The following is a 64,803-nucleotide window of genomic DNA, read 5'->3' as shown; positions in this document are numbered from 1 at the left end:
CAGCAGCCTTCTGCTAGCTTCTCCCTTCTCCTAACCCTTCTTCCCGTAGCAATAACAAAGTTACCAGTATAAGTATTTGAGTAACCATGGAGACCGAGAGGCAGAAGCAGATTATGGTAAAAAAAAAAAAAAAAGCTCAGGAGAAAAAAACAAAAAAAAAGGTTGTATTTTTACCCTGGATTTTTCCCCAGTCTGTGCACTGAACGTTCCCCAAGAGAATGTGGAACAACCCACCCATCAGGGCCATGCATAGGCAGAAATGAACAGTGGGCAAGCAGAAATGCTTTTCAGACTTCATCTTCCAAGAACCTGGAATGCGTTTCACGTTACCTGATACTCAGTTTCTGTCTAGTCTTGACTGGCAGTATAAGCTGCCTCCCCACATTGCTTCTGTAATCAGTGGAAAATGAATGGATGGTTCATCCCATCCTGAAAACTGTATTTGAGATAAAATGGACCACATCCTTAAGGGATAACTTTCCATCCATTGAGCACAGAGGACCCTGAATGAGCAGCTTAGGTGTTTGGCCAGGTGAGCTCTCCTGAATATAAACTGTTACTGTTCCCTGCAACTCTCAACCAAAGGTGTGCATGATTTCTTAACAGATTTCCAGTGCAGCTATTGTTATTAACTAAAGCCACATCACTCAAGAATGATGAAAGACATACAGTCTGTCAAATAATTTCCACTTGTATGAATTTAACGTGCTGTAAGCAGATGCCATATATACCATCATCATGTGCTGTTCAATTCTTGTTCAAAATTCAGCTGTTAAGGTCATCTTCTGTATGCTTTTGTGCTGTTTGTACTGTGCCATACCTGTTCCTTGCACATGTTCTGCATTGCTTTTTCTCTTTTACAGCCTTCACTTCAGTCCAACTCATGACTTTTTTTACTTACTAAGAAAGTGTTTCACAAAGACAGCAGAAGTTTATAAAGCTGGTGTAAGGATAAGACAACAAACCAGTGACAGGCAGAAAGACATCAAATAGATAGGCTTCCGTACACTTTGGCCTGTAGAATCACTACATGGGCACATCATCCAACATACATGTCCCTGTGTCCCCATTACACGATAGGTATGATGACTTCATTTTGGTTATGTACACCCTGGGGGCATGGCTTGGGGAACAGAGGGAATTTGGGTGTCTCTGTAAGGTGCTGTGCAGCCTCCCTGCCTCAAACAGTAGGTATTGTTGTCAGAGTTCATTGTAGAGTCTGCAGTGAAGTACTTTTGAAGAAGATATCATTAAAATATGTCATTCTCCTAACTGGTATTTCTCTATCTTGTTTGGAAAATTGCTAAATCTTAAACCCTACACCCAAACACCCTAAAACCCCCAAGCTCTAGGCACAAACTAGTTAGCAGGGCTGCCTTTACTGCTGCAAAACAGCATTACCAAACTGTTCTCTTGGTGCCATCTGTAGCCATTGTGGGCTGTTCTAAGATTTAGCATCTGTGTTTGTACACACATCATTTAACAACAATCTTTGCAGTTTACTAGTGGTTAATCCTATTATACTGAGAGGAAAGAGGGTATTGCAGTTAAAGCACATACTCCATGCATGGAGAATCTTGCCTGGATTCACTTCTCGATACTGGGAAGTTCATGTAACCTCATTTCCTGATTTCTGCATGATTTCTCAAGGCTGTTGGTGTACCTCACAGGTATATTTTGAATCTTTAGTTGACACCTAGGAGGTCTGGAGTTTCTGGAAAGCAGGACTCCTGTAGCTGTTGAGCACCCTCCCCTGGATATTCTGCCTATCCCGTTTGGAGTGATCAGGGTGATACCTTTCTGGTTATCATCGACTAGCTTGGAGTAGATGCTCAGCATAATCCTGCCAGGTGTTAAGTGCCATGACATAGCTCCAGAGCTGTGTTTAAACACATCCCTATATTCAGCTGTGGTTTCAGTAATCTGTAAAACCACACTTGGTACTTTCCACATGAGTGTGGATAATTAAAGGGAAAGTAACTCCTTCTTTTGGATTTATAAAAGCCATGTTCACTTCTGTACTCTGTAAATGTCCCTTTTCCCATCTAAATTTTGATGTTTCCCAGCTAATGGGACTTAGTTCTCCCTCCTCAACTGTTCCATGGAAAATTAAACATCTTCCTTACCAGTTACAGGTAGTTGAGTTGCAGTCTGAAATCATCCCTCTGTATAATTCTCAGTATCCTGAAGTAGGAACAAAACAAACTGGTATCGAGTGGGTGAATCCAGCTAGAAAAAAACAGAAAAAGTGAAGCTTAATGTAGTGTTCTCATTATTGACTTAGCACCTCTGTGCAGGCCAGTTTTTCAGGGGAATAATTTATGTCACGCAATATTATGTGTGTTTTAGTGCTCACTTAATGACAATGTAATATTTCAAACAAAATACAACTTCTGTAATGAGGTACCTCGTTTCTGCCAGGATATTATTAGGATAGCTGCTACGGTGATCTAATGAGATTGACCTTCATTTCATAACAAATTGCTCTCCTCCTGAAACTATTTTTAATGGCCTTCTTGATTTATGCAAAGGGACCTATAGTGATAGCCTTCATTTGGGGAAATAAATGATTCAGATCATTCCAAATTTGATGAAAATGGCGAGTGAAAGTGCTACTATATTTTTACCATGTCACACATCAGTTGAGTGCAGCATTGTGAAGGTCCCCTGTGGCTTTGTTCTCGCTGCCTCCCTGCAAAGAACCAAGTAAATGAGCTTATTTCATACAGGGTAGAAGATAAACCCCATGTAATTGCCAGCAGTGAGGCTGCTGGGGCAGCTCGCAGGCTCTCACCTCGAGGTGCTCCTGCTCCCTGGAGTGCTGTTTGCTGCCATCTACCGGACATTCCCAGCGCTTCAAGGGGACAGGCAAATCGGTGCTCCAAGACATTTGTTGTCCTAATATTCAAAGCCGTGGTGCTCGTGACTTCTAATGTACATTTTAATGAGAGGAATCCTTTTTAAAGGGTGACAGAGGAGAAAAAGAGGAATCCATATTCTGAATATTTCTGCTGAGTGTCTTAAAAGTATTGCTTAGTTGAAGCAGGGTGCTTATAGCATTTCAGAGGGAAGATGAGTAGGAGATGGGTACAATTGGCATTATGTTAATAATAGATAAGGATGCTTTGCTATTCTGTAGTTATTTTAATCTGAAAAGCCTACTACCTTATTAGTATTTAGTCCTCACCATGGTACCAGTTTATTACATGGTACCAGTTTTATGGATGATGTCACTTACCCACTGAGAGGCAGATTTGCAGGTTTGATATGCATTTCCCATTACAGAAAAAATACATGGTTTTAAAATTACATGACAAAATGTTTTCTTAGTGTGGCTTATGCATTTGTCTCATGCTTTCTGCAGACCTGGCTGCAAACATCATGCTTGTAAATTCCTCTTCAAAAATCCCAACCCCAAGACTGTTCTGAGACTGTTCAACCAAAACATGATTTGAGATGGAAAGAGAAAGATGCAAATTAAACTTTAAAGGAAAGGCTTCACAAAAATAACAAGAGCAATGTATTTCCTCAAAGGCCATACGTTTTCCCACATTAAGATAAAGAACGTTCAAGTCTGTATGTACAGCACCATCTGGTGACTTATGCACAGCAGGATCCCAAAGCAGGGATTTATGCACCTTGCCACAGTGAGTCAGTTGATATCCCCCAGCAGACCTGCTCCTTATGTTCTTACAACTTCTTCGCATACACAGAAATATGCCTTCATTCCTATTTTCCAGGCTTTGACTGTTGTCATTGTTATTTGTGCAGAGGAGCAGGAGGATTTGTTGCTGCTTATGGCCTCATCGTCAAGTCTTACTGTGTAGTCATGCTTTCCTTTTATCTGGGAAGGGCTCCGCAGGCAAAGTCCCAGTCTTGGTAGGAGTCAGCAAGCACACAGATCATTATCTGGCACCTTGCCTTTCTTGGCTGCCCGTCTTCCTGCCTGGCTGAGACAGCAGTTCAGCCTGTGCCTTTCACTGCTGCTGCCCACTGCTCCGGTCTGTCTCCTGTGCTGCAGCTGTTGCACATAATGTCACATTCACTGTGCCACAGGACAAACACAGAAGTCTGTCGGGATGGCCACTTTGCTGTAGGGTGTGGATGGTGTAGGGCAGTGGTTGCTGGTTTGCTTCCACAGAGCCAATGGACTGAATTATCCATTTGTAAGCATCATCCTTGGGGGCCTTAACTATTTGTGGATACATGGATTTTGAGCAATCTTGTCACAGAAACAGACTCCAAGAGGTTTTAGTTTTCCTGTAAGCAAAGAGCAGGTAAAAAGATTCAGAGCTTAATTCTCCAGTGTGTTACACCATAGTATCATTGATTGCAGTACAGTTGTATTTCATCTTAAACCCAAGGTAATTGACTGGAACATCATGTTTTTAACTCATAAATCCTCTATATCCCACACATCTCAGGCAATTACCTTAGCAGCTGTGGATCTCTGAATCACTTACATGCGTTTCCTTACCACTGAAGAAAATAGATCTCCTTTGTTTCAGCAGAACAGCCCATGGGCTTAGCAAAAACATCGTGTGTCTGTGTCTCCATACAGCATATGAAGTTCGTCCTCCCGCAGTGTCACACAAATGCTGCAGGAATGAAATGCTGTCACTAAGGCTCATTTAATTTGTTTCATTTAGCAGTTTTCTTAGTTCTTTAGAGAACAGTGTCTTTTAATTTGGCACAGTGCACTGAGCTGGTTACAAAATCAGTCAATATTGTCGGGGGGAAACAGTTGAGTGTCAGCATCTTATCTGATGACCTGTTCTGTGGAAGCAGACAGGTATATCTGTTTTAGCAGTAAGGGAGGGATGAGTATCAGAGCTCACTCATTTGCCAGTGATGCTGCATCATATAAAATCTTCCTCCCATGATGTCCAAAGTCCTTTGCTTTCTGATGAAGCAACCTGGCATGATGTATGTCAATCTGGACGGCTGTGAAGCCTGCAAGGAGGCTGTGAGGATATTTTGGAAGGATAGAGAACTTGCTGAATGTTAAAATATAGCTTTATGCTAAGATTTAATACAAAAAGGGGTGAACCACATTGTAAACACCAAAGTCAGCAGCTGTGTTAACCGCTGACTAAATCTATATTTCATTACTTGAAAACTCATGTTTTCACCTTCATATTTTACTGGTTTAGTCCCTTGGGAACTTCTCTGTAGTGAAAGACACAGAGTACATTAGTGTAGGCTTTTGAAATACATTGTATATAAGCAATAGGGAGAGCGTGCCATACTACTGTTATTGGTTAATTTTGCTAAAAAAAATAATAAAACCCAATGAAGACAGAGGCAAAAGATCGAATTTAGAGATTCCCAACTGTAATAAGATGGCCCCTTTGAAATATAATTACAAGGACAGTCCTGTGCAAGCTGGATTTGCCCAATAAATCTTTGTTATCTTTTTCTCTTGTTGGCAGTTGGAGTACTAATGTTCCCAATAACCTGAGTGGTACAAAGGGACAGGAATCCTGTTTCTCTTTTCTTGAGGATAACAAGCATCTGCTTTTATCCACACCTTATGAAAAGCGGCAGGTCAGTGTTGAGAACAGATGCGGTTTACTGACCCTGTAAGGAAAGCAGGTTGCATTTCTTACCCTTTTCCATTCTATCCCAATTCAGAACACTGGGACAATGAAATACTGACATGGGGCATGTGAAGCCTTCTGTTCACAGCAAGCATCCTGCTTATTGCAGATCCTTTGCTCACCTCACTTTGTGTGATATAACTGCTGAGGCAACTAGCTGCAGGATCGTCAGCCACTGAACCTTGGAGCCGAGGGTCCCACTGTTGGATCACTTTACAGGGATCTGCTGCCTTTTCCTTAAGAGCTTCTAATTTCTGAGGTTTTATAGTTAAATCACTAAACTGCCCAGGGGTTCCTATGTTCATGGCCATGCTGTTTTACCATCTGACATACTCAGCTCATGTGACAGCTGCTGCATTCATATCTTTCATCTGCGTGCCATAAACAGGGTTGGTTCTGAGACGGCTTGAATCAGCATAGCTCTGTGGTCTTCAGCAGAGCTATCTTAATTTACATTCAGACCTCCACACACAAAAGATGCACCTTTGTAAAATGCCCGTCTCCATCCAGAACGGAGCCTCCTTGTGCATGCAAAATGCCATGCCAGAGACCTGCCCCATGCAGAGCGATTCTCTGAGGCTGCAGTCCAGTGAGTCGCACACTGAACTTGGGCCTTTTTCCTGATTAATTGTGATTCATTTCTCAAATCAACAGGAGAAGTCAATCTTTGATGTGAAACACAGCTGCATTTACCACAAGGGAGGCCTGTGCCAGACATGTAAAGCATTCCAGAGCCCAGCCATGCACTACCTAAGTAAGGACTGTGGCTGATTTGTGTTTCAGAGGGTTATGTACAGTTCTGGCCTTTATTCTTTAAGTGACCTATTTGAGTAGAGAGAACTATTCTGTAAAGGGCAGCTGTTTTGAACTTACGACGTTTTGGAGAGAGGAGGAAATGCGGTGAAGGATAGAATTAGGTCACAACTTCAGGATGCCAAGATTTTTCTCTTGATTTGCTTGCTTATGTATAGCAGGCTCTCACATTTAACCACACTGGAAGGAATAATCTTTTCTCTGCAATCACTGCATCAAAGTACAAAGGAAATTGATTGAAATCATAAAAAAATTAATTTTCTGCATTTCTATGTGACAGTATGGCAATAAAGACAAGTGATCTCAGCTATGTACATAGCATTTATGATCGGGGGATAATAAACAATCAATCGAAGTCAGTTAAAGCAGTTCTCCAAAGCAGTTTAGAATCTCACTAAAATGACTGAAACACAGTGCAGCACAAACACTTCTGTGCTGAAATCAGGTTCAGGGCAGGAATAGCAATGGGATTGTTGATGATGAGTAGGATAAGAAATGGGATTTGAAAGACCCACTTTTAAAACTGAGGTGCTCAGTGCAGTCCAGACAATGTCCTGAGCCCACTGATTGCTCCCTCTAAAGAGCAAGCTCGAAATCTTCATTCCATGTGCTATTTAAAACTAATAAATGCATCTAAATTAGAAACCAGTGAAGTGTTTTCAAGTCAGACCCCTCATTAAGACGCTCTGGGAAGCACAGAAAGATAAAATGATTAAAAAGCAATCTTAATAACTGGATGACTGTGTTAAATTTGCCTGCATTCAGACTGTGGCATGTAGCTTTGTGTTCAGGGACTGGGTGCAGCCATGTCTCTAACTCTCTGTCACAGCTGTCCTGTCCACATGTGTGTGTGGGAGGGTGTGGGGGCGCAGGTAGTGCTTCAGAAATCTCACCTATATTGTGTGAAATGAGAAATTAGCAGTGACCTTCTGGCTAATACTCAGATAGAATCTTTTGAGATTATGTTATAGCTCCTTTCACAACTGCTGCAGATTTGGAACACTTATCTAGCTCTATCCACGATCAGGCTCACTTCCCATATGCACTTAAAACAAGCTGTTCTTCGTACCTTTTCATGGCATAACATAAATTCACAGCCATACCACTGTCTTATTTTGGCAGTTTGGAGAGCTAGGAAGTACTGCAATGAAATGTTTCTAATTTAATTCAATCCCTCATTAATTTGTTCTCTCCCTTAATTCAATCTCAGCCTGAGGACCTAAATCATTTGTATTAAAAATAACATAATGGCCATCCTTTCTTTTAATCAATGTTGACTGCTTTAGGCAGGTATTAGCAGATAATCTGATTACAAACTACACAGTGTGTTGGCATTTAGTTAATAACTATCAGGGAAAATTTGGAAAAGAATCAAAGGAGAAAAAAATAAAAATACAAAGAGAAAGAGGGAAAAGAGAAGAGAGCCTTACAAAGACACATAATGTTAAAGACATTATAATGGAAAAGTCTTTTTTGCTAGTGGCTGTTATTGGTACAAGCCTCCAAGATGCACAGCCAGTGGTGTCAGCCATGGGCGACAGACTCAGCCCAGTAGGGAGTATTGACAGAACTCCAAAAAGAATGAGGTCTATGGTAAATCTACCATCATTTCCTCTTAGACTTGTTTAAACTTACTAATGGGATTTATAGGTTAGATGCTTAGTGGTGTAGGCTGGCATAGCTCCACTGAACTCTGGCTGCATCATCTGCAACCTTCTCTGGGCTGGCAAAAAAACTTCTGATGTGCAGCTAAATCCAGGTAGTACATAGAGCAGTGTGGAGCAGCTCTGCAATTGCTTCACAGCAGCTTGTGGGGAAGTGCCTAGTCAGGCTCACTGGCCACTTCTGTGATCATCCCCAGCTGACTTATGCCACGAGGACCCAGTTCTCAGGAGACTGATCGCTGCCACATCTGGCAGTGCTTAAGAGGCTGACAGGGACTCACTTCGAGGGGACTGTGTGGCATCTCTCTCATTTTCTTACAAATACCATCTTGGGAATGCATCTGAAGTAGGTAGTTTATTGTCTGCTATCTCTTCTTGGCAAATTTGCAATATTGCTATAGTAACAGCCCTTCTGGTCAGCCAGGAGCTCCAGAGGAGGCTTGGACTGGTTAGTTTTCACCTGCCTCCCCGGAGGCTGTGCCTGATGCTCGAGAGATCAGTCTAAATGGAGCCTGTGCTCTGCTGCTCAGCAGATGGCATTTTTCCAGTACATCAGTATTGGAGTGATACCCAGCACAGTGTGAGGGATCCCAAGCTGTTAAAAAATCTGCCTTTTGACTAAAGCAGAAGAAAAGAGCCTTGACAGTTTGCTGTTTTGCAAGTTACCAATAACAAAAAGAAGGTTTACAGTGCCCTGACATGTTCTAATATGCCATTACTCTCTGCCTAAGTTCCCAGCACTCACTGAACCTCCATTCAGTATATTTTACACTGATAATGGTGATGAAAGGTATCATACACTATCTAAGAAGGGACCAGCTCCTCTGGGAGTAATATGAGCGGTATGTGCTAATCACACAAGGGCCTTTGAAGCTTTCAGTAGAGACTGCTTGAAGTCATCAGCATAATAATGTAGTAGATTTGGGACTTAAGAACCCCACAGGCTGATAGCACATTTCTGATGGTGTGCCAGGGCAGCTGACCTCTGGATTCCTATTCCTATTCATGATGCTCTTTCCCCATGACCTTCTCATAAGAAAGGCTGCTCAGCAGTGCCCAGGAATAGGGCTGAGCTGAGCAGGAGAGGTGCTCCAAGGCAAAGTTGTCCCTGCAAAACAGAGGCATTAACAACACACCTGGAGACAGAAGAGGATAGTGAATTGGCAGAGGACCATAGTCTCAATCTAGATGTATATTGGAGCTGAAATGGATTTCAGAGCAGCTTGATCTACTACTCCAGTGGTGTAGCTTTGAATTCCTTTCTTCTTAGAGGCTGCATAATTTTGTTACTTTCTTATATGAGCAACTACTATTAACATTGACAAAATTAATGTAGAATTCTATAAAAATTATTCTGTAATGGATTTACTTGATGAAGCCTCCCAGGTCTTACTGGAGAGTTGTGAGTCAGTGGTGAATAGCATGTAAGTAGAAATACTGTCGAATAAGCCCTTGATTCTTGCATACTTTTTCCCTCAAATGGGAAATGTCCTTGAACACGTTCCTTTGCCATGCTGTCCGTAAGCTCCTGAATCTGTGACACGGGAATTATGTCCTCCTTGTAAAGTGCTTAGGTTCAGCACAGACCTCACATTGTGTTTTGCTTTTGGTGAGTGGAGAAATACAAAACCCTGTTAACCCTAAAAATTCTGTAGGAAGTAGAAATTCTTTTGAGAAGACTGAAAATTGTGGCCAGGAACCAGTGTTCAGTGTTTCTGGTTGCTGATTTACAGGAAGAAGTGATTAATCACCAAGTGGAATCTGTTCTAGATTAGCATAAATTGCAGGAGGTTGGAAAAGACTCCAGATGGATCTGAATTATTTGAAAAAGCAAGCAAAACCAGCAAAGGAACTGTTGAGCTGGATGAACACGTACTGCTAACTAAAGAGTCTAATCTGAATATCCGTAATTTTCCAGAGTCAAAGCTCTAGGCATGGAGATGTCTGCCCAGGACAAGAAAATAGGGTTCTGATGGGCTGGAGATGTTTCACCTATTCTGGTGTGTCAATGGGGTATTGATGCCCTCAGTCCCTCAGTTTAAGTGTGTCACCTCAAAAACATACAGAAAGAAAAGTCTCGTGGCAGTGAAGAGTGGGACTGTTCTGCAGTTTACATGAAGGAGAAGTTGAAGTCTTCAAGGAGATGATACACATGGGTAGAAATGCTTCATGCCACAGGGTGATGGTATGAGTGGTTCACTGCTGCAAAAGGGTCAGTGACAGTGGCGCTTGGGGGCTGGGTTTTATGAAGCAAGATGCTATTAAAACATTTATACCTAATGCCATTAAAAAATTTGTCATGTGGTATCCCACAACATCACCTGACATTCTGCTGCTCCTTGTTAGAAGCTGAAGCACACCCTGGTGTGGTCATGGGGTTAGCAGTAACTCGCATACATACACAAATACGTAAGCTGGGGGATTTATGTGACAAAGCATAAACCCTTTTTCCATTCTATAAATGGCAAAAGTTTGGAACGAGACTTTTTTCCTTGGACAACAGAAGTTGCCTGAGTAGCTAGCAGGTTATGGGATGTTCCTTTTCTTTTGCTGGTTGAGGTAGTGGCCGTACATGGGCAGATTACCAGCCCATTTCCAACAGTAACTTGATTTGAATTTAGTGCCCCCATAGGAACCAGGAGAGTTTTATTATCTTGATTTATTTCTCAGTTTTTTTTAGAAGAACATCTATGTTCTTTGCACTTTAGAGAGGTGCAAAGTTAATAGCTTGCTTCTTACAGATAAACTGCAGGGATTTCATGGTTTTTAAGGTTAGTCTTTGCTTTCACTGCAGTTAATCTAGGCCATTAAGACTCCAGTGAAATCAGGCAAACCCTAGCGTCTGACATTAGATCTGTAACTGCCCCCTGCCCTGCTGCACCCAGATGCTGTCTCTGGGATTGCTCTGTCTCTAAATGGCAGCAGGGTGCTGCGCAGGTGGTGTGGACTCTCCTCCACCCCAGAGTGGCAAGCCAGGTACTTTGCCTGATATCAATGACACAACACATCCCAGGACCTCTAAACCACCATGCAACAGCTTGAGAAAGCAGCTTTCTATGTGTTTGTTGAACATGGACTATTGGCTGATACCAGAAAGAACCAAAAAAGCCTCCCCATTCCCATTCCTTCCCCTTTTGGAGTATAAGCTGTGATAGTTTTGTGGCTTCACATTAAGTGACTGTCAGTTACTTCCAGCGTCTGCTTCTGTACATGTCCTGACTCTGCCAGCTGCAATGTGACAAAAATAACACCTTAATGACAGCAAAACAAGGGGATGAGAGCAGGAGATGCTAACAGAAAATGCACATGCAATAGCTATAATTTTAAGTTCCCTGATTTGATACATGCAGATCTGCTTCACGGTGTCCAAGCTGATCTCCCAGTGGCTCCCCCAGTGTCTGTCTGCCAATGACTTCTGTGCTCGTTTGAAAGCACTGAAATCATAGCAAGAAGCCTGCCTCCATTTTCTAAGTGGATGGGCTCAGCACCAGGCTCTAGCATTGCCTCCTGCAGTAGCAGCATCGGCACCAAGTGAAGTGCAGGAGATCTAAGACCCAACATGGAGTTTTAATGCACATCTTTCTTCACAGACCTAAGACTCTTAGCTCAGAATTGAAAGGAAACTACAGCCTTTCTCTGCAGGATAGATTGTGGCAAATGTTTGACTTGAGAGCTGGCTGCTTCTATCTAATTCTGGTTGGAACCACTGCTGGGTAAGGAGTGATTCATATATGGCAGCATGGAAGCTCATTAACTTGGGTGAAGGGAACAGCCTGCAGAGCTCAAGTGATGCATGGAGATTTTCTAGAAAATAAAGGTTTCTCATGCAGAAGAACATAGATCCTGAGGGCCTGTCTGCCATAAGGTGAATTTCTGAGATGGTGAAAAACCTGATACAGGCATTGTTGTATCAACCGAAACCAGGCATCTGTTGGCTTCACTGGCATCCGCTTCTGGCACAAGCTGAAATGAGAATGCCAGTCTGTGACCACTTAAGGACACCCACAAGAGGCTTTGCACTGACATAACTAAACTAATTTCAAACAGATTTTATTTAAACTAGTATAATTAACATGTCTCGACAAGGTTTCAGTCTATGTTTGCATATCCTTTTCCTCCGAGTGGTGATTGCCACTGACAAATGGCATAATCTGACTATTGAGCTAAGTCCATGGCATTTTGTTGCAGTGAACATGGATTACTCTGGCAAAGCCAAAATATCTATCCGGCTGTTAAACGTACTGCACATTTAGTGACACCTCTGGAGCCAGTTAGCTTTGTGTTCTTAAAAAAGATGAGAACAATAGCTTAAACTGGTTTTGAAAGGCTTTGGAACAATGTCTATGGGATAAATGTGAAAAGCCTGGAGTAGTTAACACACTAGACTAATTCTCATCATTTTAATTGATGACATACCTGTGCAAATCCACTGTAGCTGTGGTGAGAATAGTGCCCTCAGGATGCTGGGTTTTGTCTGGGGGTTTTTTGAGTGTATTTGTGAGCAGTGTGATTGTCGTGCAGAAGCACTGCTCTGATGGAAATGGTGTCATCTGTTGTATGCTAATAAATCAGCATCTGCAGCCACCACTGCTGCCTATTAAATCTGAGTACAAAATTGAGCTGTTTGATCTCACTGCCACTGAAGTGTGTCTGCATGATCATGGAAGATGCATATTATCCCATCTGTTTTTCACGACTCCTCCATCAGGTTGTATGCTTCAAGGTAACGGATCAGACACAATTAATTTCTCTGCAGACAACTGCCTTAGAGGCATCCTGCTTTGTCATAGTATATAAAAGTTTGATTTAAGAGTAATTTTATTCCTTTACAGCAGGTCATTTAAACCCTGTCCACACTAGGGAAACTGCTAACTTTGGCTCAGCTCCTTTAGTGATAATGGCTGCCCCAGTGTGGACATTTCTCTCTGTTTTCATGAATGTGTAACTTCTCTCCAAGAAGGCCTTACAAGACTCTGGTTCAATCAACAGCAGCTGCTGGTGGCCACCTTATTTTTGGGCTGCTGCTGCCACTTGTCCAGATGGAGCCAAAGTAGTGCCAGCCATGGTGAGGCTTCGGGAGAAAACACCAGATATGGGAGGTGCTGCAATGTCTCAGACCACTGGCAATTCCTGCAGTTGGGATGCCTGGCCACTGTGGTGGCAAGGCAGGAGATGCTGAGCATCAGTCTTGTCAACCAAAGGCTGGATCTGCCCCACTGCAAACCAGCCAACTATTCTTGTACTTTATTCATCTTTTGCTGAACTTGCCACATGCATTTTCCTCAGAAACACACATTTTTGTCTAATTCCCTAGGAAGAGAGAAAAATGAGACAACTGCAGGTTTGATTTTGAGTGTAATAAAACTAGTTTATTTACACAGTAACATGAATGCCACAGAGTACACAGCAAAGTACCACAGCAAACCAGAGTGTAACTGCCCCTGATCACAAAGGAAGGCTTGAAGTTTATATACTTATATAAAAATGTGTAAATATCGATATGAAGCACCAGATAAAAGCAATGCAACCAGGAATTCCAAATACAAATTACCCACAAGAATGGAGTTGAAATGAAAAAAAAAACCAAACCCAAACAAATCCCTTACTGAAGGGATTCAAGAAATCCCACTTAGAAAAGTCCATCGCTTTTTGAATCCCAAATTGAAAAATAAGTTTTCCCCTTTGATTAAAAACAAGCACATATTCTTCAATGCTCAGCATAATCAAGTGTTCAAAGAAAAAAACCCAAGAATTTCAACTGCAAAACTTTCTAATACCAACAAGCCGAAGGACAAAGAAACAGAAGTTTCGAGTCATTTTGGAAGAGGTGTTATTGATGAAATGACCATACTCAAAAATTTACACACTCTTAAATATATATTACATATACAATATATAATATATATATTTTCAAGCAAAAGGGGCAAAGACTACTTTTGGGATACAAAAATTCATATACATACATATATATATATATTAAAACATGCTCACAAGCACAAATATATATATATGTATATATATGAACAAATATTTCCTCCATATAAAAAGGTCCAACCTCTTCTAAATCCCTGAAATCTTCCCCTTGGATTAATGGAAAAAAAAATAATCTTTATAGCCTGAAGTATAAACCAAATGTCAAATTCTGTTGAGTGGTAAAATGCTTATGTACAGGGAAGTGGAGTATTTCATTTCTCACTGGCGACTCTGCTTGATCTGAAAGCATTCTGTGGTTTCCAACTAAATGCTGAGTGGGAGCACCAGTGCAAGGAGACTTACAGGAAAGCAGTTCAGTTACATTCTACACCTATTCAAAATCTCCATCCTTCTAATACTGCATCCAGGTGAATAATACAAGCCATACAAATATCTACTAGAAATCCTCTGCCACAGAGCAGTGGGAAAGACTTGCTCCTCCTGTTGGAGCTGAGGGTGCCCTAAAGAAAGTTCTCCCCAGTATTTCTTTTGAAGAGTAGTTTTGGTGTATTCCTCCCTTGAAGTGTTTGGAATCCAGACGATTGTTTACAGAATATTTCCACAGGTGTATTTTTATAGAGGTATTGGAAATTCTATTCTGCACTTTGATGTTATCTTACTGCGTAACTACAGCATCACCACATCTCTCTCTGCATGGACTGAAGGGGGCTGATTGTGCTCTAGGCTCTACAGGAGTTGTAGCAGAACCGGCACTACCTCTGCAAAATCAGAGTAAAGTAGATGGCCCAGTCATGCAGGGAGCAATGGTCATGTATGACTTCTCCAGAGAAACAGCTTAATTCCTATCTGGGAGAAGTGCATTAAAAGGTCTGATTCAGCTTCCATTGTATCCCTCAGAAAAGTTAGAATTGATTTAAATAAATCCAGGTCTATTTAATTTATATTTACACATCAATTCAATTTGTATTGCAAAGAAAAGAATTAATTTAGGTGGGGCATGTCAGCACAAGAACTGAGAAACATACATTTTGTTTCAGCAGCAAATACTGTATGTAGATGCTAAAGTTAAGGACCTACAGTGTGAAGCTGCTGAATAAATTCTCCCTGTAGCTGAACCCTACCACACGTGATTTATTTAAAGAACAGGTTTTTTCTCTCTAACATGTGGGAATTCCCCTGTGTTAACATGTCAAAATGATCCATTCATACCTTGTAGCTGCTTGCTGGGTGCGTGGAGCAATAAAGATTCAAGGTGGAACATTCCTGTAATTGCTACATGCATTCTTGTCTGTGGGCCAGCAACATATCCTAGCTTGAGTTATTGATTTCATCATGTCTGGGTATTGAAGGAAAATTTGGCTTCTGTATTTGGACATTCCAGACACTCCAGAATAAAATTCTGGATTTCCTCACTCCTGAAAATTTGTAGAGAAGATTTTACTAGTAGATCCTCTTTATATTCACCTGGTGGGGCATGTTGAGTGGATCAGATCTGCCATTTGAAAGATAATTAGTGAATAAGTAATTCCTATTTACGAAATACAAACCAAAACCGTTTTCCATAACATCTTAGGAGCAGTTTTGTAGAATTCCTGTTTTAACAGAGGTTTGCATTTCATACCACAGAGTATGGAATGCAGCACATCCACTACCTGTAGCAGGATTAGCACATCTTACCTTCACAGCTTCTTCCAGACTAATCAGATTCCTCAACCCTTAGAAGCTGAGCTCTCTGCAGTAGATTGTCAAAGCAATAGGCTTCTTTTGATGCTGTGGTCAGTCTGGACCCATCGACTTGTTATCCACTACTATTCTCCCTGTGCAGATCCCAAATTTGAAAGCCCAGGATTTTGTTAGTTCGGGTTTATGCTGTACTACAAGCAACCTAAAGGAACTCATTCACAGAAACTCCAAAGCAAATCTCACTGAACAGATCAACTCCGTGTCATACAAAGTACGGCATTTAATTGTGTGGAAGTCTTTTGCATCTTAATGCGGGCAGTATTATCTCTAGGGCTATTATGAAAAGAGTAAGATTTCCACCAACTGACCAGCTACATTTGAGTTTCTTGACAAGGCACTAAACATTGTGAATCCAATCACTGTGCTCTCTCTGTAACATTAGAGAGGGTTTTAATGGCTCTAATAGGATTGGAAACCACTCATCGTAATTCTTCAAACAAGCATTTGATTTTCCCAGAAATTAGTTTCCACTGGAAAAATCTTTAGAGTTCATGTTAAAAATATTTGAATGACAGCTTTTATTAATAGAAAAATATATATTTACAGTCAATACTGTTATCTTAGATTTGCAGCTCTTCCTATTTCTTGAGCTCAACTGAAAGTGCGACATTGCTAAAAACAAATAATTCAAGATCTGTGCACATATTCAAGTAAGTTGTAACATGCACAGCCGGGGGTTTGTTCCTGCCATATACAGGATCCCAGTTACAAACAGAGTGGGTTTTTTTCCTTTTGCTTAGCAATTATGCTGTAGCATTCTTAGGATGTGTTTACAATCAGTTTAATGCATACATTCTTCTATGTTTATGTGGCACTATGTGTTGCTAGGATGGAGAACCACCACAGATACAGTTACAATCATCAGTTATGGGTGTATCTGCCAAGTCAGACTCAAGCTCGCCGAGGGATAGCTCAGGCCAGATTGTGTTTGACTACTTTGACCATTCCTTCTTTTTGAAAGAAAAAAAACACACAACATTACAAATTGCTAAAGTTTACCCAGTGCTGCACAAGAAAGAGATTGGTAGTGAACATCTATCCATGCTTGATTATACTGCAGAGCTAAAATGAGTATTGGTTCATCACAAAAAGATACAAACTGAACTTAGATAGCTAGAGATACAAAGGCTTCGGACCAGCTGCGTTAAATATGGATGGTTGTAAAACATTCAAAACTCAGTTTTGCATGTGCATGTTGACATGAAAGTGACACTGAGAACACGTGTCCAGGAACACAGAAACACCTACCGACTTCAAGGAATCAGCCCACTGCAATGGCAAGTGGTCCAGGAATTGCTTGTATGGCCTGTATGAGTTGGGTGAGAAGTTATGTGCACACACACTACGAAACAAAACACAAAACCAGACCACAGAGAACAAGAAGCCCTACTCGTAGCTCAACACATTGTGACTAATAGCTAGTAGATAGTACACAAGTGACTTATCATGCTCAGTGTATTTAAACTATGAGAGCATTGCCCTCCTGTGTCCAGATAAAGCAGGGCTGCATTGAACATGTGTGTGATTCTTTGTAAAGGTTCTTCTACAAGCTGCTCAGCAGTAGCGTAGAAACTTTCCCAATGTAGTGGAAGTACCTCAACTACATACATTGCACTTGGGCTTTTAATGCACTGTCTTCTTTTTCTGCATCAATGCCACCATCCTGACCTTTTCGCCAAAAAGAGAAAGAAAAAACATACATATCACATTAAAATATATTATCCTTATCCTTGCCTGATCCTTCACTGATACAGGTGAATCAAACAACAGAATAATCATCAAAAGTTTAAACAGAAAAAAAAAACCTTAGAAAGGTCACAAAGACAGTCTATACTACAGCACAATCAATGTAGGCTTCCACGCATTATTCAGCTTAGCTCTGAGAGATGCCAGAGAAGAATAATAGAGACATTTCAACCCCTCCAGATGTATGGTGTGGATCCAGAGCTAGTTTTGCTGACTTTAAGCCTGCAGGACTGTTTGTTCAGTTTCCATGTATCTGGTCCAAGCATGCATATGCTGTATAAAGTGGCTATTTGTTTCAAGGCTGAAGTGAATTGGTTCCTCACAGTTTTAACAATTAAAATGAAACATCAATCCATAAAAAGAACACATGGATATCTGTGCATTTATGTGCCAGGAAAAGTAAAGGAAGGGGCTGCAGATCTAGCATCAGGTAAAGGCTGGTGTAAAGTGAACACTGTAATGTACAGCTTTAAAAAAATACATACAAGAATTGCACATAGATCCATAGGAGCGAAGCACAGGCTCATAACTAGGGCTGTCTGCTTTCCATCACCCAGGTCAGAATATTGGGTATCACTTTTTCCCCTGCATCCAGATCAGTTCTTCCGAGTGCTTCAGGAAGCAATTCAGAGCCTAGCAAGACTGAGCAAAGCTACTGTCTGTACAGCTGCGGAGGTTCCAGAGGAAATGGCCCTGAGGTCAGGGAAGGAAGGAAGAAGGAAGGAAGTCAGCAGTGGCCTCTCAAAGTGAAAAGCTCCTTCAGGTCGAGTTTTTAAAAACGCTGTCTCTGATCCCAGTTCCTGCTCTAGTCCAAAACTCTGCAATGCTCTTTGTGCTATCCTAACAACATTCCATTTTTAGGGTGTTGTCTATAGCAATCTTAGAAAACACTAGTTACAACAGACAAGAGATAAGCAGCCAAACACCGCTGTGGGGAAAATGGATCACGATACTGTTAGTTGTGGCTGCCAAACTTAACAGCTCCCTCAATAATTAAACAAGTGTTTTTGCCCCCTTGTTTTTACCCTTCAGAGAACTGTGTCTGCAGTAAAAGTGTCTCCATGTGGCCTGTTAGCTACACACAGACAAGCTCTAAACATTTCTATCTCCTGCCAACATACCAGCAGAGCCAATTTCAGTCCCACTTTGCAATATGGCACAAGTGACAAGAGCAGACCAAAATAAAGCAGAAGAGGTGGCTGTTATTTTTATCCCAGATTCATTGCAGTGATTGTCAGAGAAGGTTATGTACGTCCTATCCATTTCAAGTCAGGCTTTAGTGCCTTTTGTGATGGAAGGGGAATTTCAATTGCCCACCATGTGTTGTATTGTTCTTGTATAAACATGGTTATAGCTACAGTACATCAACAGTCCAGGCTTGTGAATGTCATGTAGGAAATGGGACAAAGTGTGCATAGTCTGCTTTTTAATGCAGAGGTCTTAAGCTAAGGGTAATGGTCTGATTAAGGCAGTGTTGTTGAAATCAGGGCTTTGTGATTAGAAAGGAGATGGGTAGGCAGTGAGTCAGAGCAGGAGAGGAGCACTGAGCACAGGTGCTTACTGCCCACTGAGACTTGCTGCAGTCAGCAGGGGAGCCACAGCTGGGGAGGGAAAAAAGGAGTAAAGTATAAGAGAAAGATCAGAATCTGTTTGGTTGAGACCAAACGAAAGAGAATTCACCCACATGGCGGGGGACTGACCAAGCTGAGGTCAAATTTTGGTGGTATGTGGCATGGAAGCAAATGAGTGTTTTGTGGCATGGTGGATCACTCATCTCACAACTAATCCATCTCTGCTTATGGTCACTGCTATACATAACCAATGCTACATACAGAAATGACAGAAGCTAACCAGCAGAGGAGGGCAATTTGCTTACTGCAGTGGTAGAATTAGTGGTATCAAAGTTTGCTCTCCTTTTCAGCCAGATATCAATCAAGTTACATACTGTCTGGTCCAAATGCAGTCATGTACATATAATCAATCCCTAACAGGCCTGGCAAAAACTGTGAAGTTTCTGTCATACTGGATACAGGATGAAATTTCTCCACTTAGAACCTATTTGCTCAGAGTTGCTGGCTTTGATATCTAGGCTATTTCTTAACACTCATATGAAGTGTGAGCCCTAGGGCAAACTGGAGGGAGGGCTGGGGTGGAGGTGGGAGGTGCTTTATGAAAAGCAACAGGCTCTACAAACTAGTGCTGCTGCATGATTCTCACAATGCGGTGAAGTGAGTCTGTAGTGGCAAAAGCCAGGTATTGACAACAGAGCCAGTCTTCCAGAATAACTCCACAGTCCCTGTCCAAGGACTTTTCTGCAAACTTGATCATCAGCAGCGTCCTTTTTATATCCAGCCAGTTCTGAAGCACAGCATCTCTCCGTGAGGGGTTGGAAGATGTACTTAGAGCATGGAACAAGTCCTCACGTGGACCCCAAAGCAAACACTGAAGGATTCCCTTTGCTTCTGATATCAGGATCCTCTCCGAAGGGTTGGGATTCAGCAGGCAGCTGGCAAGTTGTTGAAGCCCTTGAGAGTAGAGGGAACGGCAAGGAATCTTGGGGAGATCAGCACGAGTATACTCCTTCTCCTTCAGCTCTGGATTCTCATCAAAGGGGTTGGGTAAGTGCAGCATTTCATAGATGAGGATGCCAGTCTGGAACTCATCACACTTTTTGTACTGTGTTGCAGTGATGATTTCTGGAGCAAGGCGGGACTGATCCCGTAGGACTTCAGGATCCACCATATGACTCTTCTGCTTGGCCTGGGAGAAATTACTCACTATTAATCTGGCTGGGCAAGCAGTGTTGGGACTGGGTTCCATGGACTCAGAGCTCAGAGTGCTGCCGCCTGGTCTGGAATGAACAAGCAGCAGGTTCTCTAAGCGCAGATCACAGTGTGTGATATGGTAGGGTTTCAGGTGCTCCAGGCCCAAACACAGCTGCAGAAGGAGCAGGCAGACCTGCCTCTCATATAAATCTGGGCTCTTTGCATGGCGGGGCGCAGATTCTCGCACAAAGTCGGCCACTGTTAAGTATGGGACCTCCCGTGTGATGACCACAACACGGCTGCGTGGCTTGCTGATGGTCCCCTGGTTGCTTGAGCTGCCTTTCTGTGAAGCCTCTGGACTGGTAGGAATGTCTCTGTTCTTCTGCTCAGGCTCTTTCTCCTCTTCTTCCTGCTCTTCTTCTTCCACCTCTGGTGCATCAGCATCCTCCCATGGAAGGAGACGAACTGGCACTTCAGCAAGGAAATGGCCACAGTCCTGCTGGATGTTAAAGTTGATAGCCAGGCTCTGCCGGATAGACAGGCTGTGATAATACTGCTGGGATTCCTTAGCTTTGCTCTTACAAATCTGGGGGAAGAAAACAGAACAGACACAACACTTAAATTTGTAAATTATATATCTATCTGTATATTTAATAGGTACTTTGTTGATGGGTATACACCAGGTAACCCTAAACACAAACACTGAAAAAGTTCTTTCCTGAACTGACCATGGCAGCCTATCTTAAGACACATGAACACTTTCCATTGGATAGTGAGCAAGTGCAGACCAACACATGCAGACAGATCTCCCTGTGCATATATTATTCACTGGAAAATACAGTTCAGGCAGGTTGCGCTCCCAGTCAGAATAGCAGCCGACACATGGCAAATACACAGTGAAGCTTACTTTACAATTATTGTTTACCCATATAATTCTATTTTGTGTTCTTCTCTCAGCTTGGTGTGATGCTTGAACAAGGTAAAAATAATCAATGGCAATAGCAGATACAAACAAGCATGCATAGGATATCAGGGTATGATCAAATGATTGCAGGACTGAGTTAGCACAGCATAACAAGTTACCACCTGGGAGCTGAGCTAAGTGACTGGATGCATGCTCCTTGCCCACTGTAACTGGAAACTGCAATCTATCAGCTGCAGCTGTGTCAAGCTAACACATCATGTCTGCAGTGAAGGGTGTATGTGTGCATGGCAGAGGCTGCTGGCAAGCAGACTTGCTCTGCCTGAGATGAGGAATGGAAACTCAGTAGAACATGATACTTTAACTGCATTGATCCTAAGTATATGTTTTTATTTTGCCATATAGAGCTGTATTTAATTCTGTCCAGCAATAACTTGTTTATGTGTACATTATCACCATAATAATTACCCTTAGTAATTGTTAGCACTGCCATAACAACTGGCTGCTCCAACCCCCTGACAACAGTCACTGGACAACCTCTATTATGGCCTCTGTTCTAAGGCACTTACTGATTAACATTACAGCCTTACAAAGACTCAGATGTGTTGAACTCTGCATGCCAACCTTAGTTCTACCGACTTCAGGGAGATCCTTTCAAGGGTGTAAAGCTGAGCGTATGTTGTAAGCTTTACAAGGTTAGAGCCCAAGCATTCAGTTGGTATAATGCTCCAACTGCAAAGCGCAAAGGAAGAGAAAGTAGGAACAAGTCTCACTAAAACCCAAAACTTTCATCTTTTATACGCTTATGGGGTTAAGAAATGTAGTTTAATGGGAGATCGAGTCTTCTGCTTATTCATGAGAAAAGTGCATTGGCAAATAATCATATGAAAGTAGACACAAGTAGTAACAGTATTTTGACTGTTCTCCTTTCTTTGATACCATGCATTTAGACTTCCCTGCATATTATGTACACAGTGGCTTAAACTCACTGTTTATAACTGCCATGCAGAAATGAATGTGAAAAATGCATGTCCTAGTGCATTTTGAGTGAGGAAAGTCATAATTCTGTAGAGATGCTGAGAATTGCCTGTTTGGACAGTGGCTCTTGCCAATTCATATTTGCAAATATATTTTATCCTGTTAAAGGTGAAGTCGGTTCCTGATGGAAAGTGTCGTCGTCCCCCCCCCCCCCTTCTCTCAAGGGTTACAAAAGTTTAAACAAATATAGTAAAAAGACAGCATTAACCTTTGAACTATACATAAAAAGAAAATGCCAGCTGATTGTGTCTGGGAGACACAGATTTATCACATACTTAAAACTGCACAGAAGGCAGGAGTAGACGTGTTATATAGACCCTACCAGCATGTATCAAATCGGAGTGGGAGAACAGCTATTAAGGAAAATGGAATAATTTAGTCTTCCATGCCCTGCAAATCCATGGCCTTTTTCCAGTACAGCCAACCATGGGAATAATAAATTCCAACTGCAGAAAAAGTTCAGGGTGTTGTAATCCAGCCTTTAGTTTTAAAAGTACTTAAGTGACCTAATCCAAAACAGAAACCCATTCTGAAAGAGTTTTAATTTTAAGGTCAAGCTTACTTGCTTGTAAGAAAAGTGCAAACAAGCATTTACCCTTAGCTTTTGTACTATTTGTATTCTATTAGGAATATATAATCCACAGAGTATTTGTTCTTAAAAGAACTAATACTTCTCAGTTTGGTGAATACAAAGCCTTTTTAAAAGTGTATGAAAAGGATTTCTCCTTGCTGATAAAAAAAGAAAAGGAATCAACAGTTATTCCTAGTTTCTAATTTCAGTCCTAGGCAGCCTATTTTTCCTACTTCAGAAAAAGGCTTGCAAATGATACAAAAGCAGCTCTCACAGGCCTCTGTGGAGGTGGTGATGCTTCCTTCTGATTTACAAATGAGTGGCCATGCACCTCTGCACCAAAAGGCATTCAGCTATTAGGGTGGAGTACACTGCCTTTGCACTCATTCCCTTTTCCTCTGAGCCAGCAGAACTGGCCTGATCTGTATGCTGCCAGCTGGATCATTCCTAAGGAATGCCCTTCCAGCCTACTAAAACCACCCCAAAAGTGAGTTGTCCTTCTCCACCTTCTCCTTGCTCTTCCTTCCTGCTATTCTATTCTAAGCCTATTTTACAAATTAAACTGATGGTCCTTCTCCTAGCTGGCATATTAAAAAAATATCAATTCCTATCTTTTAACGTTACACCTTCACATGTGGGAAATGTAATTTTCCCCCTCTTCATTGCCTTCTTTTCCTTCATTCCAGCCTTCATTTCTCCTATATTTATTTCTAACTCTCCGATTCTTGTTGCTCTTTTCTGGGTTCTCCCCATTTATTACGTCTTCAATAAATACAGTATGCCAGTGAAGACCTCTCCAGCATCAAGCAGTACAGAGCTTTGTTTGTAATGATCCTTTTAACACTCCCCAGAGTGAACAAGTCACAATATTAACTCCATTGTTACTGTGGTCCATGAAAACCTTCAGAGCAGCGTCCACCCTCAAGTCTGAATTCACAGCACAAACTTTCCCCAAAGTCACTTTTAGGAGTTTCAGACTCCTCTCTTTATACCAACGAAACAGAAATGAAAGGCTAAATACTATTATGATTAAAACCAATACTAAAATGACTGCCTTAATGAAAGGAGTTTTCCCCTCCTTATTCACTGTTAAAGAAGATAGCCAATAAGCCCACAAATGCCCAATAGTGATGGCTTTTGGACAGTTTTACTTCTCTTGTTTGTGACTAGTACGAATACAACTAATACTAATAACTAATATTCCTGTAAGCATCTGGCTTCTCTTCAGACTTCTGCTGTGAAATGCAGCTGCTTGAGTCCAGGTAGGTCCTGGGGCTTTAGATTGGACAGCTCTCATTCGTATTTAGCAATATCTCATTAGAACTAGGAAAATGTACTGAAAGCAGTGGAGGCAGACCAAGTTTTCTTACTGATCCATTCAAAGAAAGCTTATTGAACGTAAATACAATTTACTGATAAGCTTCTTGTACTATTTATCATCTTCTGAGTTGCAGAGTCTACTCAGAACTCTATTTTATATTCCCATTTTGCAGTAGACTGCTGAATGTTAGTGTTTAATACTGTTAATGGGTAATAATTCTCCTCCTAGCATTTTGTATTAAAATAACTCTGTATTCCAACTTGTATTGGAATAACATTTTCAGAATGGTTAGAATCAGTAATGCAACCAAAGTCTAGCTTTACATTTGAAAAGATTTAGGGAGCAGTATTTTAGATTGCTTGTGATGCATTGCTAAAGGAGTGGATACAGAGCTTTTCTGTTTGTGACACTTAATGCTGTGTCGAAACTGTGAGTAAATACATGGCCCAGTTTTCTCTGCATGATTTTTAAAGCTTTTGTCTGTTCCAGTTAACTCCTCTAAAAACCCATGGAAACCTGTTGCCTTTTACATACCTCGCATGTTGAATACCTACTTTTTGGGCATGGGAAAAGAAAAAAAGGTGAAATTACCTGTACTGAAACACCAACAGCAGGTAGGATCAATCCCTCATTTACCATTTGCTTTAATGAAATACAATCAGCTGAGCTATGAAGATAAGATATGTGATAGTAGCTGAAAGTTGATAAGGGCTTGACAAACCTCATTTCAAAAGCTGATGAAGAGCTGGTTGTTCAAAAGGTGAAGCAATGTTGGTAAAAAGCCCTTTCACATGATGCAAGAAAAAAATGAGAAAAAGCAGAGATCTGAGTAGGAAGGAATGGAAACTTTCCATCTTCCTTTTCACTGGAATGCACTGTCATTATGTATCTTTAGTGCATCCATACAAACTAAACTTCAGTCACATTTCTAGGAGTGGGAATAAGTTTCCGTATATCCCACCATTTCCATTTTCTCCCCTCTGCCCCCATCCCTAAGAAGCAAGATTTTAATGGTTCAGAGCTTCTAAAAACTGTTCTGCATTAGCTTTTCTTTTTCCTTTATGAGGCCAGTAGCCTACTGTGCCATTAGCTGACTTCCACTTTACCAGCAGGGAATCTCATTTCCACTCTGTCCTATGCATTTTCCAGGGCATCAGTGAACTTAGAGCACGATGAATATTGTGGGAAATGAATTTACAAATGCTGAAAATGAGAAACACAGAAGATCACAAAGACTGCACCATCTGTGCTGCTGCGGTGTATTGCACAGAGGGACAACTGCAAATGAAATTCTGTGCAGAATGAAAGCCTGCTAATCCCAAATTGATAGCTTGTTCTTGGCACAACCTTGTTTTCCAAGGAGGCCAGTTTGATCTCTGATTGACCTCATTTTCTTGATCTGGCCTTGGAACAGAGCTTTGACTTTTTAATGATGTGCCAAAATACAGGGTTCTACGCTGCTGGGACTGAACTTGGGACAGGCTGAAAGATGAACACCCAGAGCTTTATTTTCATCCAAGGCATGAAGTTCTGGGATGACCTTTAGCAACACTTCTGCAAGAAGCTCCACTAGAAAACTGAATTACCAAAACCCCACCTTAGCACACTGTGACAAACCAAACAGAACTCGAAAAGAATTGTCAGCTGCAACAAGGAAACTGTCTGCCCTATTCAGCCCCATAACTATTGTACTTCTGCATTGCTCTGGTTTATGCTTGCGACAGGAACCTTAGCAGAAAACCTAAGGTTTTACTGCTAGAACTGATGCTGCTGCCCTGGATCAGTCAAAGCAATAAATTTAACTGCTCCTTTTGAGCTGTTCGCACCTTTGCAGTTCCTGTTATCCTGCCTGAACTACATTGCAACATGTGCCTGTGGCCAGAACACACAAGCTGCAGGCCATAAGCATGCTGGATTTGACAGCTGTATTGTTCCATGTGGACTCTGAGTCATGATTTCTGTGTGTCTGTCTGTGATATCGTACAGTAATTTCCTTGCGAGTTTAATACTGAAAGTGGCAGTAGTTTACACCAGTGACACAGTAATTACCTTGTCTGTTACTCATTCTGAGTAATCTTTTTTTCCCCAGTAAAAAAGGGGTGTCATATCACTGCCTTATTCACTCTCTATACAGATACTAAGAATTAAACTAATCCAGTCCAGTCTGTACAAAAGCTTGTGCTCTCTGCTGCTTTCACTTTAATGTAACCTTTATGCTACATATTTGGAATTACTGATAAGACTGTGGTTTCAGATGAATGTTTACCCATATTGCCCCAGATCTACCTTAGTGGTACTGCACTTAGTGAAGGAAAAACGCTTCAGGGACTAGAATTTCATGGAAGCCTTTCCTGTATGGGAACTTCTGGTTTTTCCATTTGGAAAAGGAGTTTTATGACTTATTTACTGGTTTTACTTATGTTTCAGTCAAAATAATTTCCACGTGACTTCCTGTAACATTTTTGGCACAGGATGTTTACTGGCATGATGATGATGATGACGATGATTAGGTGAGAGTGAAGCAAAAAGCATAACAATGCTTTGAAACAATACACCCCTTCAAGCAATGTTTCCTCAAGCATCCACAGCAACAGAACAAGTTGTGCCCTTCACCAAGTTTATCAGAGCATCTTTGCTGATACCACCAAAATACAAAGGTGCACTGGTACATGCATCTGCACAAAAGGTTCGTTCTGCTTCAGTTAGATCAGCAGCAGTCAAGTAGTGAAAGCTAAATTTTTAACAGCGCTTTTGTAATTCTACTTTTGGAGATACAATCTGAAAATGTGATTTGTTGTTTTTTACTTATGTATTAAGGCTTAACACTCTTTGGGGTGAATCTCTTGTTTTCTACAAAGGGAATAAGAATTCAGAAATTCCATTGTCACATTTTTTGGTCACTTTTTTCTCTCAAATCTAATATTACAATCATAGAACATAAGAAGTGTCTGACTCGTTGCTTGGGTAGTTCTATAGAACTCAAAAGAGTTACAGAGATTTGCATTGTGTGGCTCCATGTACACTTTCAAAGTGTATTTCTAAGACTTAATAAAAAAAACAACAGGAAGACTATATTTTGGAGTCAATAGGCCAGTAATATTAATCTCACTATTTTTGCCATATTTCTGAGGGGATGAGGGATTTAAAAAGGCAGGAACGCATAGCTTATTTGGTGGAGATATTCTATTACATAATTTGACTCACTCAAAAAATACCCATGATGATCAGACTGGTGTATCTGTTAAAGCTGAATTCCCAAATATCTGTGTAATGTAACGGCAATCTGTTGTCATGAGATTTTGTACAAATCTGCTCCTGGACTGATGACTTAAGAGTCAAAGATCAGCTTGGGGCAAATATTAAGACAAGGCCATATCTTCACACATCACATTGAGCAATAGGGAGGGGATTTTCAAGAGCAGCTTTCTCTCATTGTAACAGCGCAACAGCTCATGGTGACCTCCAGCTCAAGGATATTTTGTGGATCCTTCACTCACTCTCAAGGCCACCACATCCATATTACACTGCAGTGAATTTTGTTAGTCTGAGAACTGCTTTTAAGACATCTGAATGAGCTATAAAAAAAACAACAACACATATTTGACCATGCTAGACTGCTGTTCTTTCTTGAACAGTAGATAAGAAAACAACTACATAGGACTTGCCTATCAGGAAATACATTAAGGACACATCCATACTGTGCAAAGAGGAATCACATTAGTGATAACCTAGACCTGAATATATAGAAAAATACCACCTTGGGTCCTAGCAGCAACCACTTTTGCATTACTCTACTGAAACCAAAACCCTCCAGATTGAGTAATGCCAGACTGTTGATTCTGCAACCAGAGTAGATTGCCAGATATATTAACGGTCTGGTTCTGAGCCGTCTTGTACCACTGGACGTGGCATCCACAAGGCACCCATATTTCATTGCACATCTTATCAAAAATAGCTCCTTGATGATTAAAGAAATACCAGTGGTTATGCCAACAACTCTGCCTTAGGAAGATGCCTTTTCAAGTCTCAGAAGAACATATCAGTTCTACCAATCTCTTACCTTTTCTTTCTTATCTTTCCTGTAAACGATGATGCAGGAGTGATAACATTTTGTTCCTGTAAAGCACCACCCTTCTGAGAATGTCAACATTCTCTATAAGCAATAATCGATTGGGCCTCACACCCCTATCTATGCTGGGTAATAAATGTTTTATCTCAAGTTTCAGCAAGGAGGAGTCAAACATTCAATGATTTACTTAAGGTCACAGAGGAAGCCTGATAGAGCTCAGTTGTCTTTCTTACTATCATCAGCTGTCTTTCTTACTATCATCCTACCAGATAAGCATTGAGAACTGTAGAGATATAGCTCTCAGAACGAACAACCTATATAAAAGACCATAAAGTAACAACATCTAGTGAGACAACTGCCAACTATTCATTAAGAGATAAGAAGTAAATCTAGTAAATCTTATTTCTGTTGTGTGTTAGCAAAGACTAAACTAGACCCAAATCGATCGAATAGTAAAAGGCCACAAAACACTGACATGTTTCACTTTTTTTAGTATAGCTTATAAGAAAATACTGATGGCTTGAGAGAGCTTCTGAAAGGCTGGTGATTAACACTGATAAAAATATAAGACCTATGGGAGCATAAAGATATATTAACCTAGCTTGTATGTTTAAAATTACATGGCTCTGAAAACTGAGAACTTTGAAATCTTTCCTAAGAGAGGTGTTTTAGTATGGTCTGCATGCAGATGAACCAAAGGATTATGCACTGCAAGTCTCCAAAAAGCTGCTGACACACGTTAAACTAATACAGCTTTTTCTTCAGTATTTAATTAAACACTGATCACAGTAAAGACTGAGTTGTGTTGATTTTGTTTTAGTGATTTTGGAGCTGCAGTAAAAACAGATGAAACTTAAACAGCAGATACCAGTGCAACCCAGGCTCCTTGTGAGAAGGAAGGGCCTGTGTCCTGGGAATCTTACTTTTCATAGTGCTGCCGCAGGAACCATGCACTTATAGGGCTTATCGCTACTGGATATGTTGCAGGTCATTCTGTCACTGATGTGGAGGGCTACTGTTTTTCAAGCCCCTCTTACCTTGACTGCATAATTGTTGAGAGGATCTTTTGCGTAAGAAGCTGGGTAGTAAACTGCATCACCTGCCTCGCAGCACGGCTTGTCACTGGTCAGCCTGAAATCCGACCAGCTGTCCACCCCGAACCGCAGCTGGTCCTTCTGTCCGGCCATGAACAAGTCTTCACATTTAAGTGCCAGCTTCTTCAATGAATCAGCGTGAAGGCTTCGGATCTTACCGACTACCTCCTCCCGGTTTTCAATTCCTCGATAAAGTGCTTGTCTCTGCGGCTTCTGGACTCCTTTGCCCTGCTTCGTGTGCGAGATGCGCCTCCCTGTTAGAGATTCCATGCTATTGGAACACCGGTCCTTAATACTGATAGTGGTTAGGCTGGAAACACTGTTAGTTGCTGAGGTGGTTGCTCTTAGCTTTTCTGTAGGCCTGTCCAAGGAATCTCCTGACTCGTTGTCCAGTATCTTGAGCTCCAGGCTGACAGAAGAGCAGGCACTGCTTGCTTCCCAGTTGGTGTCAATATCATAGGTGGGATTGGCCACAATGCACAGGTTGTTCTCCAGGGCCTGCTTCTGGAGATCTCTGGGAGTCGGCTCTGTGTTCGCTCTCAAAATGGTTTTCTTTGGCAGTGGAGGTGGCGTTGGCTGTAAGATGTTCATTGTCTCCTGGTCTACTAGTCCTCCAAAGGCAATGGCATCATCCAAAGCCCCCTTCGGCTGCCTTGGCTGTTTTGGAGGTATCATGGCTGCTCTGGACTGTCCTGTGTAATAAGAAGATAATAGTAATAGAAGATTAAAGTACTGTGCATCTGGTGCTCATATTTGTGCTCTACAAAGACATACAGGGCAAAAAGAATTAAAATGTGACTAGGACACCCCCAATATTTGAAGAAAACCTAACTCTATACCTGAAAAGATGACCTCATGAGAGATCAAAATGACCAAATCACATATATATATTGTCACATACAGTCAGTCTTTAATTTGATCATGACTTATGTATTCAAATCGGCTTCAGTGCCAGCAATGCTGACATTTTACATCCCATAGGATTACTGACAAAAAGTGTAAGCAAAACCCAAACATCCATTTTGGCACTTGGGCAAAATTCCAGTGTCAGTAATTACAGCCAGCCCCCCATAATTCCTTCTTCAGTCAATTATGTGTAACATTCCTCCTTACTTCCTATTCAAATATGCTAAAACTATGGGTGGATGCTGCTGAGTGGCTCTGTGTACTCCTTCTTTGAGATTCCGAATGGCAGGTCCAGACACAAAAGCACGGGATTTGCACTGACAGACTGGTTTCAAACATTTGTGTGCTTCTAGGGAAGATAAACTTCCAGTCATGTGTTTTGGATGACTTTTAGAGAGGACAGTTATGTTTTATAACTGCCAGAGTCCTTGGAAATGAAGAATAAATAAATTACTATAGTATCATAGCAAATAAAACCCACTAAACAGACAATACAAATGACCAACTGGCTGCTCTGGGACAATTAAGCACTTGTTATTAATATAAAAATGAGATTCTTCCACTCTTAATAATCAACCACTACTTTCAGAGAAATTATTCTCTAAGTTTTCTACTGCTCCTGTGAAGTTCATTGACTATTATGGTAAAGTAGGAAGCCAATCCTTACAGCTGCTACACATCTGCACATCTGCAGCTGAGCATCTTTCTAGTAAGGGAGCAGCAAGTAGAAAGACACTGTGGCTATGTGACTCCTCATACTCTCTGCTGAATCATAAAATCATTTAGGCTGGAAATGACCTTTAAGATCATGGAGTCCAACCATTAACCCAGCAATGCCAGGTCCACAAAGTCTTTGTAAAGAAAGGACTGAACTGGAATGTTGAGCCTAACTGGAGGGATCTCAGATTCACACTGGAATTACATCACTTTGGTCCATAATAAATAATAAATGACTTTGCTGTCCGTGACAAGAAAACCCAATAGCTTCTTTTCCACTGTTACAGCTTTTACGATACTATAGAATTTATGATCCTCTTGGCCAGGATGCACAAAAACCTGGAACACTGGGTTAGAATGCTGAAAAGGACTTCCTAGATTCAGAAGATCAGGTAGGGCTGTGTTGTTATATGCATCCACAAAGAGAATAGCATTGACTCTTCAAATCTTAACATTCAATCTCTTTTCAATCATTCTAGAAGAGATGGCATCACAAACGGAAGCTGTATCTCTGTATTTTGTTTAAGCTCAAGAAACCCTCAGAAGACCCTTACGGACTTTGTGATACACATGGATATTGTGATAAGCCTGCACATGATAAGGGGGTTGGAATGAGATTTTCTTTATGGTCCCTTCCATGCCATTCTAAAGTGGCTTAAAAAAAAATCTAGCAGTCAGGGGACCCTCTACTGCTCCTTTCTGATCTTGCTATTGCAGTGAGCATGCTCTAAGGGCAGCTCCTCTCACCATTTGAGATGCTGCAGCATCTACCACTGAGGCCAGCTGAGCAGTGCAGGAACTCTTACCACAAGGTTTCTTTCTACAGAGTGGCATGATTAAGAGCCAAAAGCAGAACTGATGTCTGCATATGCCAAACACACCACCAGATGCCACAGACTTTTGCTTAATCCTGAGACAACTTCACTTACACTTCATATTCAACTTTTTTGCTTGTCCAAACGTGTTGTCTTCCACAGTTGCTCACTCTTACAAAATCCGTGACCTATGTACTTGTAACCCCTAGTAATATTCTGTGTTAAAGATCCCTTGCCCATTTTCTCATTCTTACCCTCTTCCCCACTATGCTAAAATAGCCTAACTGCTTCTTATTTCAGGAGGTAGTTTCCCAATACATGTTGCTTCTGTGACTTGCTCATGCAATGACTGCACAGATGCTAGAGGGAAACAGCAAGATGCACATCACAAGCAATAGCAGCACAAGCTCTCTCCAAGCAAGGTAAGATTTACAGCAGTGTTTCTTCTTTATTCCCTTATTCTCCACCTGCTTTAATGGCTCTGTCCTCCAAAAGCATTTCATACAGAAACCCAGTGACTTTTGCGTAGCTGTTGGAACTGTGATATCGAAATTGAAGGCGGTTTTCATAACCAAAGTTGTCTTTGCAAAGTTTGTCTGGTGGGGGTGGCAGGATCCAGAGACCTGCATGTGCAAGGCATTATGTAGTTACTTTCCAAGTATTTCTAGCTGAGGAAAATAAGTTTGTAAAACATGTCATGTTACAGTATCGTTTCTCCCCACAACAACTAATTTTTTATATTGTAATCTATCCATCTGTAGTATGTGTTTGAAAAGCTTCATATGTGAACTGTTTTTATGCTGAGTTCTTACTGCTGTACATTTCTTTCATACCCAATGGCCTATTCTTTCCAGCTCAGCTTTCCCTAAGCATGGCATGATATGCTGCATGTTCTGCGTTTGAAATTCATTGTCTAGCAAAAAGAAATGGTTGTCTTAAATTCTGTCCCTGCCAAAGGCACAAGAATGTTCTTTTGCACACAGTTCCTGGCAGACCATTTGCTTCTCTTACTTGTCATCTCCTTCTCCCATTGCAAGGCTGAAACCCCATCATTTCCATACCTACTGCACAGACGATCCAACATTACAAGGTTCAGCCTCCAGGTGGAACAGGCACAATATTAGGCTACCACTTAGAGCCATTTAAAGTGGCTTCCAGACTGCTCAAAGACAGGAAAAAAAATTAACTCTTTATAGACAGCATCTTTCTAGAGAGCTTTAAGTAATTCTACAGTTCAGCAACATCTATTACAGGCTCTCCGAGTACTGTTTAGATACTGAAGTGTCCAGGTATCATGCAGAGCTCTGAAACTCCAAATCAGTCCTAAAGCATTTACATTTTATTTTGGGGGGTGACTGGTTCATCATCAGACTTTGCATTGCAACCTGTTTGTGTTAGTTCATGAACCTGTTCAATCTGACACACTGGCCTCAGGTTTAATTCACACTTATATTCCATGAGCATGTTTTTCTTAGAGTAATGGAATAATTATTGCCTAGATTTCTTGACAGTCCATCCATGTTTTTTGCTTAGAGCAGTTCACCTGTATACATTGTCAGGAAGATTCAGAACTGTGAAGTAAAATACTTCTTTAATTGGAAAGACAACTAATGGTGAATCAGGCAAGCCAAGTGGGTGACACACGGCATGCTTCCAGCCTGCCTTGATCAGAACTATTCCCGAGACATATATTGCTCTACAAAACATGATAAGCCAAGACACCAATGACAGCAGGCTGCTGCTGTACTTTCTCCAAACTCATTTTACTCTTGACATGGTAATATATCCTACATTCCCCTTGATTCCTGAAAGTGGTTTTCTGATTATATGCCATTACCATCTCTCATCCAAGGATAACATCCCTTGTGGGAAGATGTGACTTAGAAAACAGAGCTGAAAACAATACTCTAGCATTCACAGTAGTCACTAAATGACTGCCATGATTACTAACTCTGTTCTCAATTTTAGTGATCATTATAGTACTACTTAATCCTTAATCCCCCAGTGCAAGGATTTAGAGGAATGAACAAGACCCAGAGGGCTAAAATGGCCAAAATAACTCTCACCTCTGCCATTCTCAAACTTAACACATCACTTTGACAAAACCTCCTCACATTTTATTGCCAAGGACAACAAAAATGTAATAATAATGCATGTAACAACATGGAAAACCAATATTTCAAGGCCACATATATGAAAACCCCAACTGAACTAAAATCAAAACTGTGGACTCTACAGTAGCGATGAGTGAGAAAGAGGGATTTCAGGTGGCTTCTAGGTGTCTGCAGGAAACCCACTGCAAGACAAGGCTGTGCTGATCACACAGCTGGATCTCAGAGCGATCCAGCAGCATTTGCTTTGGCAGCTTCTGCTGACCCATTCCTCCCCACAGCCAGGAATGGAGTCGGATGTCCCTGTATTTCTCATGTCGGTACATCCCCATCACACCTTACAAAGTCCAGTTGTGAAAAGCTGATTAAAGTATTTACTAAGTAAAATCCACAGGTTGGCCACCTCCACTTTACAAATTCCCCCTCTCTACCCTTGTGTCCTAGTACTTCCCCTTGTACTTGGATATTCATCATCCTTTGCAATCTGCACTTTTATTGTAATACAGAGCCTGGAAAAGATTTGTCTGTATAAGCAGCAGATCAGTTATCCTGATCCTTAATACCCTGACTGATAGAAATAACTAAACCATGAAAAAACCCACAAATGCGTGAAGTACCTTCCAACCTCTGCAAAAGCTCCCAACATACTTCACAGCCCCAATTCCAAGAAATGCATGTTTATCACTTCTAAGGATGATAATATATGTAACAGACAGGAGAGATATCACTTGTTAAGTAACATTCACGGTGCACCTCTAGTTTCCTACCAATAATCTGAGACTCTGCACAGAGCTACAGTGAGGCAGACTGCAAATACGAGATAAATAAAACCTTCAGATGCAACAGCTTGTCTGCCTTGGTGACTTGTCAGGTCTTGCTGCCTGCCCTCTATTACACCATGTTAAAGATATTACTTGTACTAATTATATAGTTTACAAAATGCCTCAGACTGATACTGTAATCACTGTCTGTCACTGAACTGTCAGTTTTAGTCAGCAATGATTTCACTACCTTATTTATAGCCTGACTAAAGCACACTGCTTTTGTCTAAGTTACAGAGTGACGCAATACTACATGGCAGATGCTGTCGTTTGGGTTTTTTTCCAATGTCAACAATCATAAAATCTAGAAACTTAGCTTCTTTTTCTCACCTTTTCTTTAGGTGTAAGGAGAAAAACAGCTGATAATAAAATAACCTGTTTTTTAAATGATAGAAATACTATCCTGAGTATACTGAGAAAATATTAATCTACTTACAGTGATGCAAGTTCAATCAAGTTATTTCCTTAATAAATTCAAAGACAGAAAAAATTAAAGATTCGTAAAGGAAAGGATTTTCCTTCTCTTGTCTTCCTTACCATAAGCTACAGGGCTTACCTGAATTAACTTCTGTTAGAATAAGGGCACACAGTACAAAAGCAACAGCCATGCCTGACCTTGCACATCTGAACGTTTGTTTCTTCATCTAGATTCCACTGGAGTTTTAAATGCATTGGTGTTGATACCAAAGGTATCCCTCATCACAGTTCTGCTCACTACAAGAGCATCCGTCCGCACCATGATCAAGCAAGACTCTGTTTCTTTGATAAGCTAAACAGATTCAGCTTCTTTAATTAGTCCCTATAAGGGGCCTGCCACAATACTAGGTATTTGCAAAACTGTTCTTTAGATCCTGTACAGTGTTTTTTTAACCATTCTTCTTAAACTCTTCTTGTTTATACATCCAGAACACACTGGGCTCTTTTATCTTATCATCATAGTGGGACCTTAGGTTTCCTGAAAGCCCCAACTCTTTTACCCTGTATCTGATTCCCAGAGAAGAATCTAGCTTTGTAATGCCTGCTTGCATTTTATGTTTCCTTTTTTAATTCCTAGATGTCTGATGTTACACATGTGCTGAAATAACAAATACAACCCAGATTTTATACATGAACTAGTCTCAAATTCTGCATCTGCAGTTAGTTTCCTGACAAATAACTGCAGGCACACTTGCAGGTTTTGCAGGCAGGACTGCAAACTGATGATGGGACAACTCCTGTGGGAGCAGAAGGCCAAAACCAGCTATATGTGAGGGCAATACCAAATATAAACTACTACCTGATTGCAGGTGAAAGTTTACCAAAGCTTGCCATAATTTCTGTTCATAAAATTTAATGTGATATGTCACAACTTCAGATTAGACATTTATCAAGGTAACGACACAGTATTATCTGCTTTTCAATAAAACCCCCATAGAATATGCTTTATATCAGTATTTAAAAAGTGAATATTGTGCATTATATGCTGCAAATTCAAATGGTCACAATATATTTTCCAAACTACAGGCTGTAGTATGTAGCTATAAAAAAGGTAACTGTAGAAACAATTGCAGTTGAAGCAAGACTCAAATGTGATGTAAATTCTTGTATTACCCTTTCTTTCAGTTATGTATATCTGTATTTGTCAATTCTACAAAATCTATGATTTTGCTGCTTGGTGATGTAAGATGTGCAAACAAGTAGGAATTATTCTCCGTTCCTACCTCATAATCTCTTGATAGCTATCTGCATTAGTGAGGCTGCTTGAATAAACCAGAGACAGGTTTGAACAGCAGCCAGAGAACTCAGTGCCATTTAGGGTAGCAATGCTTTTAACAACAAGCAGCAAGCTTGCCAAGCCAGACCAAGCCAAGCCTCAAAGTTACTTTAACTCTTTCAAACCTAAATCTTACTTTGGTGACACCAAATCTGAAAAGTCGACCAAGGATGAGGAGAAGATTTTGAACAGAATGCTGAGGGTCAAGTTTTATACAGTTCTACACAGAAAAAACACTGCCCAGAAAGAGGACTGATGGAAGTGATTGAGGTGAAGCATTTAGGTTGGAAGGGACTTCTTGAGCTGGTCAGGTCCAACCTTCTCTTGCTAAAACTTAGCTAAATTGAGTACAGATCTGAATAGAAGATTCACACTAGCATTACTTTGTTATGCAATACAAGTAATTCCTGGGCTGTATGAGCCTTCTGGCTAAAAATCATCAATCTCACCATGAGGAATAGGTGATATTTCATACATTAAATGATATCTTAGCTTGACTCTTTTACATGTCAGTCTGGTTAAGGACATGAGCTATCCATGCTGTAGATAGTTTTGATGTGGCTAGATTTACTGACTGGATTCTGTTGTAACATAGCTATGTCCTAAATTCAGAAAATATACAGATACACATATCTATGTATACCATACATATACGAAACCAATTCATTGGATCTTTCAATAATTCACCATACAAATATAAATATTAGTTCTCTTCCCTGAAGCTACAATCTCTTGGTAGAGGTTAACAGCACTCTTGGGCAGGATATTTTTCCTCTTTATGCTTTATAAACAACACCTAATGAATGTTTTAGTAGCAGCACACATTAATAAGTTGGCCACTAATTCACATTTCAGGAAAAAAAAATGCAGCAATATCACTAGATGTCTAAGGAATGCATACACCTGAGGCTTTGAAATGTAGTCCTTGATCCCTTAAACCTGTGTGGATGTGCCAAACCCCCTGCTTGTGTGAGCCAGCTAGATGCAGTCAGGTTACTCTTGTCCGAATGCTTACTAAGTTGTCCAGATGCTTAATACATAATACAGGGTTGGAGTATTACAGAAACACCTGCATTCAGATGTTCTTGAACATGATAAATGAGAGATTTTTGTTCTTTTAGAAAATATGGCTGTAAGTATTCCTGAATTCACAGCACTTCAAATCAAAATGCTTTACAAAATGAGGCTGACAATATTGATAATGTATCTCAGGAGATGCTTATTTGTCTTGCTCACTTATTTCCCAGAGAAGCCCTGCATACATGTATCTTCTTAATACATGTCAGGAATTCAGTGGTAGCTGAATAGACCGTGCAGTACCTTCGGGACATTCAGACCTTCAACTTTTCAGAAAGAGCAACAGTAAACTCTCAGGCTGGGATAAGAAATGTTTTAGTAAACAGAAGATGGCTACAAATATTTTAGAAGTCATTGATGCTCTAAAACAAAGCATCCTAAAAGTCTCCCTGCTCTGCATGTTAAACTCCTTTGATAAAAGCTCCTCCAAACAGATCAAACAATGTGTCTTTTAAAAGTATGCGAGATGTTTATCATTGAGAGCAATTAAAAGATAGTTCTAAAATCACAGGAAAGAAAACCTTTGAGTGTGCTGAATCTTCATTTTCTTGGTTGTGTATCCCAGAATGAGACAACAAAACTGTTTTCTATTAATATTTAAATTAAGATTTAAATTTATGATGAATTTATGTTATTTTAAATATTTAAATTCATATTTAAAATGTTGTCTTTAAAAATTAACCTTATGGAAGTGTATCGAGCTGTTCCGAAGGTTCTTCATGCCCTAGAAGGGTGTGTAAGACCTGAGATAACTTAGATCTTCCTCTCTGAGAACACACTTACCTAAATTGCTGTACGTAGCACTGCAAGCATTTAAGTCAGGAGAATTAGAAGTTTCTTCCTTTTCTTCTTCCGCCTGTGGGCCATGGAGAGATGATACTGGTATGACCGAGGCACTGCCACCATTGTCCTGCTTCACAAACACAGCTCTGGGAACACGAGGGGACAAATCCTCCAGTGTCGTATCATCGGGCACTTGACTGAAATGAAACAAGACAAAATCACCTGGAGACCAAAGCTTGGTGCTTGATCCTACTGGCAGAATACCAGATGAGGCATTAAATGTCTTCAGGAAAGGGAATGAACTGGTAAAGTAGGAAAGCTGTGTTCACCCTTCCTTTTAGAAAACAACTTTCTGTTATATATATTTTCTTTAATAAGAAGAAATGACTTTTAACTGAAATAGTAAAAGGAAGAAAGGTTCATGCCTTTCATACAAAAGGGGTAATAAAATGTTTTACAGTCACTACAATCAAGATACGTGTGCCTGTATATGCAGGTATGATTCTGCATAACACATGTAGGACTCATAGCACAACAGCTGAATTTAAGGGGCTTTTCACCAATCAGTGATTTTGCTTTAATCAAAAATACCAAGGTATAGCAAGGGGGCTGTGAAATCTTAATAAATGCATACAAGTGTAATGATACATTTTCACATACTGGTAGGAATTGGGGAATTGACACTCTGAGAAACAGCCCAGTAGCTTATCTAAGCCAGTAATGTATTTCCCATGTAAAATTCTCCAGGATTAAAATCCATCTGCATTAGACCAATTGCAAAAGGCCATGAAGACATTCCTCTGTGCTCACTCTTAGCTATGAGGTTTTAATCAAATTGTGATGACTTACAAACTTAAAGTGTGAAAATCAGGGATTCAATCAGTTGCCATGGATATATTTATTGTGGTATGATTTTAAAATTATGCATTACAGATAGTATTTTAAAATTATGCATTACAGATAGTATTTTAAAAACTATCCAGGTTTATTAAAAAACCCCAATCCTACTGAAAACAGCAGCAATTACCAATGTTATGCCACAAAACCATGTTGGAGCAAAAATATTTCTGTGTCTTTATGCTCTTTCTCACAGAAACAAGTACTCACTTTAGGCAAACCTCAATGTCCTGCTCACTAATCAAATAGAAGCAAGAATTTTAAGTGCTTGTGACTTCCACAAGGGATAGGAGTAACGCTTCCTTCGCAGGATGAGCACCACATCATACATCTGGGCAGGTAATTAATTTGTGTGGTAAAGATTTAAAACTTCCTCAAAGACTTTACATAAATTACAGGCTTATGTCTCTCTATGGCAAAGCCAAACTACTGAAAATCACGGTACATAATCTTCTAGCAATCCCAGACTACAAAGATTAAAACATGCCAGTGCTTTGCATAACACAAGGCTCCATGTACGGTGCAGTGCGCACATGCTGTTTCTACTCAGACTCATGAATTCTAACTGCAGGCTGATACAAACCAAGCTCATTAGAACTTGTTAGTAAAAGAGGAAAAAATGGCATAAGTTCAAAAAGATGTAATCTTTAATTAGAATATTTTTTGGTGTGTTTTTAGTACCATGCATAGGAACGGTGTGAAGAACATTCCATGTGCCATAAATATATCCACGAGAGTTAACTTCACATAATTCCAGAGCAAAGCATACATGAAAGTAAAGCAGTAACAAGGCTCTCAAGATGATGAAAAAATCATCTAAAGGCTTGTAATTGCTGTAAATCAGATACATACCTGCATTCCTCAACAAGAATATTTTCTTTAGGAAAAACTAGGTTCTAACAGCTTTACAGTTCTGTCATTGCCACGAACCAGCAATTACCATATCTCCAAGTAAGTTTTTAGTACCAGCTGGTGAGGTACAGAACATACTCATTCTCCAAACCAGACACATGCAAGCACATTCACTAAACCTAAGCTCAGAAGCGTTTTGCCAAAGTAAACCAATAGCTAGAAAGGAAGAAAGAAAAAAAATACCAACTCACCCACTGTACTCACTCACACAATTCCCCATTAAAGGAAATTCTTTCAGGGCCTTCTTGAGTCTTTTAATCATGTCTTGAAACTCTGGCGAGCCATTGATCCCACAGTGTTCTGATGTGCTACAAGTTGTGCAAGCTGTAAGCAACAGGGCTGAACTCTGCACAGAGTGATACACCTACTGCACCTTAATGTTTACCTTAGGGGGTTGGTCCCAGGGACTTGCCAAAGAGCCCCAGGAAACCAGTTAGTTACAGCCCTGCCTTCTTAACTCTTCCACTGCCTCCTGAGTTGAAAACAGTTCACAGTCTGCCTCATCACTGTTCTGGTATGACAGCTATGGTCTTAGTCATGTTAATTAGTTAAGGAAAAGCAGGTTCAAATTTCAAGAGGAGTTTTAAGAACTTTGACTGAGCCGCTGGTAAAAGCAAGTGAATATCCCACATCAGTATTCCAACCAGTCTTAGTGTGTGAATCTAATACATTTTAGATCACAGCACTTAGGTGCCAGGCCATGAAATCTGCGGGGAAAAGCTTCCCTGTAACTGAACAGAAAGGATGGAGACATCCAGCACACGTACGAGGTGCAGCGACCCACGAGCAATATGCCAACCCGTGACCAGCGCCGACAGAACCCAGAAGGAACAAAAAGGGAAAACATCCTCACCCTGTAAGCTGCAGGAACCAAATTCCCAATTGCTTCTGCTTCATGGAGTAGCCTAAGCAGTTAAAAGCAGCAGTTTTCAAGAGAAGTAGAGCAGCTGATAAACAAGCAGTTCTCTGAGATTACAGCTATTAAAGCCTGATTTTGCCTAACTTTGTATCTGCTTGTTGATAGCAAGTGATACTTAAAGCTATCTCCTTATTTGGGATATTTATAGCTATTTTGCCAGGATGGATTCTTTGATGCCTTGCATAAGAGCACGTATTTAGCTTTTACCATAGTGGGTGCAGCCTCCTCTGTCCAAGCCTTGTTCTTTTCCCTTTTTTATTTCAAACCTAAACTTCATAGGAAATTAATTACCTCGGAGAACTCTGCTCACCATAAAAGTGACCGTCCTTCTGATTCAGGGCCCACTGAATTCGCATGCTTGTCACTCACATGCACAGAAGCTCGAAATGGTTATAAAAGTGTTTTTCTTCTGTGGGGACAAATGCCCCTGACTGCTTCCCTCAGGCTCTCCTCCTCCACAGCTTTTGGAGGGTAGCCAAAAGATGATGTGCTCTAACTTGCCTCGGTCCTTTGGGAATAATAAGAACCCAGAAAGCAGGCTGCGCAGTGTGTTGATTTTCATGAGGACGGTGGAATCACAGCTATTGTCTGACCTGTATTTTCCTCTATTCAGATCACGCCTTCTCAATTTGTGTGATTCATAAGCAGCAATGAATATGAGGAGAGAAAGCAGAATACTTATAAGAAGTGATGCTGAGAGTGCATTCCTGAATTAGGGTCAGATCGAGAGGTCAAGCTGAGGGAGTACAGCTCCGTGCAAGACAGCACATAAATCCAAGTGGCAGAAACTAGTGACAGAAACAGAGGAAAGCTGATGTGGCCTTCGACCCAGCTGAGGCTCTGATCTCCTCCCTCAGTGGACGTCAGCAAAGCAGTAGACAGTTTGAGATGAGAGAGCCTGACAAGGAAGATGACTCAGTTCTACACAAAAAAATCTGTGTAATTTCTAGATATAGTTAGTTTCAAAGAGATTCCTTTGAGGTCCCCTCAGGCCCAACACTTTTAAACTAATAAAGCTAATATAAAGCCTAAATTGACTGAGTAATGTTTGAGGAAAAATGCAGAGGTTCATGGCTTTAAGGTGGTCAAGGCCTCCTTACACAGGAACAGAGACCACTTAGTTCCTGCAAAACACTAGGCAAAGGCCATGAGTGCCCAGGTTTCAGTCAGCATACACATGGGTGTACGTATGCAGTGGCTCCTGCAGTTCAGTTCCTCATCACCACAATTAGTCAGAAATAGTCACGTAAGAAGAAAGTGAAAGAAACTTCTCAAATGACAATCTGCAGTAACTAAGCCATCAAGTTTATTCCCATTCCTTATTGATTTAGAAGTTGGATTAGTCCTGAAGCATGGGAATTTACGTATTTTGTTTTAAATCTGGTATAAAGTGATGTTTGCATGGATAAAGACAGTGCATTTGATAATCCAGTAAAGACATCCTGCTAAGCTCTTTAGTGTCAGTGAAACTTGATGGCAATGGGTTCCACAGATTAACTGTGCATTCTAAGAGACACTTGTCTTTATCCATTTTAAGTCCTCAGTCTTCCCATTTTCCAGACTGTATCAGAGGAGTTAAGCACAATAATACATGATTTACCATTCTTTAATCTAAACTTATGAAATAATAAATGGTAAAACCCCTTCTGCTTGGTTCTTTAGCAGTGCTTGGTGTTTACAGGTATTCACATAAAACGGTACTGAACTTCTTGCTTAGCGAATGTGCACAATTCCCACTTCTGTTAGCAGAGAGATGCGCTAGAGAAAAATTCCACCCAAGCTTTTCATTGTTGAAACCATGTAAGATAGATGGTTAATCCTTTTCAAAGCACTGCTGAGTGCTGCTAAGATAAATAAACCTTGCTAGTATCTAGAGAAAAGCAAATCAAGACGGATTTGAGGAGATGGGGGAGCTGATAGTTCCACATAAAGGTTTCCACTGGGAATTTCTCCTCTTTCAGTAGACTTGCTTGAGCAAGGTTTTGGTTTTGTTCTACAACATCCTTGAATCCTCCTCACAAATTTATGCAAGCCAGACTTCAAGTGTTTTGGATTCAGGTGAGAACCTTACCTTAAGACTCACACAAGAGGCCCTCCAAAGTGGGAAGGACTTTGTTTTGAATGGAGCCCTACTGTGAGTTACAAGATTTTGTTCTCAAGCAGCTGTGGAATCTGCAGGATTGGATCAATGACAGTGAGAAAGTGGAATGTGGCATTGGTGGTTATTCCTGCCTGTCTATGGATGCAGTCTTGGTCTTAACATATGAGTGCATTTTTGAAGTTGTTTTTACTGACTAACCTGTTACAACATCCATATTGCTCTAGACACCCAGAGAACTCACAGTAATGTCATGGCTCCTATATCACTGACTCAGAAGAGCTCTGTTCCTTACACTGCTCAGGTTCGGAAGGCCAGAGATGATGTGAGCTGTGGCACTCCCTGAGTCCCAGTCACCTGTTTTATCTTCTTTTCCCCCTTAAATAACACTGAAGAAATAATGCATTTGGGACCTTTTAAGTCTTGGTGCTCTAAATCACCTTGCTGGAACTGTCTTTCTCCATTGCCTGTATATGGAAATTCAATGCCTGGCTTGGATTCTAGAAATCACATTTGTCATGTAAAGCAAACAGTGCTAGCAGTTGTCAGCAACCTCAAGGCAGGCAGCACAACAAAAAGCACTGAGATTCACTTCTACTCCTGAAATGCTCCCATGGCAGGCAGGAACTGTGTAAGCTTTTGGCCAATTCTCTGTAGGATTCTCCCATCACTGACATTCATGTTCATTCCAGGAGTACCAATCTGTCTGGAAGTTACTCAAGGTGAACTTCATCCTACAAGTGTGGCACCAGGGTAAGACTTGAAGGATAACAAGGCATTTCCAAAACCTTTGATATGTATGTCCTCTGATAAATATAGAGCCCATGAAAAGTGTCCAGTGAAACACACAGGAGCTATTTTAACAAAAATAGCCTTAAAATAATGTCGGTGGCTGAGGTAGTGTGTAGCTGTGATGCTTTTTAAGAGAAATGTTCAAAACTAATCTTTAAAGTATGTTTAAGCATCTCACCCCTTTTGGAAGCAAGATACAACAACAGGGTAGTGACCTTCTGCAGCTATAGAACAACAGAACTCAGATGTATAGATTATGAGCTCCAATGCTTTTGACACAGTTCACATCTTTTTAGGAATTAGACTGGTAATCCTAGCTTTAGCTGTGAATTAATGCTTTCTTATCTAAAGCAGAATGGAACCAATATGCAGACCTCACTATGTGAAAGAAGTACTTCAGTAAACATACAGTTTTGTCTTAGTTCATCCAAGTTTAGCCCAAAGATCCTATAAAGGAAAGTTATGGCTGACTTGTAGCTATGAAAGGAAGCTATTCAGTTTAATACATAACTGAAATGGAAATGGCTGTGCACAAATCAGTTGTACCTTGATTTACAAAGGCACTGCCATCTAAACCAGCGCTGTATGATGTTTCAGTTCAGCTCTGCTGTGGTTTATGAAGATAGGAAAAGAATCAGAAGGCTGTTCTGCAGTTTTCTGTTAGGAAACATCTCAATCTGAAAAGGTGCTACAGTGATCTCTCTATAAAGGTGAAGAAAAGCCTTTATCTTGTGAAATTCCAGCAGCAACAGCCTGATCCACTAGACAACAAAGCCTCTGATGAATCTCTTTTGTTTAAACTTGTGCTGTGTAGATGCCATGCTGTGCTGTAGCAACCTCATCAACTACACAGAGGTAGGCAAAAATAGCACATTATATTTTTAGAGATAAATTTTAGGTTTTGCTGAGAACAAATGCTGCATCATTAACTGGGGTGCTCCAAACCCATCTCATTTTAATTCCAATTAGTGATAAAGCTGATTGAGTACTGATTTTTAGCAACAATTAATCTCTCCGTCTTGCCAGCACAAGTGTGGGGCACTAAGGCGGGAGCAAGTGCATCTCCTGATGCTAATGCTGCTAGAAACAAAAATGTTGGTACAAGCTCATTTTACGTAGCCTCTCCTGGAGGTAACAGAAAAAATGGTTCTTTTAAAGGGGGGTTGAGGGCACAAATGTCTCCAGTTATTTAACTTGTTCTCTAAAGTTACCTACTTCTCCCCATTTAATTTAGGGTAAGTCTAGAGAGATTAGACTCCTATCAAGGGTTATTCCAGCCCTGGGTACATTCCCCAGTTTTCAGCCTTCACCTGTAAATATGGGGGCACCCCCTTTTGTCATTGCCCACACCCCTGTATTATTGTGGTACCATATGTCTTGCAGAGATGCTGAACCCTTACAGATCCATAACTGCTTTGTGCTTCTGAAACTCAGCCCCACAATTTGTACTGGGACTTTTTAAACCCCATTTGTCAATTTTCAGGTACCTTTTTTTCCTTTTTTAAAATAAACCCCTTGACCCTGAGACTGCAGTTCAACCAAGTCTGTAGCAACAGGTAGTACTCTGAGGTTTTGGAGAGCATCCTATTTTGTATTTGGGGCAATTACTTCAAATGTAAATCTACAGACACCAGCTTTACGTCATACTGTGATAAACACTACTACCACTTTACATTACAAAGCCCAATGCTGTCCACATCTGCAAAAAGGCAAACAGTCTAAAAAGTAGTCCTGATCTTCATCAGAATGCTGTATCAGTGTTCCCAAGAGATGATATAAAAATGATTGAATTACTTGGTGCAAATGGTCACTCTTGGTTAGTCTGAACAGTTATTTTTCTTTAAGACAAGCAGTGATCAGTGTGCTCACAAAGAGGATTCTATTAGTTAAGTCAATTTTAAAACCATTTTAACTGAAATTCACTGCAACTTTCTTGTATAGACAATGGAGAAAGAAAACTAAAGGACACTTTGGCCACAACACATTTTCTGAGGCTCACTCACAGCTCAAACTTCACAATGTTTTTCATTTCCTACCACTAGGTTATTGTTATAATGCATTAAATAATGCAAGTTTGAAGCTATTTTGGAATTGGTGTGTATAGCAACATTGGAAGACATTTGGATACATCCACAGCTCTGGTCTACTCAGTGAAATGCCTATTCTGCCCATGGGATGGACTGCAACAAGTGTCTCCAGACTTCTTAGGTTATGCACTGCCATGAGCTGCAAGAACTCAGTGGTATGTCGAAAACAATGCATATCTGAAAGTAAACTCACTGCTTCGTGTTCAGAGACAGCCAAGAAAGCCTGTGTACCCTTGATAAGGGAACAAACAGAACAGGCAGACCTGAAACATTCAACTGCCACAGACTTATAGGAGTAAAATAAGCATCTACTGGCCAAATACTTTCACAGAAATTGAAACAGTGAATCATGGAGTGGTTTGGGTTGGAAAGGACCTTAAGATCATCCAGTTCCAACCCCCTGCCATGGGCAGGGACACCTCACACTAGACCATGTCACCCAAGGCTCTGTACAGCCTAGCCTTGAAGACTGCCAGGGATGGGGCATTCCCAGCTTCCCTGGGCAACCCATTCCAGTGCCTCACTGCCCTTACAATAAAGAACTTCCTTACATCTAACCTGAGCTTCTGCTGTTTTAGTTTAAACCCACTGCTGCTTCTCCAGGCTGAACAGCCCCAACTTTCTCAGCCTGTCTTCATATGGGAGGTGCCCCAGTCCCCTGATCATCCTCGTGGCCTCCTCTGGACTTGTTCTAACAGTTCCATGTCCTTTTTATGTTGAGGACACCAGAACTGCACACAATGCTCCAGGTGAGGTCTCACAAGAGCAGAGGGGCAGGATCATCTCCTTTGACCTGCTGGTCACGCTTCTTTTGATGCAGCCCAGGATACGGTTGCTTTCTGGGCTGCGAGTGCACACTGCTGGCTCATGTTCATTTTCTCATTGACTGACACCCCCAAGTCCTTCTCTGCAGGGCTGCTCTGAATCTCTTCTCTGCCCAACCTGTAGCTGTGCCTGGGATTGCTCTGACCCAGGTGTAAGACCTTGCACTTGGCCTTGTTGAACTTCCTGAGGCTGGCATTGGCCACCTCTCAAGCGTGTCAGTGAAACCACCACACAAAACTGTCAGGCTTAACTCAAGCTACCAGTCTTATTGAATGCACTGCAATCAGGGGACAAAGTATATTCATCACTAAAGGACTTGCAAGATGGAGATATTTTATAGATAATCTATTTCTATTATTACTTTTTTTACATGGTTTATTTTGGGAGTGCTACAGTGATGTTGCAGTGTGGCATCAAGTTAATTTGCATCTATCGTGTTCTTGGGTATGCAAGATAAAGTTAGCACACCACCTTTTGTGAGTCACAGACCTTTTCATTTCTGTTGTATTTTTTAATAGCTGCCTTCGCTTTCTGCAGAGAAAGTCTTTAGTTCCCTATAATGCAGGGGCCCTTTCTTAAACTGGAAATTCAGGGCAATGTATCTGATTCAAAGTAACATGGCTATGGTGACATGAGTGAACCTGCACTGCAAACTCCAAATACCAGCTACTCTTTCTAGCCCGTTTTTCTTAACTTTTTCTGATATCCAAAGTAACTCAAAGATTTTAAAAGTATGCTTTAAGTTACCTGATATAAATATACTTAAACTTCATGTAATAAACCTCCTTATCCCCTGCCCTTTTCAGCAGTATATACAGGGCAGTTCACAATGAGTAAGTGACTAAAAAAGATGAGCGGTACCTGGGGATTTTCTTGGGAATCTGAGGGGGTGATGAATGGCTCACTGGTTTCTGATCCAAGCTCTCTGCAGACTTCTCTTGTGTTTCTCCTTTGTCTCTTGCTAGCACGTCCGCAATAGCAGATTCCACCCCGCTCTTGTTCTGATGCTCAGCCTTTGGTTCAGGTTGTGCTGGTTCACATCTATACATGAAAACGATCGACGGCTTCTCACTGGAGTCTGACTTGGCCTCAGCGAACCAGTGATGACGCTGAACTGGAGGAGGGGGGAGCATATGTATAACAGTTCCATCGAGACCCACCAGTTTTCCTTTCTCTCGTTCCTTCTCTTTGTCTTCCTCATCATCAGCTTTCCTGCGGCGGAAGAAGCTCTTAAACGATATCCAGCGTTTGGGTTTCGCATCAGCAGCTCGCCGCCCTTCTGAATGAAGGATTGACTCAGCCTCTGTCGACCTGGTGGGGCTGTTTGGTTTGCTCCAGTTGCTGAAATGCTTTTGCAGCAGGTTACTTGCATGATAGGGTGAAGAAGTGGATCGAGGAGGAGGAAATGGCGGTGCTTGCTCTGTTTTGGGACTTGTGGTGTTTGGGGAGGCTCTCACTGGCTTTGGAGAGTGAGTGACAACTGGCTGTGAAAGTGAATCTTTCTGAACCTTAATGGCAGTGTTTTCCACCGTCTTGGATGACTCCATTTCAGATTGTGATGTAAACAGAGATTTGGGTCGTACCAGGGTGTTTTTAGTAGCATCTCCATCAGGGGGTAAGGAATACAGCTCTTCCACGCTACAGGACTTGGGTCCAGACTGAGGTGTTTCAGGAGGAGACTGCGGGGGCTGGATAGAAGCCACGATCTGTGAAAGCACTGTGCTTGCGTTCTCTCTGCCGCTGCTGCTGCCAACAGAAGCCTCTGGCTTTAGGTCTGGTTTTGCTGCAGGCTCTTGTGTTGTCTTCTGAACCCTTGGTGGGGAGCTGTGGTCAGAACTATGGCTTCTCTGTGGCGATATCTGGCTTTTACCGAGACAGCTATTAAATTCTTGGACCTTTTGAGCCACAGAACCCAGCCTGCATTCAGAGCTATTAGCTACCCCCTTCGCCTGGGGGAGTTCACTGGGTTTACTTCCCATGGCTTCAGTCATTTTGCTTTCTGTTTCTATTTCTTCATATGTGTGGCTTATTATACTGGTAGTTTTATCTTTGATGGACAGCTCCCCACTGGTCCCCAGGAAACTTTTATAGATAGCCAGGTTATCATATGCATTTGGATTGATTACAATAGGAACTTTAATAGCATTTTTGGAACTCTTAGCATAGGTGGGCTCATCATGAATGATAATAGGAAAAGGTGGCATGCCAGCATTGTTGTAGCTGTTGAATTTTATCTCAGATAAGTTGGGAGACTTAACCGGGATAGTTTTGGAAGAAATGTTTGTAGCTGTAGGCGAAGTAGGAGCTGACTTGTGGCTTGTCTTCCTGGGGGGAACAGAAGGTCCTGAGCTGTTGGAAATTAACTCCACCTTAGGTATCTTCTGTCTTGGACTAGTGCTAGAAGTCCACACTTCTTGATACCTGATTGCACTGGATTTTTTCAGGTTAGCATTCACTCGTACAGGCGATGCGGCAGAGGATGTAATAGGTGTGCCTGGAGTTACTGGTGAGCTTGGGTTAGAGGATGTATTTTTGGTTTCTGAGGTTTCAGGCTGATTCTCCTTACATTCATTGGTCATGGCAGCTGATACATCTACTACGGTATATGGCTTGCAAACCGGTTGTTCCATATTGACCACCCTGTAAGGTTTAGCTTGCTCTTCTACAGGCACCAAATTTATAGTTACAGCTTGACCAGCAACATCTGAAGGACCTTTATTCTCTTGCTTATCAGTCTGCACAGCAATTTTCCCATCCTTCTCTTCCAGTCGAAGTGCAAGGACTGCCTTGTGAGTTTCCAGACTTTTTGGCACATTTCGGGGAGCTTTTAACACATCTTTCACTTGCTGACTGTCACAAAGACTTTCATATTCGGGTTCAATCAGTTTGAGGTCCTGAGGAGTACTTGGAGACAGCCCTCCATTACAGAGCTTCTGTGAAGAGCTGCTGGTTGTTCCAGAACGAGACTCTTCTGTCAAAGAAGAATCAGGGGATGTAGAATCAGAAGATACCATGCTCTGCATACTCTCCTGCCCATAAAGAATCACAGCCTCTTCCCCATAACCATTTAAAATCTCATCATAACTGTCGTCATAATCTACTGCACAGATCCGCTGGAGAGACTTGTTTCTGAGGGGCACAGTATTCCATTTCTTGTCAACACCGAACTGAACAGGAGACAGGGTGTTAGCTCTAAAATTAGCAAAGCGAGGCTGGCCCCTCATACGAATTTCCATTGCTAGCAGCTCCTCATCACTTTCATCCCAGCTCTCATGTTCTTCTTGCATGCTGCCAAAAAACGTGTCATCCTCACTCTCATCTCCGCTGGAGAACTCTGGGTAACAGAAACGTCCACCTTCATTGCTTATGACTTCAGTGCTTCCACTCAGAATAACGTGCTTACTATGTGAATCCTTCATTCCACCCATCATGCAGCTTGGAGGGATCTTTCTTTCCAATGACTTCTTATAACAATTATTTATTCTCCCCAAGAAGGTTTCTCTCGAGTTGGTTTCACTTCCCGTTAGCTGAGGTGTGCTATCCAAACCCGCAATCTCCTTCAAAACTTCGGTCAGTCCATTATTATTGTTATTTGGTATCTTACCTACACCATCGTTGTTGCCATAAGGCCTATGAACATGGCTATAACCCTCAATTTCATCTTCATTATTATTGTTCAGTGGTTTTTTGTTCAAGACAGCTTTGTTTCGGTTCCAACCTGCAGGCACTGCTTTATTCTCACAATGATCCAGTGTGCTGATCTCGCCACATACACCCTGCCCATCTACTACCATCATGGTGGGTTTCACAGCTATCGTGGGCTTCTTTGCCACGGGCGGTCGAAAGCTTCCTGTATTTCTCCCACGTTGGCTGTTGCTTTGGTTTGCATTGGCTTTCAGATTTGCATGCGAGAGGGGTTTCTTTTCGGACACGGGGGGTAACTGATGCAAGCTTTTGGGCTTGAAGCAGTTCTTACATTCACCAGGTTTCCAGACGTGTTCAGTGAACGTGCTGCAAGCAGACATTTTCCCCGAGCTCTGCACTGGCTGCTGTGCGCTTCAGTGCATGGTAAGAATTCCACCCATATGTTTCCACTCTGTTCACTTGGTGTGACTCCTGGCTTGAGCAGTGATCATTCTGAAACACAGAAGAGAATGAGGATAAGAACAGGGAAAACACAGGCTGATCATTACACTTCTGAAGCACCCAGCACAAGCAAGCAGCCTTTTGCCGTCGTGCTAGCTCATTTTACCTGCGTTCACAAAACTATGCAGCTGAAATGCAGAAAGAGTTGTAAATATCATTTGTGTTGTCCATAAGAATGAAAGCTTTGGCAGCTGAGCCCTGTGTTACTGAAAGCAGAGCAAGAGAAAGAGAAATGGCAACGACTGAGAGCTGAGAATAATTCTCTTGACTAGTTCAGGACCATTGACCTTTAATTTTGCCCAATAAAACAAATGCTAGGAAGAGGATATAAAAGCAAAGATTAGCGCACATCGCTTTCAACAAAACCACTTGAACATGAGACAGGAAATTAAGAGCATGTTTACTCTCCTAAATGCAACTGAGATCATTTGTGTTAGCTTCAAATGCGAACAAGCTCAGCTGAAGAGACAAAATATGTTCAAGCAATTCCAAACTCTGCCATTTCAGCACTTTTTCCATCGAAGTCACATAATAACGGGACAGGTCTTGGGTTGAAGACTCAGGCTGCACTGCCCTCCTGGAAAAGTCACATCAAAATCCTGGGGAACCTTCCCAGAAAGTCACTGTTTCTTCTCCTTTAGCTTTCAACAGTAGCAGAAACCAGTCTCACAGCCTCAAAACAAAGCTATGGAGTTTTAGTCCCTGATCTGTTTCACGTGCAGCTTTTCTACATAAGCCCCCCAGAAATAACAACTGAAAAAGAACTGAACATCTCTTTCAAAGTGAACCTTTCTATTTCCTGATCAGCCTGAAGTAAAAAGCAAACACCAATCTGCTGTGCTTTACAGTCATTGGAGTAGCCAGGATTTGAAAGTTTCATGAATTAATGCCTGAGGATTTTAAGCCTTCTAAGCCAAATCCACAAGTCTGGTCTCTTCATCACTGTTGCATAACTCAAATTATTGGAGGCATTTGAGTGAGGTGAAAGGCTCTGTACCTCCGCAGCTGCTTCTGTAAACACAGGCACTGAAAATCAATCAGTTTCTATTCTTACAGGCTTCAGGTGAAAATCTACTTGCTGCTCACATAGGTACACTGAAAGGGCATTAATAAACTTGTTCAGTTAAAGAGGCAGCTCTCTCTAGAGCGCGTGGTTAGTAACTCAGCAGCAGGACGCCTGTGCTGGAATTCACCATGGGCATAACTGGTTTTCATCAGTGCAGCAAACAATAGAAGCCATTAGTAAACCAGGCACTTGTATGGATTTGTCAGTCTCCTCACGTACTGCTCTGTGTTTTGGCAAAGGGCTCTCCTATGCTGGAAAACTAATATAGCAATCCTGTTCCAACACCAGATGGGGCTGAAGCCTAATGCTATTAGAGTATCTTCAGACACATTTGTGGTACCAGGGCTATCATATTTCACATGCTGACTAAATATGTTTCCAGACAAAGCTTTTTGCCAAAAAGCCAGTGCCAAAAGCTTTCTCTCTATGACCTAAGAGATAGAAAGTCTGCCAGACAGAGATCTGCCCAAACTTTAGCCTTTGTTTTATATATGCACAGTGAAATGTCTTTGTATTCTTTTTGAGCTCTGCCAACATCTGTTGCTTCAACACTTTGCAGGACCGTATATTGTAAGCAGAAAAATTACACCAAGATCTAATTCTCCTAAAATGAGAGAGTAAGTGGACACACGCTGGAATGCTGTACTCTGGTTAGCTCCTTTTCATCTCTTTAATACATAAAAGGAGTAAAGTTACACTAATGAGAGTCTCAACTAAAAGTTTGCTTTGAAAAGCTATTTCTCCATTACATACAACCTCTGAACAAACACTGTGAGCAGAGGGCTTAGTGCATGTGTGTGGGTTTTAGGATTTAACTGGGTGATATTATTTCCCGAAATGGCATAAACTGCACTTGCTCTAGAAACTTCTTACAACCCAGACAGTTCCATGGCCTTCCAGGCTAAGCACTTTCTGCTAATACTGTTGGGTAGCGCTGAGGAAGCACTCGATTGCACACCTTTTCTGACTACATCTTTATGTTTTACCACTGCCTGTGCTCACTCTGCTTTGCTCAGAGACACTGATTTGCCTCTACCCCAAATGAGCACTGAACTCAACAGATGAATGCGAACCACAGGACACATAGCAGACCCACCACACAATGCTCCGCTTGGAGTTCAGACTATGGCACAGGCATGGCTCTGTGCAAAAATGCATCCCATGTCCCAGGAGCTCCACATGCAGCCATTCAGGTTAAAGCTAAAATTCACGTTGACATGTCTGTGTAAAGGCAGATCCGTATCTTGTACAGAGAAAAAACTTATGACACGTATGGATACTTTAGGTCTTTCACTCTTCAGCACCTAATGGGAAGGATTTAAACACAACCATGCCCTCTAACACCATGTCTGATACAGTGAATTGGCTTTGGCACCTGCAGGATGAGCATTTCCTGCAGCTGCACGGCAGGAAACACACACCTTCCAACAGGAAGAAACGGGTCTTAAGCAAAGAGCCAAAACAATTCCCACTTTGTGCCTCTTCCATACATTGAAATCAGAAGCACTCCTATGCTGGAACAGATTAAAGTCACTGTGACCATCATACATCTGAAGGTGTAATTTGCATTCTGAAATTCAAGCACTTGCTTCATCACTGTAAAACTAAACAGGATCTTTCCGAGGTTTTCCTCTGCCTCTAAGGAGGATGCTGCTCTAGCTGCAGATTCCCTCTTGTGAGTCAGAATTACAGCCGGGTGATCAGGAGTGACTACAGAAGTGAAACCCTTAGGTACTAACAAAACGTAAAGCATTCTTCATGGGTTCAGGCCGCGGCTCCCACTGCTGCTCACAGCGGCTGCGGCTTGGTAGGGGGCAGCAGAGCCCGCTGCAGATGAGGCAAATGTACCCAAACACAGCAACGGAAACCACCCTCACATTGCTCCTTTCTATACCCTAACCCTGCTCTCCAGGACAAAGATCAACAAGAGATCCGGGCAGTCACACACCAGATCTCTTAGGATTAGGTCTCTTTCCTAACTCCCTGCTTCCATGACAGCTCACACAATGGCTAAGGAACGGGGCTGTGTACTCTGCTGGAACAAGGAGCTCAGATGACAGAACTCACTTCAAGACAATAACAACCTCATGTGTTAAATACAAACCGGCATTAAGCTTCTAAAGAAAGCATTAATGGTAAATACATACTATCAACATTGTGCATTTCATCTCAAAGCCTTTCATGTAAGTTGCTAAACATAACTATTTAGGATTTATACATAAAAACACTGCAGTGTTAACATTCACCAAGTGAGTCAGTGACAGGAACAAGCATAGACAGACAAGTTCTGCTCCTAATGTGGTGCTGCAGCCAGCAGATCGTGATACTTCATTCACTAAACGGTTGAGTCAGCACAGACAGTTTATCGGCTTTAAAGGCCAAATCACTCTTTGTGTAAATGAGAATAACGCTCCTCATTTCAGCAGATGCACAACTGCACACAGGAGGGCTCAGTCTGGCCCTGTTTAGCTGATATCAAGCAGAAACATAAAGGCATGTTTCACTTTCCAGGTCAGAGGGAGGTGACGACAGGCTCAAGAGTTGCAGTGCAGAGATGAAGAAGTAATCAGCTGAGATATCCTCACTGCACAGAAATGCAGAAGGATTTTTGTTGACATCATCTTTGTTGAGTGCACAAAGATAGTGATGAACACACGTTTGAGGCATTTTCCCTTTCTAAGTAATTTCAGGCTGGCAGGTCTCCTTTAGATGCATGCTGGCTGCATCGCAATGAAGGCCTTCTCCAGTAATACTTTATACTAACGTAATCCAATTAAAAGGAACTTAATTGGTGTGCAACATTCCCTACAATTTCAACATTTTAAAAATGAATAGTCTCAGTAAGTACCAGATGGTGACATGCACTAATTAATCAGGCCTGCTCAATGAATGAGCATATTAAAATGAATGCACCTATTAGACATGTGTTTTCAATGCTGCATCCTGCAAAAGAGCTCCCCTTAAATGAATGCCTGCTATATTACAGAGCAACATGCACAAGTGTGCATTTCATCATTTGTACTGTAACACTATCACTTTGATCTCTTGTTAGATCTCCTGATACTTGGTACATACTTCCTTTTGTTTGTCCTCCTCCAAGGAAAAGGCATTTAGCTTTAGCATTGCTACCCATGAAAGCGGGCCTGTAGGTTTTATGCTGCAGAATAAATTGCATTGATCAGCCTTCTTATCAGACACCTGTCCATTAAATTGCTGCTGAAGAACTCAGAAACCTCTCCCCATTAACAGGCACATCCTCAGACTGAAAACAGCAGCAATGGGAATCCAACCTAGGTTTGCTAGCTAGGAGTGCTCAAACACCACAAAACCACAATGGCTTCGTGGGTTTGTCTGAAGCACTTACAGAGATCCGGACACTTACTGATCATCATAAACATCAGTTTATGAACAAAGTGATGGTTATTCTTTGCCAGGATCTGATTTCTGTTTCTTTTGAACTTTAATACAATTGTAAACATTTTAAGAGACCTTTTGGAAAACCTGGACTGCTCTGACTTCACACATAACATCCTGCCTGGGTGGCAATTGGCAAAGAAATGCTCCATCCCCCTGCTGTCAACTTACTGATGCAGGGCTGCTGAGCCATCTACCCCAGGTAACTGGAGCCACAAGGGAATGGGATGTGCTCATTAGGGGATATTTTGTCCTTCATGCCATAAAAAAATAATTTCTTCTTAAATTTTACATCATTTGTCCCACTTTGAAGAGAAGCAGCCCCCAAGTGCAGCTAATTGCAGCATCTGTTAGATGCATAGAATCATAGAACAGGTAAGGTTGGAAAGGACCCTAAGATCATGAAATCCAGTACTGGGCAGCCAGAGAAGTCACAGTTTGAGAGCATGTGGAGAAGTGCACTTATTTGCATTCAGTACCCGGGAGCACTGTGCTTTGAACAATCCTGCAGCAGTTATTAATGGAATGTAAATTGAGCAAGAAGAAAAGGGAGAAAGATGCTATACAGCACCAGAGTTTGGAAATAAAATCGAACGTATTGACATAAAAACCCATGAGCGATGTCCTCGGAGATCACTGGGCACTTCACAAAGTTGAATGAGCATTTTCCAGTACCGGCTGTGGTAGAGAGGAGCAGTGACTCACAGTCTGGTGGAAGATCAAGACACAGACCCTTAACTGTGATGCCCAGCTCAGTCCCAGCACTAACTTCACACGAGTTATGCCAGGAGACAAATGTGAAAGTAAATCATGGCAAACAGCGTCATGGACAGCTTTCTTCTCAGAGTGGACTAATATTCACTAAACACCAGAGCACTGTTGTAAGAGGCCAGAGCTGTGCCTGTGGCAGACAGCACAGATGGAAATTTCCATAAATGCTAAGCATTATCATTGCTGTTAAAAAAGCAAAGTTCTATCTTGTTGAAGATCGGTTGGGGGTTTTTAACACCCAGTCAGAACCGAGTGCCCTGGTAACTGTCCAATGCCATAAGATGACAGCTCTGCAGAAAATGCAATGAATCTGCAGTGATATTGAGCAATGACCCAGAAGGAAAAGCTGCCAACTTGCTTTAGAACCTCTCTTCAGCACCATGTTGCTGTGCTGCTGAGATTGAAGGGGTATGATGGATAGAGAGGACAGCAGAATCACTTTCACCCGAAGGACTGAGAGAAAACCTAGTTGCAAACTTGCTGCAAGACAGCATGAAACAAAATCAGGAAACAACTTGCAACTATTTCTCATTTCAAGCTCACACACTCTATTTTCTCTCCTTAAAAAGTTTAAATTACATAAACATTTCATAAAACTGAGTGAGTGAAAGAAACCCCTGAACATGTTTTGGTTTTTTTACCTAAAACTTGTCAGAATAAAACATGATAGAGATAACCAATGAACTGGAGCAGAACCTGCCTAGGGCTACACAATCTGTAACGCTTCAGAACAAAACAGGCATTTCTTTCCAATTCACCTAACCCAAAGAGGTAATGCCACAGAGCAGGGGAAAGGCAAGAAATATCCTCAGGATCTGCCCAGCTAATCTGATTAGATTCTGCATCACTATATTGAGAAAACAAGAAACAATAATAAGAACACGCTCTCATAGCTGGTGTCGAGGCCCAGCAGACCAGCCAAGGCATGTATCTGAATATGAACTCAGTTCTGAGTTCCAATAACTAGAAGATGTTCTTAACTGGAGAAAACTATTTAAAATATATATATATACAAAAATATCCTCATCATTTGGCATTAATGGATTTGTAATGGCCACATATGCTCATATTACAGTGACCCTTCAGACAAGGCTGCACAGTACATTCTTTAGGGGTGCTTTTTACTTGCACAGAAAATTAGTTTTCATTTTGCACTTTTTTAGCAGACCCCCCCCACCCCCCGGTAAGATAAACCAGACTTTGGAACAGTTAGGGTTTAACTTCTTCCTTAAAAAAGGCTGTGTACAACATTCCAGGCTCTAGCAGCACATTAAGGGTAAGCGCATCAGCTGACAGGAGCAAGCATGATAATAATGATAATGAAGAAAAATCCTCAATTTGAGCACATTTAAGTTTCCCCCAACACTATTTAAGCAAAATGATGAGAATTAAGCCCTTCCAAACACATTTAAATTGCACTGCTATGCTTATGCCTTGACCAATCGAATTATCTTGGATTTACCTCTCCCAGGCTCACTTGAAATCCTGCCCTTTGATCTTTTCTGCTTGTTGTTTAAGCACATGAAAACATGCAGAAGAATAAACTGTACCAAACCTTTACTGAACCTCTCCAGCATGTGTTCCCAGCAAACAAAATACAAATACCTGAAAAGTATTGTACTGCTTCTGTAGTTACAAAACCCAGTAATGGCTGTGGTTAGCCTTCTGCTGAGCACAGCTTGAGCTTGAAGTAAGTGTGTATCATCATTGTATTATTGAATCCATCAATTCTGCAACTTCAGTTTACTTAAAACTCTCCCTGGGACTGCTGCAACCTCTGGCTGCTGATACCCTTATGCTGAGCCCCTGATGCAGCAAATCCCACAACTGCCATAAATATACAATTTTCAGCAAAATATCAAATAACATCAGAAAGGATATGAAGGATCTTACTGCAAAGTTGCCAAAGGCAAACAAACTCTCTAGTATCAGGAGCTGGCAACTCAGGAGAGAACTATGGATTGCAGCGGTGTAAGAGGTCAGCTACACTGCAGAAGATAAAACCCACTGTAGGGAAGCCAGTTCTCCCCACTGGATTCAACCCCCTCTACAAGAGCCTTATGAATTGTTGAGTAAGGACTTGAGAGAAATCAGTTCAAAGCTAAAACACCATCAGCCATTATAAAAAATGGAGATACTAAGAATAAATGATAAATGAAGACCAACAGTGGCAGGGTTGGGCTACATAAAGCCAAGCACTGTGGAGAAACCTGAGAGCCACATGGCTGAGCTACACATGGAATTGTGGGGTCCTTTATTGGAAGGCATCAGCACAGCAAGGAGCTAAGGACAGTACCAATGGAACATTTCTTTATGAAAACCTCTGTGAAAAGAAACCTGCTCTTCCTCATACCAAAGAGTGAAATAATGAGCAAAAGAGAAATGGCATCGTTTTAGTTGTAGTTTTTAAGAAGTTCTCACAATTGCTCACTACAGGACATGCAAATAGTGCAACAGAATACACAAGGCAACCAGCAGATCACCTGCTTTCATTGCAAGAAAATCAATGATGTGATTTACCAAATGTTGTGTTCAGCTCTATTTACAACACGTCAGGAAGAAATGCATCCACCACAAAAATATCTTAAGGGATGATAAGCCTTCTGTACTAAGTGAAACAAAAAGATTAGATAGTTTAGTTCAGGACTGAGACAAGTAAAACAATATTAAATGATGCATCACATAAAGAAGATAGTGTGTTTCCATTTAGTGTCTATCTCAAAAAAAAAGATCAACAAACCCAGTGTAGCATATTTAAATCAGTAAAAAGAAAATTACTCCATATAAAGTGCTTTCTGATCCAAGCTGGCACTAAGATCAAGAGATCAGCTGGATTAGCAAAAACAATTAGATGCTTATATATAGGATGAGACACTGAGGGTTGTATTAGGTGGGGTGAACACAAAGCTTCCACTCGCAGTGCTTACCCAAAGCATCAACTGTTAGCACTGAGAAGAGAACTTGCTCATTCACACTATTCTCTTACTGTCCATGCCGGGTGTTGGGGCAGCGTGAAGGCCCCGGTGCCAGTGCAGAGCCACCACTGCCTGGTGCCACACTGCCTGTAAGGGACCAACCAGCCATCAGCCTCCTCATGCTCCCACGTCCCATCTCCTGCTTCACCAGAGATGCACCAAAGAACCACAGAACACAAGATGTTCCCTTACAGATTCTGGGTCTATACTCTTCCATCCAACCTGCATTACCCTTATCCCTTCCCACTCTGCATGGCATGTCTCTCTTGTTCAGGATTTTACCTATGTAAGCCTTCCTCTGGCAAGGCCTTTCTGAAAAACAATCCCTTTGATAACAACAGGATTCTGTTTTTTCCTTTTTATCTGAGCCTCCTCTTCACTGTCAGTGGTTTTAGTTTCATAGAGCAAAATAGCTAAGTGGTGAAATATGACAAATATCTCATTATCTCCTAAAGCCCTTCTCTTCTCCTCCCACACTTTATCACACTTGTGCCAGGCTTATACCTCAGCCCTGGAACCATCCTTGTGTTCATTTTGACTTTCTATGACTATACTATCACATTTGATATTGGGCAACTGGGATCTCGGGCTATGAACTGCTTGGGCCAACTGACTGTCTCCTGTGCTAGCATGTCTTGCAATGATCCATGCAAATCCACAGTGATGCATAAGGTGATGGTAACTGCAGAGGTGAGGAAGCCAGATGGAAGCCTTACAAAAGGTGAGAGCTGTTTGGATGTTGTCATGCTGCAACACAGAAAAATTAGGAGAAGATGACAAAGGGGTTTCTCTACAACTAACCTAAGCAGTTTACCTGTTGAAGATGCGTATGTTACTAGCTTACAGTGGGAAATACAAAGGAAAATGAGCCACATGCTGGTATCTCATTTACTTCTGGGTGGAGCAAGTGCCTGGAAAGGGCTTGAATCTCTTTAAAAACTCCTTCAGTTTCCCATTCCACAGCAATCATCTCCTCCCACTGCCTTCTACCTGGTGCAGTCATTTTGCCTTGTTCCTTGCATCTATGATCAAAGACAGACATTCTAATTGGAAGATCTCTCTGATAATCTTGAGAAACTGGCTACAGGTAATTTTTTGGCCATCAAAGCTGGTTCATGCAGCTTATTCTCACTCAGGCCACTTTTCTAATTAACGTGTCATTAATTCATCCCAATAAGCCGCTTTACCAGGCATGATGAATGCAGTCACAGACCACAGCAGTGAGATGAGCTGGAAGGCAGAAGGTTCACGCTATTACTGTTTACTAATGTTGAAGTTAAAAAGCAAACAACAACAATGCTTTACAACACATTCTTAGATTGAAAGTCCTTAGGCACTGCCTAGAATCCATCCCCATAACATGGGAAGGCACTACTGATGAGAAAGCATTAGGTAAAAAGCACTGTCATAGGTGAAAGTCATTAAAGGAGGTGGCAGATACTGAAATTGGGTGCTTGTAGCATTCATGATAAACAAGAACTGGTTTGTTACTTATTCTGATCAGTAAGTGTTGTGCCTGACCATCTTTTAGGATAACAGACCCCAGGACACCAGGATTGTGTTCTCTGTGCTTTTTCTATGCATTACCCTGCACAGCTTTCCACCACACAGTGCTGTGTTGGAATCCAAAAGGAAATGTAACAGAAAATCTGAACTGGATTTTATCATTACATTCAGTGCCTGGTTTTTGCAGCAAAGGAATTTGCTCGCTTTACTTCATGAGAGAAGAAACCACCTTTATTTTCAAAGAGAGATGTCAAAACTCATTAACTACGTAAACCACTGTAATTCTTACCCAGTGCTGTGAGACAAGGAAAGGGAAGAAGGAATTGCCTACTGCTTCTGAGAAAGCTGACTTCTTTCAGGCAACACCTCCCCTTAGGATCAATGTGCTCTGTGGGCAGCAAAGGCATCCAGCCCCTTAAAAGCCAGAGGTGGCTTTTAGAACACCCAAGTAGGGCCTGGCACACATCCCCCCACTCCCACAGCCTCTTCTGTTCCCAGCACCCCTGTGAGCCCATGGTGCCCCTGAAGCTGTTCCCTCCACCTACAGAGACAAGAGCCACGCTGTCAGAGCACTCACGTACTCATTAACAGAGCACTGATTACACTTGAAAATCACAAACTTGCAAACTTACACGTCAGGACATAGGGTGAACCAACACTGCTGTTGCACTGTGAGCAAGCTCTAGGAAAGGAAATGAAAGCAAAGCAAGAAACATGTTTGTTGCAGAAGCAGTACTCCTGAATTCTTTTCCTTTAGCTCTTTTTCACAGACACGTTTTCCTTACAGGCGCTGACTGACAAGCACACATTTTGCTACTTGTGCTCGATAGCATCCTGACGTGCAAAGCTTTTTCTCTCCAGAAAAAGCAGTGTGAATATTCTAGTCTTGGACTGCTAAAATGACTCAATCTACAGGGACCTGAAGGTAAAAGCACATCACACCCATTGGAATTCTTTACTTTTCCAACAAGGCTTTTATGACAACATACTTTATTAGCACACAGGTTTGTTATGAGTCCATCACTGTACAGGAATGGACTTCCCAATTGGGCAATTGTGTTCTGTTGCTACCTACCTGAATAAAATACAAAAGGCTGCTATTGCCTGCCCTTGTGGAGGGTCTGGAGGGAGATTTCTTCCTGCTGTATGCAACACATTCCCATTTAAACTGAACTAAACAGTGATAAGAACTAGTCTAAGAGAAACGGAGAGACCAAGACCTACTCCCCCATATCCATGTACGGAACAAGTTGCAAGGCAGCAGCAATACCCTTCCCATGGCTCCCTGCTGAGATCCTGGACTCAGTCCTTATAGACAGGCCAGAAATAATATCAATACTCCATCAAATGGGGAAAACTGCCCAGGAATCTAAAACGTGCTTCCCCAATACTGCTTCATCAACACTATGCATAAGAAGGTGATGTACGTACCAGGACTCCCAAGCATGGCCCACAGAAGAGACTAAATACTCACTGTAGTACTTAATCTTGTAATTTATACAGGAAAAGAAAATCTGTACAGCAGACTTCAAAGTTATGGGCTCAAACTCAGCTTAATAACACATAATGGCATATGTTATGGATATTTAAACAGTACATGGGATCCCAACTGTTAGTGAAATCATGAACTGCAATGGTAATTACAGCAGCTACCCAACACAGTGTTACTCATTACTCGTTTATGCAGCAGTGTTACTCCTGACCCCAGACTTCAGTGGCACTATTCGTTCTACCTTGCCTTTTCTAATAAAAAGGAAAAATTGAGCTTTTAGTCTTATCTGTAACACAAGCTGCTCACACTTTTAATGACTGGTGACTCTTGAGAACTGTTACTAGTACCCTTGGACTGTTGCTCTCCAAAAGACAACACAGCATTCCTGGAGCTTCATACCAGTGACAAACACAATGGAAGCAACCCCTTCCTACTCTTGAAATAGATTCCTCTGCATGTGGAGTCCAGGCACTCTCCTTTCCAGTCCTGAACTCATGCTAACGGGGTGGACATGACTTGCACAAGCTTCTGAGGGTCTTCACTTCTCTCAGCGGAGTCAGGCAAGCCTGGCCCAAACTCTTTATTCCCACTTTACAATTGCCCATAATAAATACAAGTTATTTGTTCAAGCCTTTGTTCAGTGCAATCAGTGAGCACCTCTGCTTGCAGACTTCCTGCTCACTCTATTTGCACGTCCTTTCAGATGACTCCTGAAAAAAACTTGACTAATTTTAGGCAAAGATTAACCTGTAGCATTTCATGCTACCTCAATAACAACCTCCTGCTTACAATCAGTTTCAGACCTACCACCTATAGCCAGGCCTAATCCACATAATACACACTGCATTGTCATCATTGCTGTTTCTTCATAACATATCAAGTATGAAATTAAAACATACAGTATTTAAAAGTTCATTGAGCCTTTTCTAAACTTGTTAATGGAGAGATACCTGTTCACAGCTCACTAAAACTCGGCATCTGGAAAGAAGATATACACAGGCCTGAGGAAGGACACATGGCTTATTTTAAAGCTATTTTCAAAAGCAAAGCTCTTGGTTTGCAATGGCACTGGGCAGATATTCCATAGAAAAACCCACTCCGAGTCATTTGCATTAAAAATCCAAGGTTTAATTTTTCAGATTTCTACAGAGATTTGCAAAAATGTTTTTTGGCTTCACCAGAAAATGAATCCTCCTCACGCCACCTCCTAGGGCTGTTTTAGGTTACTCCTACTCAAATCATTTCTCATGTAACAATCACTTGTCAGCTTTTTTAAGTCAGCTGCTCTAAAAAGCCTTTTGTTGAAAGCAAGGATGTTAACAGTGATCCCAAAGCTTTAATTTTCATAGAAATTGCTGTATGTCAAACTCGATAAAGGCAGCAGAACCCTGCTTGGATGCCACAATGCAGTATGTAAAAAAAGAAATCATGAAAGTCAATAGCAGGAGATTTATCAGCTACTTATCACATCTGAATGCACTTGTAGGGCTTGGCCCCTCTTCTGCTTCATACAAATACACTGGAAAGCTGAAGCAGATTCGCTCTGCACTGTCAGGTTTTCAAAATTCATATTAATACCAAAGTTTTTGCTACATAAAAGTATTTTTTCTCCTTTTTTCTGCAGAGAGCAAAACAATTTCCTTACTGTGATATGGCATTGAAGGAACAGGAAGACTGGAGAGAAATGTGGAAGCACACACAGAAACTAAGGGTATTTCTCAGAACAGGCTGGTTATAAAGAGTAGCTGCATATAACCTCTTACTTACCTCCACCTCTGGCTCTGCGAAAGCAAGATGTTGCCCTATGGCCCCCTCTGCGGTAGACCCTAGCTCTCTTCAACCTGCAGGTGCCAGGATGCAGCATCACAGCCCATCACAGCAGTGCTTCTGCTCCTGACTGCCCCTCTGCTGACAACTCCAGTACACTTTGCCAAGTGCAGCTCAGCACCAACCTCCTGCACTGCCGCTCCAGAACAGAACACTTCCAAGTCTGCGGTTATTCAACATGATTAACAAAAGGATGGGTTCGTAATGCTAATTAGCATTGTGTAGTCAGAAGATAGACTGCAGGCCTGTATCTCTCACATCCTATGTTAAATTTGCTCACCAGACATAAAAGACTGGTACATTAAGCATGGCTTATTTCCACATTTCTCTTTTCAGAGAAGGCTGGCTGAATTGTAATGCACAGAGATAGGCTGAAACACTCAGCAGATGATTTTGCTTAAATCTCAAGACAAATTAGACAAGATCTTCAATCACTGCCTTGGGATGTGTGGGCGATGGATTACATTTTACAAGGAACAGCATTTGGGAAGATTCAGTTTTCACTCTTCAGCCACTGTACTCTTTTAATGACATGCTAAAAGTTGGAGAAGAACTGAAAAGGAAAAGAGCAGAAGGCAGACTTCACAGAGACAATGAGATGGCTGCTTGCTGAAAGTAGGCAACATCATCTTTAATGTCTGCAGTGCTGGGGTAAGGAAAGGAAAAAGCAAATCCTTCACACTGCCCAGTGCCTTCCCTTTCAGCAATGGGCCCTTCTGCATTAACCAGTTATAGATACGAAGCTCTGGCATCAAGTTGTGTGTGAGGGAGGGGTTTTATTTCACAAGGTGTAATGGAAGGTCCAGTTTGAGG

At 41.4% G+C, this 64,803-nt stretch overlaps 1 protein-coding gene across 2 annotated transcripts; it reads right to left on the bottom strand.

Annotated features, from left to right (window-relative positions):
* Positions 1 to 13,419: 13,419 nt before the first annotated feature.
* Positions 13,420 to 50,818, bottom strand: PEAK1 (pseudopodium enriched atypical kinase 1). Of its 2 annotated transcripts, XM_031045959.2 has the most exons (5): positions 47,655 to 50,818; positions 40,264 to 40,380; positions 38,264 to 38,460; positions 29,224 to 29,972; positions 13,420 to 20,851 (listed from the first exon to the last, which is right to left on the bottom strand). In XM_031045959.2, exons 1-5 carry the CDS (start codon positions 50,816 to 50,818, stop codon positions 19,694 to 19,696), a joined length of 5,385 nt encoding a protein of 1,794 aa, XP_030901819.2. In that variant the 3' UTR covers positions 13,420 to 19,693. The 2 variants fall into 2 exon arrangements, with proteins under 2 accessions (XP_030901819.2, XP_005145779.2); XM_005145722.3 differs by lacking the exon at positions 40,264 to 40,380.
* Between the last annotated feature and the right edge of the window lie 13,985 nt (positions 50,819 to 64,803).

Source organism: Melopsittacus undulatus, chromosome 9 (assembly GCF_012275295.1).
Source record: "Melopsittacus undulatus isolate bMelUnd1 chromosome 9, bMelUnd1.mat.Z, whole genome shotgun sequence".
Classification (NCBI taxonomy): Eukaryota; Metazoa; Chordata; class Aves; order Psittaciformes; family Psittaculidae; genus Melopsittacus; species Melopsittacus undulatus.
This window is presented reverse-complemented; position numbering and strand designations above follow the sequence as displayed.

Bases quoted from the DNA above. Each gene is read 5' to 3' on its own strand.
- PEAK1 (XM_031045959.2), bottom strand. From the start codon at position 50,818: ATGTCTGCTTGCAGCACGTTCACTGAACACGTCTGGAAACCTGGTGAA. The intron at 40,381-47,654 runs GTACCGCTCATC...CACAACTTGTAG, and splicing joins ATTCCCAAGAAAATCCCCAG to CACATCAGAACACTGTGGGA. The intron at 20,852-29,223 runs GTAAGAGGGGCT...TTCTTCCCCCAG, and splicing joins TCAACAATTATGCAGTCAAG to ATTTGTAAGAGCAAAGCTAA.